The 53,164-nt window shown below is 40.6% G+C and overlaps 2 protein-coding genes across 3 annotated transcripts; one reads left to right on the forward strand and one right to left on the reverse strand.

The window, feature by feature from the left end:
• Nucleotides 1–19,431: 19,431 nt before the first annotated feature.
• Nucleotides 19,432–28,818, forward strand: LOC310931818 (poly(rC)-binding protein 2-like). 2 transcript variants are annotated; one of them, XM_083895052.1, is made up of 13 exons: nucleotides 19,432–19,569; nucleotides 20,293–20,426; nucleotides 21,037–21,060; nucleotides 21,154–21,186; nucleotides 21,321–21,437; nucleotides 23,992–24,123; nucleotides 24,220–24,348; nucleotides 24,487–24,561; nucleotides 25,481–25,540; nucleotides 25,859–25,931; nucleotides 26,707–26,762; nucleotides 26,836–27,005; nucleotides 27,596–28,818. In XM_083895052.1, the coding sequence occupies exons 2-13, from the start codon at nucleotides 20,358–20,360 to the stop codon at nucleotides 27,630–27,632; spliced, it is 975 nt and encodes a 324-aa protein (XP_083751178.1). In that variant the 5' UTR covers nucleotides 19,432–19,569; nucleotides 20,293–20,357; the 3' UTR covers nucleotides 27,633–28,818. The 2 variants fall into 2 exon arrangements, with proteins under 2 accessions (XP_083751178.1, XP_083751179.1); XM_083895053.1 differs by having other exon boundaries at nucleotides 25,481–25,522.
• A 5,728-nt stretch (nucleotides 28,819–34,546) lies between these two features.
• map3k12 (mitogen-activated protein kinase kinase kinase 12) lies at nucleotides 34,547–46,484 on the reverse strand (the record flags this gene model as incomplete). Its single annotated transcript, XM_083895633.1, has 13 exons — nucleotides 34,547–35,209; nucleotides 35,880–36,180; nucleotides 37,259–37,326; nucleotides 38,334–39,054; nucleotides 39,880–40,014; nucleotides 40,123–40,239; nucleotides 40,377–40,486; nucleotides 41,641–41,749; nucleotides 41,833–41,991; nucleotides 42,965–43,123; nucleotides 43,211–43,402; nucleotides 43,883–44,066; nucleotides 46,022–46,484. The coding sequence occupies 13 exons, from the start codon at nucleotides 46,482–46,484 to the stop codon at nucleotides 35,051–35,053; spliced, it is 2,877 nt and encodes a 958-aa protein (XP_083751759.1). The 3' UTR covers nucleotides 34,547–35,050.
• Nucleotides 46,485–53,164: the final 6,680 nt, after the last annotated feature.

Consider the following 53,164-nt stretch of genomic DNA (forward strand, 5'->3'; position numbering starts at 1 on the left):
GAGGAGTGAGGAGAGCAGCACAGAGGAGACGAGGTGGTGAATAAGGTGACAGGAAAGGTCACTGACTCAGCAGCACAGAGCAGCATCTGTGAAGGCAGAGTTTAATCACCTCCAACCACTTCATCAGCTCATGCGTGAGACAGAGAGAGAGAGAGACATCGTCACCAAGGTCATGAAAGCCTCTCTCTCTCTCTCTCTCTTTCTCTCTGCTGAAGACTGTAGCAGGAGATGAGACTCTCTCCTCCATCATTGTGTCTCTGCCTCTCAGTGTCTTCATCTAAAAATGTGAGAGGAGGACGAGTGAAACAATAGCCGAGCAGATGGAGAACTGAGACACTTCACTGAGGCTAAGGAAGACGTGGATACACACTTTCTCTCTCTCTCTGAACTGCAGTTGTACTGACAGCACGTTGCTATGGCAGATAATCTTTAGAGAAACAAAAACCTGACTTCATATTCTTCACTGTGTTTATTTACTTAGACAGAGCTCAGCAGGGCCTCGTCCTCGTCCAATGAAATCACGTTCATTCAAAGCAAAATCTTGCCTAAACTGAAGATAAAATAATTGCTTTTGTCGTCATAATTAAGCCTTAGAATGCAGAGCTTTTTTTCCATTACTATGTTAAAATGTAGAGTTTATACAGAGACTATTATAAGTATGTGCAATATAGAGAATCTTATATCTTAAAGGTGCCATATGTAAGAATGTGGCCAAAAACGGTTACTACACTCAATTTCAAAATAGTAAAAATACTTTTAGGTTTTGTTGCTAGGCAGCTAAGACTCTACTGACTGCAATGATTGGTAGACGCCGCTAGGTGGCGCCACATGCCAAAACATGATTTCAAAACATAAACATGATTTGCAGTCTGCAATCGGTTTGAATTTGTGAAATTTCGGAAAGAACATCACAGTTCAAAGTTCACTCGGCTCGTTTTTTCACGACTAAAAAATGTGACATAAAATGAATCATAACTTTGACTCAAAAACCTGAATATGTGGCCTATAAACACACACACGCCCAGGATGTCCATATAAGGAGTTGTGTGTTATTCCCCGAGGCAATTTACCATAGTCGTACTGGAGCACATATAGCTTTATATACCACAGCAGAGCTAACACCACACAGGCTCTGTTACAGAACCACAGATCATGATTTGAACGCGATGATTGACACAAGAGGCTGGCGAGTCGGCTACGTATATTGTAATTACCTTGTGTGTGTGTGTGTGTGTGTGTGTGTGTGTGTGTGTGTGTGTGTGTGTGTGTGTGTGTGTGTGTGTGTGTGTGTGTGTGTGTGTGTGTGTTTGTCAGCTGACCTTAACACCCGCTGCTATGTTGGACTGATACAGTAGAGCGGAGACACTGTAGTAAGTTAATAAAAAAAACAGACGGACGGAGACAAAAAGCCCAGACTCTGTGGTTTACAGTCGTTGAAAAATGCTCGCTGAAAAAGCCAATTAGGCCGATGCCATGTGACATTTGTGTACTTCCACATCCCAGTATGTGAGGTGAACATCACTGAGGCTCTGACATTAGTACACTTGTTCTGAAACACACCTCCTTATAGTGTATTTAATGTTTTCAGTGGTAATAGAAGCATTCAAAGAATTCTTTTAAATTGAGTGAAATTAGTGGTACACGGCAGTGAAAAAAATACACTCACAATTAACGCAGTCTTGCATTCATAATGAGCCTCTGAGATCCTGAACACATCGCTCCTGTGGGTTTTCTGCTCATCGCGAAGCCTGCGAGCTTTAGCTTTGCTGTTGTGATTCGCTCCCATCGGTCTCTCATGTCATTTTCAGCCGACAAAATTTAAAAAATAAAGAGGTCTGCGAGAGCCCTTAAGACACGACTGCGAATGAACGGTGATGTTTCTCTGTACTGGATGTGTAAATACTGTGGTTTTCAGTCTGTTTCCCAAAATGATCAGTTTAAAGGTCCAGTGTGTAACATTTATTATCCAGAATTGTGTTTGTTTAAGCGTGTAATTGCTTTAAGATAGAAACAAATAAGTGTTTTGTATGTTCTTTGGTCACTTAGGGCCTTGCTTTATAGAGACTGCCGTCTTGCGCCCCCATGTTTCTACAGAAGTCTGAATGGACAAATAGTGTTTACGTTCTTTTTTTGGCATGTGAGGGCCACCATAGTTCCCTGACGCTCTTTGGAAAACGGTAGGTTTGAGCGTAATCTCACCTTTAGATGTGACTAATTCTTACACAGTGGATCTTTACAATTTAAAAGGAAGATAATTCATTGTCAAAGTGACACGACCAACATGAATTCTCTTAGTTATTGGGACAGTTTTCCTTGAAAAACACTGACTTCACTTGTGTCGCTGTCGATTACACATGTACAGACGTGTATGTCAACGTGATGGTATTTCCAGGATATGAATGTGGTTCAAGCACAGTGAGATAAGTGAGTGGTTAGGTTAGGGCAGCGATGTCCAAAGTCCGGCCCACGGGCCAATCACAGCCCTCAGGCAGATTTTGTACGTTCCTCAGCTTCACTTTTATAATGTCTTATTTATGCTAGGGACAAAGTGGGACAGAAATTTGACCCCCATTAGTTCAGCTGGTACACTCTTAGAAATAAGGGTTCCAAAAGGGTTCTTCTACTATACAAGGGCTAATGTTCTACCTAGAACCATTTGCTTCTGAAACCCTTTCCCAAAGAAAGGGTTTTTCAACGGTTCTTGAAGAACCATCTTGATCCAGAGAACCCTTTAAAACCCCTTTCCTGAATAAAGGGTTTTCAAAGGGTACTTGGTGGAACCCTCCAAAAGGGTTCGAGGTAGGTTCTACCTTCATAAAAAGGTTCTACCTGGAGCCAAAAAGGGTTCTCCTATGAGGACAAGCCGAAGAACCTTATGTGGTTCTACTTCGTACTTTTATTTCTAAGAGTGTTAGAAGTTGTGCTTTGAAACTGAGGACCTGAATTACTGATATATGCATTAATCTCCTATGATGTTATCTTAGTTTTTCATTTGTTCGGCTTAGATTTGGTTACATTGCCATTTAAAAATGACAATTGTGACAATGAAAATACAATTATTATAAAAACAGTACATTTGTATGCAACTTTGACTGTTCAAAAAAAGAAATCTTCACATTATCTATTATATTATATATATATATTATATTATGGTTTGGATCATAGTTGTTCCCTCAAAATGCTGCAGCATCATCTCCATAAAAACACGCTGGATCGTTCTCTTAACGTCATTATGACACAAGTATGAAACCATTTGCCCAAATGTAACATTCAAACATTTTAATCTGTGTACTAATGCTTCCCACAATGTGCAGACAATTAAAAAATAACAAACGTTATTTGGTTTTTTTCAGTGACACCAGCCTCTGTATTATATAATTACATAAATGAATAAAGCAGACAAGTAGCTTCAAGTTGTACTTAAGGGTTAGTAACAGGTAAAACTAGAAGTAGAAAAAGGAGAACACAAGGACACAAATGCTCATGGAGACAATATGCATGACATCAATCTTAATTTTCACCTTAATGTATTCAGTGTGACAGCGGTTCAGCTGTAGCCTAATCCCACAGACTCCACAGTGTGAAAAGACTTCCAATGCTCTGTGTCCTTCCACGTCATAGCGATGATGTGTGTGTGTGTGTGTGTGTGTGTGTTACTGTACAGTATCTCTGCAGCACTCTGACTAAGCCAGTTTAAAAAAAAACTAAAAAAACACCCACCACCATCCTGGATCAGAGCCAGCTGGGTCTCTTTCAGACTTGTTGGAGTAGAATGGTGGTTGTTGGCTCCCCTGGCAGCTGATATGACACTGACACCTAAGTGGGAGCCCTGCAGTCACTCCATCACCAAACAGATAACTAACTGCTCTTGGACCGTTTCTATCCCTCTACAGTGCCTCCATGCATGGCCCATGGAAAAAGCAATAACGTCATAACACAGCAATCCTTCCATAATTTAAATATCGCCTATAGTGCAACGCATCTGTCACACTGAAGAGTACAAAATGTCCTTAAAGAGGTTAAGAGCAGGATTTGGAGGAGCCAGTATCCCATTGTTCCTACTTCAGCAATCGCCCATTCCCACTGGTCAAAAAAAACCACTTCAAACCCACGTCAAACAGGTTTTTAATCAGTGGGAATGTGTTAAATTGGCATTCTACTGGCCGCTCAAATGGCGCGAAACATATGGCTTTATAACGAGCATTGGTGGAATGCGACATCGTTAAGGGTGGATTCCAATTCCTTGCTTAATCCTCAATCTCAGAAATGTGAGCTCCCTCTAGTGCAAGTTCTGTCCCGATTCTCAGAAAAATTAAGTTGAGGGTCAAGTTTAAGATCTGTATCGCCCTCAATATTGAGATTTTCCGAGACCAAATGACAGAAAATAGCCACCATAACACTGTCAATGAGCTCCAGGTGTTGTTGTTGTTGTTTTCTTCTTCCTCCGTCGTGTTGTGTTTCGGGGGCACATTTGTGATGTCACACTTCACGCATAGATGAAAAAAACAAAAACACCACGGGGCAAAACAACCACTGGCAGTCAGAATGGTGTTGATTGTCTTTTTTTTAACAGGTTCCCAAATCGTGGGTTTACTCACACAGGCTTATCTCACGATACGATACCAATACGATCGCGATACAACGATTCTGTGATAATCAGTATATCGCAAGGCAATCACAGAGTGATACATTTCGATATCGGTCAAACTGAAATGAACAAAATGTTAACTTGAAAAAGTTAATAGTGCAGGATTATATTTACTGATGGTGTGTGGAGCGTCTCTTAACGTAGATTTCTCCGCTGATTAGAACTCCCTCTTCTTCTTCTTCTTCTTCGATTATCGTATTGCACGAGGAAGGACTACGATACATCACCAAATCCAATTACACATGGTGATCGGATTATCTTCAGTTTCTCAGCTATTACGGAGTTTTTTCAGGATATATGATGGTTAGGGTTAGGGTTAGGGACAGGGTTAGGGGATATAAAGCATCGTCATGTGACCACAGCTCCGTGGCGAAAATGACGTGCGAAAGCATACGTGAATTACTTTTCTTAGTGCTCGGTACAAATTTTTGATGAGAATAGGCTGTCATGTTAGTAACTTAAAGATCCTGTCTTAACTCGCCAACATACAGTCCGAGCGATTGTGATTTATTTCCGGTGCACTGCATCTGTTCTCATGACTCATTAGAATCTATTTTTCTCACACTAATATGTGTCCTATCTGTGATAATTCACCACCCATTCAAGTTTAAGAATCTTAAAGGTCACATAGAGTGGTTCTGTTGCACATATATGTTAGTTATGGAGGTCTACTTACATACATTAACTTGTTTTTATGCTCAAAAACCTCCTAGTTGCTGTAAACAAGCCGATAGAAATCTCTCCTTACTGATGTTCTCCTAAGCCACGATATTTCAGACATAAATCTCACACCCAGAAGACAGACTGTGTTGTGATTGGCCAGCCAGCGTAGAGGCTTCCCAACTGTCTTGTGATTGGCCAATACCGGAAGTGACATATTCAGCACACCAGCTCCCAGAAGCACAGCTCCCCCCTCTGGATCGGTGGATGCATTGCTACTCATTATCAAAACATTGTTTTAACAGTGTTTAAAAATAGCTTCTTCACGACTCCCCGCCTCAGTCCCTTTGACGACCTTTGACCCGGAGTCAGACCCAGAGTCAGAAGACACTGTCGCTCGTGAAACACCTCCACAACGGACGTTATTCTTCTTCTGTGGTTCAATGTACGCAACCGGATGTGCCCGGACTAGTGCCCGGAGCAGGAGGATCTGCTGTTCAGGAGAACCAGTGTTTACGTAACCAGAAGGGTTCTTTTTTGAGCCAGAGATTACAATACATCAAAGTGTTCTCAGCAGTGACTGAACTGTTTGTTTTGGAAACTTCAGAGCTTCATAAACAAGGTAATGACGCAGATACACAATAAAAAACAGCATTTATTGGAACTTCCGGTCTAGGTCCGCTTTAAAAAAAAGACATATCGGAATTATATTGCGAATTGCAATTATTTGTGTGTCAGGATAATCGTGACGGTTTTGTATTGTCCCATGTGTGGTGCTGATCTAATCCCAGCTCTATTGCTGCTCACCACATCATTTTATTCTACAGCTGGTTATAATAAGAGCAATCAGGCCATGCCATTCTGTGCCATTCAGCCCACATTGTACCTGTCAAGCTGTCCGAGCTCCCTCAGTGTGTCAGAGGCAGAGCACACATACACACACACACACACACACACACAGAGGCTGCTATGCTAACATCCTCCAGAGTGCCATCCACAGATCTGTGATCCCACCGAGCTGAGCATGAATTAATAATGAGCCACTAACAAAATGGGCTTTTAATTGAACAGACTCCTGTTTGACAACAATAACTGAATCATGGGCCTCGATACAAGCTGAGTATCGATCCATCAACCATCCCGGCATCAGAGAGTGTGAAGCCTTACAGGGAACCAACATGCTGCAGTGGAGCCATTAGTTGTTGTTGTTTTTTTGTTTTTTTTAACACCAAAAAAGAGACATAAGTGAAGACACAGTTTGCAGCTGTGGTTTTGCTGTAGTCTGTGGATTTTCATTAGTTCACAGCGAAGAAAAAAAACAAATGAAGTAATTCAACCAGCAATTCAGTGCTGATGAATTCAGAATCTGATTCTGTGCCGAGTTAAAAACCGAACCTAACCTCTCAGAATACATGGTTTTTACTTCCCAGGACTCTAAAATCTAGCAAACATGAGGGAAAACAAAGACAACAAGATCTGACAACAACACAAAATGCACATGTTCTGCACATGCATATGACTGTAAATGCAATTATTAGTATTATTAGCAGTAGTAGTAGTAGTGCAATGCCAAGTGACTCACTGAGTGATAGGGCTGGGGAAAATATGGAAAAAAGTTTTCTCACGATACATTACATAACATTTTCACAGGTCACTGCATATCAAAAAAAAATGATCAAAACAAATGTCATAGAAATACAGATTTGGGTTTCGACATGAAAACTTGATAAACAGGGAGATATTTCACACATATATGGTGAAACATTATATATAATGTTTTATGGAATATACCTATTTTACTGTGCACTGACCTGTAGATGTACATGTGTGTGTATGTATGTTTTCCTTTTTCTCTATTGCAGCAGATCTCTGTTATCAAATCAACTTTCATTGTTCATTATCTGTTTTTCTGTCTAAATGAAGTTTATGTCTCTGTCTCAGTAGAATGTGACTTTGTCAGTCTGGAGCTCAGCTGTAGTGCAGAAGCATCCTGAGATGAACCATGCACAAAAACAATAATTAAAAAAATAATCTCAGTTATTTTGTCTGCTGTTGACAAGGACGCGACACTCACATATTATGGGATCTTTGCACTTTCCCCATCACAGAAAGGTGAAGGTGAAGGAGGCAGAGAATCCAAGTGCAACACTGACGATGCAACAATGCAGACTGATGATGAGCCTCGATCAGTCCAGACATCAGGGTTTGTTTGTTTTTTATCTGTGTGTTTTTTTTCCCTTAAACCCGCAACATCTGATCTCACAAATCCATGTGAAAAAAAAACAAATCTTACCTTATTTTCTCCTGATCTTGTGAGCAGCAGGAGGAGCAGATGATGATGATGATGATGATGATGATGATGACGGGTGTCGGTGACACAGGAATAGTTATCCAGCTCTTACATGTCGGCCGAGTAATAATAAAATCACTGTCACCGGCTCTTTCTGTGTCTGTGAGGTAAACAAGACGCTCCTCTTATTAAAAAAAATAAAAAATAGAAACAAGAAAAAAAATTGTATTTATGATCCTTTACTCAGCCTCCAGCCGCGGTCATTGCTCGGTTCTTATCCCCCTCCCAACCTCACAGAACAGCGGTCCACTGACAGCAGCTCACCGGTTTACAGGAAGATCCATGACGGGAGGAAAACGCAGTGTGGAGACGCTGCTGCTGCTGCTGCTGATGCTGCTGCTGCTGATGATGCTGCTGCTGCTGCTGCTGCCGGTGATGATGCAGCATCAGCGGCGGCGGCGGCGGCTGCGTTTGGTCCGTGGAGACGCGGGATGAGAGAGAGGTGCGGGTGCGGGAGGGGGAGAGTGGGGGGGCGCATCCGATGGCCCACGACGAAACAGGCAGCAGCGAAAAATGAACTCACGATGCGAAGACAGACGAAGATGAGCAGCAGCAGCCTGATGATGATGATGATGATGATGATGATGATCAGAGAAGAGAGGAATTCTTTCAAAACAATAGATCTTTAATTAAACTTCATAATGACTCACAATGAGTCAGGGCTGTAAACACCCAAAAAACATTTTAATTGTGTGTTTTTTTAAATGGAATTAGTTAAAGCTGCAGTGTGTGACTTTTTGTTGCTATGAGTTCTTGTTGATCTTGTTGTTTTTCTGCCAGAAACGGACACAATGTACAGCAGCTGTGTTTCCATCAGGTAAAGCAGGGCCATGGTAGCTCAGTGGTCGAACAAGTAGATTGTGGGTTTGATTCCAGGCTCCGCTAGTCTACATGCCAATGTGTCATTGGGCAGGACACTCAACCCCACATTGCTCTCAAAACTAGACTATAGACGCCCATCCTCTACTCAAAACTCCACTGCCATCCTGGTCCAAACCCTGGTCACATCCCACCTTGACTATTGTAACTCCCTTCTCATTGGTCTTCCCCACAAGTCCATCTATAAACTCCAATGGGTTCAGAACTCTGCCGCCCGCATCATCACCAGGATCCCATCTATCAATCACATCACACCTGTTCTGCAACAGCTTCACTGGCTTCCGGTTAAATTCCGCATCCATAACCTCTCTCCCCCATAACTCTCTGACCTCCTTCACATCAACACATTTACATTTAGGGCATTTGGCACTTGACGCTTTTGTCCAAAGCAACTTACAATAAGTACATTTGTCACAGGAAAGGAACTTTCCATTAGTGCTATGATACAAGTTCTGAAGGTAGGAACCTATTAGTACTTTAGGTTAGTGCTATGTACCATGTACCCCTTCCAGGACACTCAGATCTGGCTCATCTATCAGCCTCATTGAGCCTCCTGCCCGTCTGACCACCAGGGGGGCCAGAGCCTCTGGAACTCTGGAACTCATCAGGATCATTGTCTCATTCTCCATCTTCAAATCCCATCTGAAAACCCACCTTTTTAAACAGGCCTACTCCCTCTAACTCTCTAACTCTTGACCCGTTGTTGTTATTATTGTTATTATTATTTTGTTGTTGAAAGGTGACCTTTAGTGTCATGAAAGGCGCCTCCAAATAAAATTCATTATTATTATTATTAGAAAAACGACAACAACGAACGACATCAACGTTACCGTGCACAACCACAAGATCATGGAAATATCATGGATTTTATCCAGCCATTTAGTCGAGCTCCAGCTAGATCACAGAAAGTGTTTTTTGTACAATTTGACCAATCACATCATTGTAACAAAAGGAAAGAAAAAATTGTAACACACGGGGGCGACATTTTTAATTTCCAAGTATTTCAACGACTGCCATTTAAAGGGTTAAATGGAAAGTATATCACAGTACACTCTTAAAAGTGCTCAGTAGAACCATATAAGGTTCTTCGGCTTGTCCTCATAGGAGAACCCTTTATGGCTCCAGGTAGAACCTTTTTTATAAAGGTTTTACCTGGAACTCTTTTGGAGGGTTCCACCAAGAACCCCTTTAAAACCCTTTATTAAGGAAAGGGGTTTTAAAGGGTTCTCTGGATCAAAATGGTTCTTACTGGAATCATTAGTGTTACCAAGAACCCTTGAAAAACACTTTTCTTCGGGAAAGGGTTTTTCAGAAGCAAATGGTAGAACCTCAGCCCTTGTAGAAGGACCCTTTTGGAACCCTTATTTTCAACCCTTTAAACCCCAAACCATTAAATAATTGACAGAAAATTCAAATTCTTTGAAACTGGAGCCTTTATTGGTCCTTCTGAACAAAATGCAGCAATGGAACCGGCAGCATGGAAGTCTGAAGACATAACATTACAGTTATTTTGACTCATTTAGCAGTTCACAACCTTTTTATTTTGAGTGATGGTAAGGTTGAAAACAGTTGTTCATACAAAGATGTTCTCTGTCTTTCTCACAGGACACATGGGCAAAGTGACAGTGTTTGCATCTTTGTCGGTTTTCCCATCATTTTATACATCGGGTTTGTCAAGGAAAAGATTGTCACATTGTTCATGTGAGGGATCAATAACTCATGTATCACATATGATACGTTTAGGGTTATAGGGTTAAGAATGTATATCGTCAGGGACTCTTCAGAAAAAGGTTTACTGATGTTGTAAATTGTAAGTGAGTGTTTTTTGCAACCAGTGGATTCGCCCCCTGGTGGCGATTCAATATATTTTCCTTTCCTGACTGACTTCACTGTGGAAACCAGATCAGCTGAACTTGGAATCAAACCCCAACACATCTATCACTGAACATCCACAGGTTTGGTCAACTGTTTCAACTGTCATCCTTTCACTATCCCACTTTTTAGTGGTTTTCAACAACAGCGCGTGTGTTTACGCTGAAATAAAAGAAAAACAATGTGATTTATGAATTCAAGAACTTTCTGAATCCAGTGAAGAATATAATGTGAGACAACAGAACGACAGGGGGAGGAGAGCATAATAATAAATAAAAAAACAGAGTTTCTTCTTTGCATTCAGAAATACTAAAAAAAAAAAAAAAAAGCCGATTAGTTGAATACATCTCGCCAGCTTTAATGTGGAACATAATTTTCTTCTTCAATAAAGCTTTTCCTGAGACGCTTACTCCACAAGCAGAACATGTCTAATTAGTTTAGCACCAACAGCCTCTAAAAGTCAAGATGGATGTTGTTGGGTAAACACAAAAACAAACCAATTCCTGTCATTTTAATTGTTTTCTAAATATAATAGTTGATGATATATTTGCCTAATTATGACCCTACAATGTCTTTTTTCTTCCTCTTCTTCAGTGGGATTTTATGTTTATCCAGACGGAGCAAAAAATTACGAGTTGTTTTCGTTCATTTAATTTGAGCGGTTCATTTAGTCCACGCGCAGACATTCTAAATTAAAATAAAGCATACACACTTTTTTTTCTACTGTGAAATTATACAAGTAAGAAAAAAAAAACAAGTCGTGCACAAACGTCACAGTTTGGTCAGGCAGAGTAAAAATAGTGGGATGATTTCTGCTTTGTCTCCGGTCTCTCAGTGAGTTGTGAATGATATAGAGAGTGTTTCGGAGGAGGGAGAAAGCTGTTCTACCATCAGCTGCCAAGCTCTGTTGTCAGCTTAATCAGAGAGGTCGGTTCTGCCTGTTAGGATTCAGCCAACCTCCTCCTTCATCAATGACTTCATGTATTTCTGCTGATTCTCTGCCCTTGAACAGTATGTGTTCATGGTCTCTGTTCATGGTCCATGTTTTTGAACACAGACACATTCTGTGTGAAGCCGAGCATGGACTCCACAGTCAAACTGAGACAGAAAACAACGACACCTGTTGACAATGACAACGTCATCAGAAAAACTACCGTTCAAAAGTGTGGGGTCACCTATACAATTTTGTGTTTTCCATTAAAAGTCACACTTTTATTCATCAAAGGAGTTGCAAAATGAATAGAAAATATAGTCAAGACATTGACAAGATTAGAAATAATGATTTTTAACATCATTGCACAAGGGTTTTCTAATCATCAATAGTCTTCTAACACAATTAGCAAACACAATGTACCATTAGAACAGTGGAAATAGGCCTCTATACACCTATGTACATATTACATTAAAAACCAGACGTTTGCAGCTAGAATAGTCGTTTACCACATTAACAATGTATAGAGTGTATTTATGATTCATTTAATGTTATATTCATTGAAGAAAAGTGCTTTTCATTCAAAAATAAAGACATTTCTAAGTGACCCCAAACTTTTACGTGGTCGTGTATGTGTAACTGAGGACGTGGAAAGGTAGGAATAAGGGTTTGACTTGACATGCTTTGGACACAACAACAAAAACTCAAAAACATCCCAACATGACTCAATACAGCACCTTCATGGTTTATTTTTATTGTAGTGTTATTGTTATGTATTAATGTTATTTTAAAGGGAAATTTATATTTTTTAACTTAATTACTGCCCTAAAATCCATACGTCAGCACTGATTGAATGATTGTTGGTATATTTATGACTTATTTTATTTTTTTATCACTCATCTTCTATCCCTTTATCCTCCACAGGTCGCCAGTCCAGCACAGGGACACACCAACAGTCAATTTGGAGTGTCCAATTTCCCTAATCCCCAAATTTTTAGACTTAGACTTTATTGATCCCTTGGGGCTATGACTCCCTTAGGGAACTTAGATTTCCAGCAGTGTACAGTGGTGAGGACATGGAGCAGCAATATAATGTAATAAAATAACAATAAAATAAACAGTACACTCTTAGACACAAAACATACAAATATAGATAGAATAAAATAACACAAAACTAGAAAAGCACTCAGGGAGTGCAGACCTCCACCAAGGCAGCTCAGTGCCTACAAAATACGCCCTACCAGCATGCAGCGTCTACAGGTCACGGCCAAAATGTAATCACGTGTTCTTGGGCCCATTGCGGACATTACCCGAAAATTTCACTTTTTGACTTTCCGAGTTATGTTGCTAACAGACAAACAGACGCCGGCGAAAACATATACCTCCTTGGCGGAGGTCAATAAGGTAAGATAAATAAATAAGATTTTGGGCTGTGGGAGGAAACCGGAGAACCTGCAGAAAACACACGCATGTAAAACTCCACTTTCTCACTTAAGGCCACATTATACTTCTCCGACTGCGTAATGCGTTATCCGACTGCGTCACCACGGAGACGCCTCGAGCCTTTATACTCCTGCGTCCTGGTGACGGACACGCTCTGCAATTTCCCGCCCGATCAGTAGGGGTCGCTGCGCAAGGTTGTTGTGCTTCTGGCTACAGTGAGCAATGGCGTCCGAGAAAGAAAGAGAGAGAAAGACTGTTGTTGTTGAAACAGTGGCCGTTTCTCACTTTTCTGTGTCACTGAACGCAGTTTTAAGATAATTTGAGGCGAGAAATTGACCATTTAGAGTCTAAACATGTGCTGTGTGTGTTAAGATATGACGTATTTATAGTTTGGCAGCGGCGTGGGATCAGCTCCGCCTCTGTGGACGCTCGGTGCCACTGTGAGCCGGCACAAGCATCGTTAGCTCGGCCTGTCCTGAGGACCAATGACAGCTCTTGCCGTCTCCGTTGTCCCTTGACGGAGTGACGGACACTTAAAAAATATTTCGTGCAATCGGAGACGACGCAGAGACTCTACAACAGGTTCTGCGTCGACGCAGAGGGTTCTGCGTAGGTTATGCTGAGGACTTTACGCAGAAGTATAAATTGGGCTATACTCACTCATCTTCTACTCCTCATGTGAAGGTTAAAGTGGAACCAAAAGGCGTGGGTACACCCTGGACAGGTCGTCAGCACCTTAATTCCGTTGTATATTCTTAAAGGACAATAAAGTATCTATCTATCTCACTAAAGTGGAGATGCAGAGCTATGTAAAGTGGGACCAAATTTCCCCCTAAGCAGACGTGAGAACAAAGCCAAATTCCCCGTGCAACATCGCGATATCTGCAGCTATAGTTAGACCTGCAGACCTACAGGGTCACAGCGAGAGGTCACACATGCCCTCACAAACTGTCCAGTCAGGAACCAGGAAGGGGGGGCGCAGAGTGTCTGTGACTCCCCGACTCTTATTTTAAGAGGTTCTTCCACAAATAGGTTGCTCCCAACGGTGACAAATAATTGGTGTGATGTCTCGGGGCAACAAGCATGAGGAACAGGCTGCATTTTAATGCCAAGTCCTCCACAGGAAGAACCAGTTATTCAAGCCACGAGGAACGTTCTCTGGACTCTGTGTGTTTGGGAAAATGCATGATATTGGAATCAAGCTGAGAGAGTAAGTTTCATATGTCACCTTCAGTGACCTTGGAGGAAGGAAAGGTGTTTTTTACATGGAATACACAGGTTTTACATACACTCTTAGAAATAAAAGTAGAACCGTATAAGGTTCTTCAGCTTGTCCTCATAGGAGAACCCCTTTTGGCTCTTTTTATAAAGGTTCCACCAAGAAACCCTTCAAAAACCCTTATTCAGGAAAGGGGTTTTAAATGGTTCTCTGGATTAAAATGGTTCTTACTGGAACCATTAGTGTTACCAAGAACCCTTTGGGAAAGGATTTTTCAGAAGCAAATGGTTCCAGGTAGAACCTCAACCCTTGTAGAGGAACCCTTTTATTAATTATTATTATTATTATTATTTAATCTATAAGAGTGTACTCATTGTATGTAAAAAAAAAATATATTTAGTAGCTTTCTAAAACAAGGTTCTGTCATAACAATTGAAAACATTGGAAAATATTGGTGTGAGAGAAAGATTCCAAAACACAGAAACAAGGATCTGTACTTATAGCCAATATTTAACTGTTCATACTGTACATATACACACACACACATGTATATATATACACATATATATATATATATAGGATTATTTTTTTTTATAAAAAATAGCAATGCAAAGGACTCGGAGACTAACGAATTCCGAGAAATTTTACCCATTGACTAATACTATATGTGCTAAGGAAACTGCATGGTATTAAAATCAAGCTTATAGAGTAAGTTTCATATGTTACCAATGGTCACCATGGTGGAAGGAAATGTGTTGTTTTTTACATGAAATACATGAGTTTTACATAATATATTTCCACTTTACTATGTAAAATATTTACAACAGCGTTTTAGTAGCTTTTTAAAACAAGGATCTACTATCCCAGTTCAAAACATTGGAACCCTAACTTTAAATATACACATACCTGTCATACTATCTGTTTTATCTTTATAAAATGCATGGATTTGTTTAATGTTGTTGTATCAACACTAGCTGGAAATTCCCTGGGAAGCTGCAGTAAAGACTTATCACATGACAGGAGAAGAAACAGAGAAACTGTATCACCTATTACATCACAGCACATATTATTGTACAATTTACAGTGCGGGAGAATACGTTTGATTGTATCCTTGTCTCCTTTTTCTTCTCCCGTACAGTATAACAAGCTAAAAAAAAACAAAAAAAAAAAACAGCTGAAGACTGAACAAGGATCCGTTGAAAACATTTGCAAAGCTCTTAAGGAATAGTTTTAATGAATTTCTGAAATTCAGGAAATGATCCATTTGCCCTGATGCACTTTGACAGTGAGCTGACTTTAGTCTCAAAAACAAAAAGTAATTTTGAACATCAGTTTACACTGTATTTTTCATTCACAGGACAAAACTGTAAATTTCAGTGACAGTAAAAACATGTTAATTTTACAGTAATGGCAACCCAGCTGCCAGTTCTTTACTGTTTTTTTTACAGGAACATTTCTTACAGTGTATATTGGTTGCACCTTTATCACGGTCATTGTATCACCTATTACATGACATCACATATTATTGTACCTTTATTTATTTTATTGTACATATTATTGTACCTTTAAGGTGTACAATTTACAGCGCGGGAGAATACGTTTGATTTTATCCATTTCTCCTTTTTCTTCACCCGTACAGTATAACAAGCTAAAAAAAAACAAACAGCTGAAGACAGAAACGGTGAATCCAGATCACAGTGTTGCAACATCACACCGCTATCATTACACAGGCGTCAAAAGAAAGAAGAAAAAAAGACATCCTGCACAGCTGACAAGAGGATGTCAGGTGGGCGAGTGGCATCTCGTCATGCAATCTGTGTACAGTAATCAATGACCACTCAGTGGTGGAGGGGAGAGAGAGAGAGACATAGAGAGACATAGAGAGAGAGAGTGGGCATGTCAAATAAAAGCAGTGGAGGAGAAAAACGGAGCAAGGAGAGAATACAGTGAATTTGATGGTGGTGGTGACGAGGGAGGGGATAGAGGATGTGCACAAGAGTGCAACTGTTGTGAGAATATAGTGAGATTTAAGTTATGTGAGCTACTGCTTTGACGAGAGACACACAAAAGGACGTCCTCTTCTCTGTATAATCTCTTCAGATTAAAACAACAGGCACTTTTTAACCTAATAATCATCTTTTGTGACGACTGAAGCACTTCATGTGCAGCTTTATGTGTTTTTCATTTGACATTGCTCACTCTGGGGATCATTTAGCGTAAATGTGTGTGCCGTTAGGGCCACATGGTAAAAAAAATAATAATTTAGTATAAAAATAAACTAAATTAAATAAAAACTACAATGAACAAAGCAAAACTAACTCAAACTAAACTGAATTGTAGATAAATTCAGTTTTACTTTTGATTTACCTGCAGGAGTTAAAGGCGCCATATGTAAGAATGTGGCCAAAAACTGTTACTACACTCAAATTCAAAATACAGAGGTCTTTTAGGTATGTGCTTGGCAGCTGAGACTCTACTGATTACAATGATTGGTATACGTCGCTAGGTGGCGCCACATGCCAAAACATGATTTCAAAACATAAACATGATTTACAGTCTGCAAAATATTTTTTTAATGCAAATATTTAGTCTGTACTGTTGTTGTTGGTGAGTTCAGTTTGTTATATGAACATTATTCCTGAGTCTCTGTGACATATTAGGAGGATTTTATCATTTATTACATAATGCACCTTTAAAGGTTAAACAATGAAATTAAAGGATTTGATCGTCCATATTTGGTGTCACACATTCTTTCATCCTTTTGAAAAACTAAGACTAAAACTAAATAGAAACTAAAGGGAAACTAGTCAATTCCTCAAAAATAAAAACTAAACTAAAACTACTTAATCACAGTAAGCCAAGCCTGGCAGCGTTCAGGCAGGACTGCAGATGGTTTTTTGTAAAAGCTCGCTCTGTCATCGACTGCCTACATTCATATGAGGACGGAGAAAATAGACGAAGCCCTGAGACAAAGTGCTTTCAGAATAGCTGAGTTCCATTTCTAGCAGTTCAGAGGCGATCAATCGAGAGAGAAAAAACACCGATTTTGAATCCATGAGACTGAGCCAGGCATGATTCATGAATTGTGCATGTAAACGAGTAAATCACGGGTGTGTATAGACAACAGTGCTGCTTTTATAAAAGATTAACAATGCAAGGAGACTGGAAACAAATAGCAAGCGATTGCAACTATCGACTAATGGTATTGTCTGCTGTGATGTGCAGCAGATTAATGAACATGTGCTGAGTGAGTTCAAGCAGAAAACTCCATCATCCAGAGCGTGGACACATGGTTAAAGGGCTGTTCTGTTCTGTGTGTGTCTATCTCCTCTCAATCATGAAGGTTTTATACATTCTATTATTCTAATACAATAACGTTAGGATTCTAACTGTACAACACACCCACTTTGATCGCCTCCTCCGTCATTCAGAATCAACACGAGCAGGTCATTTAGATCCACGTTCGTTCCATCAATCATGTGACAAAACAACAGCCTCGCAACAAAACAAGGCAATTCATCACAAAGCGGGTCATGAATCATAATTTAGGTATTGTAATTTAAAAAAAAAAAATAATAATAATAATGAGGCTGAAGTTCATTATTTTCAGGGCAAAGGGGTCAATTTGTGAAGTCTCCCCTGTGAGAATGTGGATATAATCTGCCAGCTCTTCAAATATCACCAGGAAACAAATCCTGCAGCCGCAAACTGCATTCTACCACAAGTGATTCTTACAGGAGAGAACACTCTCGTCTAGATTTATTAAATATCAACCCGACAGACAACTACAGCCATATTGATATGGTTTAGTTAGTGACCAGTTGTCTCCTCTTAGTCACTGGTATTGGATCACACTCTTGCCTTTGTGTGACTCACAGTTTTAACACTGTAATACAATAAATAGACTTATTAGCTCATATTTAAACCCACTGCTTAGTAACTGAAACCAAGAACCCACAGTTGCTCTATGAGGATTGATATATATACACATATATATACATATATATATATGTATGTGTGTATATATATATATAGAGAGAGAGAGAGAGAGAGAGAGAGAGAGAGAGAGAGAGAGAGAGAGAGAGAGAGAGAGAGTGCTGACTCATTCAACAAAAAAAGTCCTGGAAGGGAATGAGGATTTTCATCTTAACATATTTTTTTTTTTAAGGGCCCAAGTGCTAAATGCTTCAAATTCACCTGATTTCCTTTCCTAACCTGTAAGGTTAGAAATCACCAGTCAACACATTCAGCCTGATTTTTTATTTTACTTTATATTGTGGAAGGTTTAAAATATGTTCTATTTTAAAGGCGACTGCAAAAAAAAAGGCTGAATCCACAGTTATGACTTTACTCACAGTGCTTTTGTGCCATCTGTTGGATGTAGAGGGAACTGCAGCAGTGTGTCATCAGCAGGGACATTCTGAGAATCAACAAAAAAATATTGTGTTAGAATTGTTTTCTTCTATATTTCAATCATCCAATCATCAGCAGCAACTTTTAATGATATCTATTTAAAAAAAGAAATGTTCATTAGGCATTGACTAATAAAGGATTATCTTATCAATAATATGTTCTCTATAATAGCGTGTTGGTTGAACACATCCATATTTAATCTGCAAGATCATGCTATGATGTATTTCATGTTGTTTGACCTCTAACTATCAACTGATAGTTATATTTTAAAAACATCTTATATATTTTATTCTTCTTTAGCACAGTACATTCTTATGTTTTATATGTGACGTCTATTCCTGCTGTAACATAACCATTTCCTGGTCTGTGATCAATAAATCAAATATCTACTTTACTCCTGTGATGGAACCATTGCTATGTTACATTACGTTTTCAGTGTTTTAATCAGTTGGCAGTGAAAAATGTTAATAATTATCGATAAAATACATCTTTACAACACCTGCACAATCGGTGTACCCATTAATATTCTATATAAGTATAAGTTTGTTTAATATAAATAACTGTAAACAAAAAAACTGTGTCCCTTTCATTAATAATTTCTATATGATTATTTATTTTAGAACAATTATTTTCATCATATATACTGTACTATCCTTGTACCACTTTTACATTATATTATTTATTCTGTTACTGCCTATGCACTTCAGGTGAGACGCAATCAATTTAATCTAATATAATCAAGTCAAGTCAACTATATTTCTAAAAACAACCAAGGTTTGACCAAAGAGCTTTACAGAGGCACAAAATAATTCAAACAGTAAAATCGTAACATAATACAATTATAAAAATAACCTTTTTTTTATTGAAAATGTATGATTTAATTGAATATTCCTGTATTTGACTCTTCATGTGTTGATTATTTGGGGGGGCGGGGCCATATATGGGCGGGAATATCTATGCAGAGGGGCGTGGTCTTGAGGAGGTCAAAGTTGAACGCATTTTGTCTTTTGTGCTAAGCAGAAGAGTGGAGTCCGATCGAACCGCGGCGTCGCTTCCCTCTTCCCCGGATCCTTTTAAAACTCCCTCCCGAACCTCTCCCCTTCCACCCTTGCCACCCTACCCACCCCCTGAACACTCTTCAAGGGACGGTTCTGGTAAGACTCCATAGATACACCTTTGTTTTTTTACCCCCTCTCTCCCAGGATGAAGGACAGCGGTAACTCCTGTGTACCTCAGCGCGCTTCGTAGGCCGCGGGGCCCGGCTATTCACTGGAGCGCGCGATGCTAATGCTAAGCATAGGGTGGAAAATTACTGAACTGTATTTAGCTTCATGGTCAACCGAGGGTTAGCGGCTCCTTCGCTGTGTTTCGCGTGTGTTTTATTAACGTGTTTACGAAATAGTACAGCAGATAAGTTATTGGGGAATGTTACAGTGCTAGCTAGCTTAGCCTTTATCGCTAACTTGCGTGACTGACTGTGTTGCTCTTTCCAAAATAGAACAGTGTTTGTGTTGTTAACGTGGTTCACAGTCTTCAGTAGCCTCTGTCGACTCACACGCGGCATAAAGTTATTATTACACAATTACTCCTTGTGTATCTTAAATTAAAACCCCAAATTGGTATGTCGCCACAGCTATTTAGTGCCAGGAAATAGGCATGGTAACATGGGGACAGTGGGTCATTGTGCTAACGTGAGTTAGTGGACTCGGGCCAGTCTAATGTGAATTACTGGACTGAAGTGGTTTGCTTTTATTATTATTTAACCACACGTTAAGTCAACATGGTGTTTACTGCCTGCGTTAGCTGTAGCTCTGTACTAAATGGTAGGTTCCAGTTTCTCCATTTGTCTCTAATGCTCACGTTTTCCACTGTTACAGACTTTCAGCAAGTGACTAAAGACTCGCTTCGTTGGCCAGTTTAGTGTCTGGATATAGCTGCAGCAATGGACTCAACTCTTGTTGAAGGAGGACTTAATGTCACCCTGACCATCAGGCTACTGATGCACGGGAAGGTGAGTGTGACTGCACACACTGTTCTCCTTTTAAACATTCATAATCACCGTCATCTTTAGCTACATTCGTGCTCATCGGTTCATTAGAATGAGTGTTGTTCGAATAAATACACATCTGCGCCTACGCCTGTATACCTGTAATTGCACATACACACACATGTATTTGCTGCTACTGTATATACAGGAAGTAGAGTCTGTACTTGTAGCTGAAGAATGTACAGGCTTGCATTTCCAACATGGGTGTGTAGGCTCGGCCACAATAGCCGTGCCAGCTATGAAACTAGCATTTCATCATACCAGCAAGACACAATTTAGTCCAACAATAGTAGTAATGAAGAATACACACTCATATTTGCCAATATATCTCTTATCCCCTAAACTTAACCCGTTTGGCACCAGACCACGGTGCATTGTTTCCAAAGGTCTCTGTCGGTCTGTGTGTGACAACTTCAAACTTCTTTGTTTTCTTGGTTTATAAATGTTGTTGTAAGACAGACGGCAGGTGTGTGCGTTTAAATGTAAACAGAGCAGCGTGGATGTACCCTAAATAAAAACACACTAACATTATCGCATTTATTGTTTTAACATGTATGTTTGTTCTCCCCCTCAGGAAGTTGGAAGCATCATCGGAAAGGTTAGTTTTTGTTTACTAGTAGAGTGATGCTATCCACTTTTTGTCTGTTGGCATATTTTGTAAATATTGTGCACATGTGCTTGACTTTTACAGAAAGGAGAATCAGTGAAGAAGATGAGAGAAGAGGTAAGATTGTTTTTTAAGTGTGATTTATTCTAGAAAAGAGATGTGCATAAATTTAGTTGGACTGACTCGGAGGGGTGTCACATGATGACACTGACTAATTTGTTGCTTCCTCTATGGATTTATTGTCTGAGCAGAGTGGTGCTCGCATCAACATCTCAGAGGGGAACTGTCCGGAGAGGATTATAACCCTTGCAGGACCCACCACCTCCATTTTCAAAGCCTTCTCAATGATCATTGAGAAACTGGAAGAGGTAAGACCAAAACAGCCCTAATACTCATTTAAACTCCTAGAAAAAAACTGTCTCTTTTTTGTGAAATGACCATGGTGGCTTTGCATAACTTTGACTAAATTAAATGAGGGCCAGAACATGCAACTACATGTACAGCATTCACACACTGCACTTTCGGACATAGACTCCTGTGTATTAAACAGCACTAGCTGCATGACTTCTGATTACCTCTGTTTATCGTAAAGGTGATGATGATTATAATAATGATACATTTTATTTAAAAGTACCTTTCTGTCACTCACGGTCACTTTTCAATTAAAAGAAAACATGCACATAGTTAAAAGCGGACACCCATTCAATGTACACAGACAGTAAAGTTAAAAAGATATATTCAGTTGTTCTGGTAAAAACAACGCAATTACAAACCAAAAGCAAGTTTTTAAAAAAGTGGGTTTTGAGTGAGGTTTTGAACTGAAGGGAGATTGATGATGTTCAGGGTGTCATGTGGGAGAGAGTTCCAGAGTTTGGGAGCAGAGTGGCTGAAGGCCCTGCTCCCCATGGATGATGCCATGTATGCGAAACCACATTGGTGCACTACTGCATATGACAGCGAGAACTTCAAGTATGAAAACCGAGTACGGAAGGAGATATTTGTTTTCTCTTGTAAACAAATGCTGTAGTTTTTTCCCAACGTTTTGTGTGTATTGTGGAGACGGGCATTTGATTACATTTTCTTAACTGATTGTCAGGAAAATTGACGAGTTATCGATTAATCATTCATATTTTGTATGAAAAAGCACTATTTACAGACTATATTGAAAATACAAAAAGCACAGCGTGTTTTGCTCGACAAGGTCTTTTATAACTCTCGTGGCAGTAAAACCGGATCTGTTCAATACTGAAGATATGCGCTGCTGTGCTCTAAAGCAGCGGAGCCTGCAGCGAGAAGCCGGTGCTCTTTAACTCGTTTTTTTCCCAAACAGACCGTAGTTAGAGAGTGTTGGAGAGAACACAATGTTGTTCTCCAGGGCTGAAGAAGTAGGTTGACTCACTTTGCTTCAGGTTCAATGATCCAGTTAACTCCACATGGCAGGTAAACACATGCACGGTCACCTCTTGCCTTCTCATGCATAACCCAAACAATTCTTCCGGTACAGTTATACTCAATTTTTGCCGTCGCTCACACTGATGTCATCACGCACCTTCAGGTGTCTTAAAGGAATACACTTTTAACTCTCAGCTAACGCTTGTGAAGCTATTGGTTTATTTAAGATTTGTGTACTGGGCCACAGTTATTAGTACATTTCTATCTGTTCATATGTTTTAAAGAAATAGGAACGAAATTTTTTAGTTTCATTTCATTCCTATCTTTTGGAAATAGGACGTTGCCTTGCACAAAAGAACGACCCCAGTTTTTTCCACAGAATGATACGTACCGCTTGTTACCACAATTCCACGTTGCTTTTCTGTATCGCAGTCAGGAATTGTCTGATTCTAAATGTCAAGGTATCGTTATCTGTGGTGCAAAAAGTAGATCAGTGCAGCACGAGCTAAAACTTACAGCAAATGCACAAGCACATTGGTTTGCTACTGTATATGACGGCTAAAACTTCCACAGAGAAACCCTAATGAAACAGAGTAAGGAAGGAGAATTTTGTTTTCATTAGTTATTTTTACTAGATTGTATTGTGTGTATTGTCTCAGATGGTTCAGAGCTGCTCTTTGCCATTTACTTTGCGTTTTTTTGACGAGGTTTCAACAGCTCCCATGGTTCCACACTGCTTCTAGACATTGAAAATTAGGTTTTCTCTTATTGTTTTGATTGAGAGGTCCCTCTTGGGAAATGTTACTGCAGTACAGTGGCATGTGTTGGAGCAGTAGGACTTTTCAATGTCCCATACGATGCAAAATCAACCTTTTAATCATTTAAATCCTTATATTTGCTACTATGGAGGCACCACCAGTCGCCAAAGTGTGAAAAAAGATGACTCGTGTTTGTGGTCCTCCTCAGTCTATGTACAGGAGATGAAACACACGATGTTGACTTCTGTGCTCCTTGGGACGTAACGAGACGCTACGTTCCTGGAATTGTTGTTTCGCGGAGCTCCGCTTTGTCCGTGAAACACAGAGAAGTGCTGGCGAGGACAACAATATAAAAAAAAAAAAGGGAAGTCTGCGGAGTCTGTGAAAAGTTCTATTCTTGGCTCCATAGTGCAGCACAGAGTCCTACACAAACTTCCAGCCTCGGAGGCTTTATTTGTCCAATGGATACATGTCATATATGACTGCAATGTGCCTGCTAAGGCCTGCAAATGATCACTTTTCCAAATGCTAACTGCTGTTAGTTCCCAGAAACCTCTGTGGCTGATGTCATTTCCCATCCCTTAAGTTTCGTTTTACCTCGTTCTGAACAGGGCTGTTTTGGCTGCTATGGTGCTTCATCCTTAAGGTATTTTGACCAAATCATGTCAAAGACATGTTCATTAGGACACCAGGGAACTAGGTTCACTTGGAGAAATAGGGTATAATATGGGACCTTTAAATGTTCTCATCTACGTTTTTTTTTTTCTTGTAGGACATCAGCAACTCAATGACTAACAGTACGGCCACCAGCAAACCGCCAGTTACCATGCGCCTCGTCGTGCCTGCCAGCCAGTGTGGCTCACTCATTGGCAAGGGTGGCTGCAAGATCAAGGAAATCCGAGAGGTTTGTTGGCACATTTCTCTCCCCTGTTTTGTAAAAGTTTTACACACGACTCACCCCCTGATGTGTCCTGATTCTTGTTGGCTTTTGTTTCTACAGTCAGCGGGAGCTCAGGTACAAGTAGCAGGGGACATGTTGCCCAACTCAACAGAGCGTGCCATTACCGTTGCAGGGACCCCACAGTCCATTATCGAGTGTGTCAAGCAGATCTGTGTCGTCATGCTCGAGGTACACTCGCCATATATATTGTGCTATTATGAATTTATCATGACACTCATGGATAGACTTAATGAATTTCTTATTGTAGTGTTGCTATTGCCTTGATAGTCAGTCGTGAATGTTTCTTTTTCTTCTTTTTTTTTTTAGTCCCCACCAAAGGGAGTAACCATCCCGTACAGACCCAAACCCTCAGGCTCTCCTGTCATCTTTGCAGGTGGTCAGGTAAATGACAACAATCTATTGTTTCATTATCTAGAAGTGTCACTGGTATTGTCTGGCCACTAGAGCTGCAACTAAAGCCCAATTTATACTCCTGCGTAAAGTGCTCTACATTGATTACGGAGAGCCCTCTCCGTCGTCTCCAGCTTCATGTAATATATTCTTATATACCCTCACGGCGTCAAGGGACAACGGAGAAGGCAATGGCCTTCTCCATTGAGAAGGCAATGGCTGTGGTTGGTCCTCAGCCATTGCTGAAGCACAACAGTGACCCCTACAGATCGGGCGAGAAATTGCAGTGCGTATCCGGCACCCCGATGGAGAAGTATGAGGGCTTGAGGGATCGACGTGGTTATGCAGTTGGATAACACATTACGCAGTTGTAGAAGTATAATGTGGCCTGACGATTTATTTTTGTAATCGTTTAATCTGTCGATTATTTTCTCGATTAATCGTTTGGTCCATAAAATGTTGAAACGTTGATCAGTGTTTGTCAAACCTTGAAATGACAATGTTTTCGAATGTCTTGTTTTGTCCACAAACAAAATGATTCAGCTTGAATGATTTTTTTGTTACGTGGAGCAAAGAAACAAAGAAAATATTCACATTTAAGTAGCTAAAACAATCATGAAAAAAGCCTCAGACGGATTAATCGATTATCAAAATAGTTGACGATTCATTGTTTCAGCTCTACTGGCTACACAGTGTCCACTTTTAAGGTTCTTTATCTGGCAATGATGTGATGTTTCCGCTTTGTCCTGAAGCTGTTCTGGTCAGAGGAATTAAATTATAGATGTGCATTGTTCTGGCCACTGCTGTGCTGTCTCCACCATGTCTGGTTGTGTTTTTGTAGCCGGTGAACTGATGGATATTAGAGTTCAGTGTGTGTGACACCGTCTTAAGTGCTGTTCTCTCCTTGCAGGCATACGCTGTCCAAGGACAGCACGCCATTCCACAGCCTGATGTAAGTGAAGGGCCCTCTGTAAGTGATTCAATATATTTGTAACTTCGGTCCTGGGAAGCCATGCCACCCTCTTGTCATCTCTCCGATTCCTTTTTTTCCCAACCACCTTTTCTTGATAGAAGCATCCATTTTTATAAATAAATAATCAACATTTATATTCCCCCCTAAATACACTGTAGGCTAAATCATGGCCCCCTCATGTTTCATTTCACATTTTCCTCTCATCATCATCATCATCATAACAACTATTTAAAAAAGGGAAATTTTCTGCTTTTGATGAGTAAAAATAACTTTCCTCACCTGTTTTTTCCTCCCTCTCTTTAATTGTTTCCACAGCTCACCAAACTTCACCAGCTGGCCATGCAGCAGAGCCCCTTCCCCATTGCACATAGCAACCAGGGCTTCCAGGGTAAGTAAACGAGGGATTTTGATTGCTGTAGATTTGTACCCTTCAAACGACAAACATTTAATAGTTTTAGCCAATTAATCTGCTCTGATACATTATATAAATATATAAATATATAAATATATTTAAAAGCTGCTTTTGCTGAAAATATCTGTATATGTGATTTTCTTTTGCTAAATAGTGCTGGGCGCGAGATTAACGAACAACGCGCTTCCATGACGACTGACCGGGAAAAGGCACGTGTGACGTCATGTTTATGTGCCGCGACACCGGAGTCCAGGCACCGTTTACAAGTTAGCTGCGTTAGCTCCGTTGGCTACTTTTAGCGCCGTTTAGCGCGCCGACAGTCGAACTGGAGCGGTCTGTTTATTAAACGAAAAGAGCAGTGCTACAAATACACAGCGTACCTGTGTACTGCGTATGTGTGCCTCTGTTTTTAAAGTTTAGCGTTACTTTCGAGACTCATTTTAACAATCCCTAGTCACGCGAACATGACGTCACATGCGTCTTTTTCCGGTCAGTCGTCCTGGAAACGCGTTGACATTTGTCAACGTTGGTGCCGTGAAAGCGCCCAGCACTAATAAACAACTGTATGAAGACCCTGACACTGCAATATAAATGGAGATCCCAGCACCAGTCTTCAAAATAACTTCAGAAAAAAACCACTTAAAAATATCAAAGCATGTTCTTCTATTAGCCTTAAACAGTCCACTATTGGTCGACCTCTGGCTATTTTCAGCTTAGTCAAGTTTAATGTGGTTTCTCTGTGGTTCTGCAGCTGGGATGGATGCCTCTGCACAAACGGACTCTCACGAGCTGACCATTCCAAACGATGTAAGTTGTTAAGGCCAAATGTTTTGTCCCCCTTTTTGGGATCGAAGGAGCTGATGTTTTCTCCTCGTTTCAGCTCATCGGTTGCATTATCGGCCGCCAGGGCGCAAAGATCAACGAGATCCGTCAGATGTCAGGCGCTCAGATCAAGATCGCCAACCCTGTCGAGGGCTCAACTGACAGACAGGTCACCATCACTGGCTCCCACGCCAGCATCAGCCTGGCTGAGTACCTGATCAATGCTCGGTAAGAAAGTCTGCAGGCTACTCTGATACGTCCATCCCATATCATGTGGACATATTACTCTGATGTCTAAAAGTTTTAGTTTTTCCCTAAAACTAATCGAGTTATGACTTTTTAAATCCAAATACAATCAGCTTCACTGCCTTCGTAATCTTCTGCAAAACTACGTCGGCCGTCATTTATTATTACTCAGAAGCTCAACACCTTTGCATACTAAAATGTATTTTATAATATTGTGTCGTGTCTTTAGCGTTTTAGTAAAAGAAGGAAAAATACAGGAAGTTCTAATTCCTCCAATTATGATGGCAGACCAGAGCTTGACTTGTTTGCGTATTCTTCTTCTTAACTCCATGCATTGTCATACGTTTTTCTTTACATTATTTTTTTAATTGAAGGCATTTATTTTTATTGCTTTAAAAAAATGTATTTGCACAAAGTATTTTTTAACTCAACAGAAACCACAGCTCTTCACACACTCTCTCAGATTAGCGTCTTTTCCCACGCCATCCCGTCACTGTCCAAACGTTACATTTGCAGTGTTTTTAAAAACGAAACGTTGACGTGGAACTCTCTTTTCTGTTTGTGCTCGTCAGGCTTTCTTCTGAAGCTACTGGACTCGCAGCCAACTGACATGGAGGATCATCATCATCAGCACCTAACGTAACCCCTTCCCCTACTTTTTACCAAGAGGTCCCTTATTGAACTTAATGCAAAAACCAAGTACTATAAACTCAGTTTTCTCCTCTGCTTTGGTTAGACACCTAATGAGTTGTAATTACACCATCATCATGGTATTGGTATTTTATTTATTTATTGTTTTTAAAATTCCCTTTGCATATAGTTTTTTAAAGGACTTCCTTCCGTTGTATTTTTTCTTTTCCTCCTTTTTATTTTGTTGTATATCTGTATGAATCTTTTTTTTCTTGATATAGGTAAAAAAAACGTTTTAGAAAAATCTGAAAAAGGCATAAATGTTTTTTTCTTATGTCAGATTTTTCTTAGAAAATGTAAAAATGAAGAAAAAAAAAATAACATTATAGATGGACTGTTCTTTCCCTTCCTTTTTAAATATCTATTTATTTTTATTTAATACACACGGCTCCTTGTAAGAGTAGAATGTGTTGATATTTGCCACCTTCAGTTTGAAACTGTAAGCTCTGTGTGATAAATAAACAGGTTTCAGTTGGTGTAAATGATCCCGGGTTGATGATGCGGTCGGAAGGAAAATGTAATCCCTCTCCATGTGTGAGGGTGCGCAAAGGAGAATTTTAAGCTACACTATGTCTCACCTCTAATTTTTTTTGTAGATGAATTGTTTTTTTTGTGTCATTCCTGTTTCCATCGGTTTTTATTTCCTGATCAGGACTTTTTGAGCATTATTGTATATTGGATTCTGATAATTGCGGGTGGGCCTCTGTGACTATAGGAGCGGGCCTGAGTGAGAGGAAAATATTTTCATTTCCCTGAAATTACGAAGACCATAGTGGCGACGATGAAGATAATAACATTGAAATGTTTGTTTTAAATAGAGAAAATATTTTTTTTAACTGCAGGGCTGGGGAATGCTGCAAGGGGCAACAAAAAAACTACAAGACATATTGGTCTTTATAAGTATATTATGCTGAGGTATTAAATTATGACTAACTAGAAGGAAAAAAATTATAGAATTAACACTAGTTTCCTGCTATCCTTTTTGCCTGGGTCAGATTTTATTTTTTATTATTCTTTGCAGGATGAAGAAACTCACGTTTTTGTGCACGTTTTCAAACTATTGTAGATCGGGGTGCAATTAAATTGTTGAAATGAAATGCAGAAATAAAAAAAAAAAAAGAGATGTGAAATGCTTAACGGGTTGTTGGTCGTTATTTTGGCAGTTATTTATTCGCTTGTTGTCGGTATCTGGATCTAAAGCTCACATAGAGTGGTCCTATGGCACATTATATATTAGTTATGGAGGTCTACTTACATACATTAACTTGTTTTTATGCTCAAAAACCTCATAGTTGCTGTAAATGAGCCGATAGAAATCTCTCCTCACTGAAGCTCTCATCAGCTGCGCTGTTACAGACTGAAATCTCACCCCCAGAAGACAGACTGTGTTGTGATTGGCCAGCAAACGAGAGCTTCTCAACTCTCTTGTGATTGGCCAATACCTGGAAGTGACGTAATTTGCACACCAGCTCTCAGAAGCACAGCTCCCTCCTCTGGAACGGTGGATGCACTGCTACTCATTATCAACACATTATTTTAACAGTGTTTAAAAATAGCTTCTTCACGACTCCTCGCCGCAGTCCCTTTGACGACCTTTGACCCAGAGTCAGACCCAGAGTCAGAAGACTGTCGCTCGTGAAACACCTCCACAACGGACGTTCTGCTATTCAGGAGAAATGCTGTTTACGTAACCAGATTACAATGCAACGCAGTGTTCTCAGCAGTGGCTGAACTGTTTGTTTCGAACCTTCAGGCTACATAAACGAGGTGATACACACCTAAAAAAACAGCGTTATCTGGAACATCTGTTCTATGGGAGCTTTAAAGGATGGATGTGCTAACCCAGGGCCTCACGGTTGGTGTAGTTGTTAGCGGCTTCCATGATATTAGGGTGTTTGCATAAGTCTTGGAAGTCTTTGAGTGTGAAAAATGGAAACCTTTTTTATGTAAAAGTCTTGGGGAAATAGTTGAGCTCATAGTAGAATTGTAGAATCTGCACAAAGCATTGATATCCAATAAAAGCTCACTTTTCATGTTCAACTGTAAGTCACTTGGGGTGGGAATTGTCAGATTAGTAAAGTAAATGAGTGCATTTTATTTACTTCACAGGGCAATGTAAGTAAAATACTGACGGGGTAAAATCACAATAAAAGAAAAGTCCTTTTTACTGCTTTTTAAAAACGTCAGCAGTGTCGAGGCAGTGAAGGCAAAAGCGAATCGCGTCTCGAAAAGGTTCTATGTGACCTCAAGTGACTGTATTTGAAGGGTATTTTTGTGAAATCATACTGTATATTGTGATATACTCGCACAACAGCTCGAGTGGGAATGAGCACTTGGCACCATCTAGTGGACTGAAATATCTATAGATTTTTTTTTTATGTTAATCCACAAAAACTGTTAAATGTTACTAATTTATTTATTTATTTTTTAAATCAATCATTGGTGTCTCGATAAATGACCGTGCAAAAATATCACAATATTTCACTATCGGAAATAACCATCTCACTTATTTAAATATTGTTTTAATAAGTGAGATAAAATGATAAGATAAAGAGAAATTCAGTTTAGGATGTGAGGGTTCATGTGAGGAATTCATGCTTTTATTGTGTGATTTACGTATGTTTTTGGCAGTAAAACAGTTTACTGAAGAAAGTCGTCACAGCAAGTATAAAACAACATAAAGTCGAGGTATTTTTCTCTTCTGTTTCGAAAAAGTCTGCAAGTTTTATTTGATATATCGTGACTTTGAAAAATGAAAATAACTTTGTTCTCCTTTTATACAGAATGCACTTTAGGCAGGAGCCTCCATCTTGTATATGTTATATATACACAGATGATCCATTTCCTGCCCAGAGATTCAGTCCTGGTGAGAATTCAAACATCTGTTAAACTGCTCTGGTTTTGTTGTTGTTGCACATTTACTCATTAGATTTCGCTTCACTGATTCCTAGATGAAATGTGCTTCTCTCATTATGATTCACTCTCGCACTGATGCGGTGTTTTTTAAGGTGGAGATAAAAATGTATTAATTCATGTAATAATTAGGGCTGTCAAAATTAACGCGTTAACGCAGGATGTTAATTTTTAACGCATTAACGCACTTTCTCACTTTCATCGCGCTACGGGTAGACGTGCAGTTTATGAACAGGCAAGGCTGCGGACAACTGCTTAGGACCCCACGTCTCCTCACGTTAACCTGTGTGAAGCTGAAGGAAAATGAAGAGGAATTATCAATCAGGAAGTTAGAAGAGGAAGAAAGAAAGAAAGACACACAGTTGTAAGTGACGCTACTGATGCAGATAATGATATAATCATAACATTAACAGTCACTGTCTAACTAACGGGGACACAGACAGCAGCTAACATTAGCGTCAGAATGCTAGCTGATGCTAACGCTAACTAGTAGCAGCAGGTGCTTCAAAGTGCTGATGAGGAATTTCCTGCTGTGAGTTTAGTAAGAAAACTATTTAACTTCTATACTTTATATTTTGTTTATAATGTGAGTTATTTACAGTGCAATGTATAGGTTTTTTATTTAATTTTATTTATTTAATTTATTTATATTGTCTTATAATGTGGTTTTTTTTACAATGAAATGTTTATTTTTTACTAAGTTTGTATAGGTTTTTACAAGTTATTTACAGTATTTTATTGTTCTTTACATTTATATTTTCACATAATTTATTTATCTCTCTGTTCCTACAACAATATAAGGAGAAATTTCTTTTTTGGCATATTTACAAATGGTAATTAATCGTGATTATTGGTGATTAATCCACACTACCCTGTGATTAATCTGATTAAAAATGTTAATCTTTTGACAGCCCTAGTAATAATGTAATAATCTCACGTGTCTGGGCTTTCTTTTGAGGACAATACTTTATACACAGACCCTGTAATTGTGAAGATATACTATTTATATACTTGTTTTGAGTAAGTCATTTCAGACAGGAAGCAGAAAAAATAGGCCTCACATGGAAGAGGTTAAGTAATTCCCGAAGTTTAAACAAACTGGCCACCCAAAAATGTGTCTTAACTGGACTAAAGAACCACTGAACTATTTACAAACTCATTTATTTGAACTGTCTGGCATGAAAGCACACATAAATAATAACACTGGTCAACACCAAATTTTTAGCTGATTTAGGATCATTTTGATTTGCCGTTTTGCTCAATCAGGTCAACTTTCTGAAGCTACATCACATGTACGGGTATTTTCACGTCATGTGATGCAAAAATTATTTTATATCTCTTGCAATAAACAAATTCTAAAGATTTTGCATGTGCCAACTTACATGACCAATTGTTTTTTTTACAAATGGATGAAATGGCTTCGACGAGAAGATCTTGCAAAAATAAGCCTGACGTATTCTGCTACGTCTGCGGTGAATGCACCGTTGTTCCGCACGGGAATCTAGTCACAAGTTTCAAAAAAATTCACTCGTCTTTGATGACTATTTTGTCGACATATTGTCGTTTCAGAGGAGTTGTTGTACAGAATTATGTAACTTAATTCAACAAAAATAAGTCTTGTAAGGGTCAAATCAATTTTTCAAAACAAGCTCTACCAAACAGTTGACTTGTCATTTTATGGTAAAGGTAGAGAAGCTAATGTAGATAACATTAGGGAGAAAAAAGGGTTAGTGTTGTTAAAATGATTACTTTAATTTACTGATCAAGAAATTGCACTTAATGTGACTTCTCTGAATAATGTACTTTTATTATGAACAGACGTCTCAACCGTTTGATAGAGGACTTTATCTGATATAGTGTAGGGTCTAATTTAAATAATATATATATTGATTGTCGATTGATTGTTATTTTTTCCTTTACTTTTTTCTTGGTGCGTTCCTTAAAGGGTTAAACTTGGTGACCAGGATAAAACTCGGGATAAATGCAATCAATTTAGTCAGAAGGTCAGATTTTTCAAAATCAAATTAGCACAAAAACCTGATTGAAATAAGAAATGACACCAGATGGAGTTTGGACATGCTTAAAGTCAATTAAAATAGTCATTTATTTCTCATTCAGCTGTCGTGTGTGTGTGTGTGTGTGTGTGTGTGTGTGTGTGTGTGTGTGTGTGTGTGTGTGTGTGTGTGTGTGTGTGTGTGTGTGTGTGTGTGTGTGTGTGTGTGTGTGTGTGTGTGTGTGTGTGTGTGTGTGTGTGTGTGTGTGTGTGTGTGTGTGTGTGTGTGTGTGTGTGTGTGTGTGTGTGTGTGTGTGTGTGTGTGTGTGTGTGTGTGTGTGTGTGTGTGTGTGTGTGTGTGTGTGTGTGTGTGTGTGTGTGTGTGTGTCCACAAGTCTCCTGAAACAAACGCACTCATTTTGTTGTCTTTCTTTTTTTTTCTTCTTTTTTTTTTTTTAAACCAATACATTATTTATTGTTGCTCCTATTATTCTCGATATAACTCCTATGTTACAGGTACAATGTGCAATGCTGTATAAAAACAAAACATCTCTATTCAAACCCAAAGGATACTTACTGTTTGTACTAGTAACCACCGACGGAGAAGAGCTCTCTATTCTTTATCGTCCGGCTACTTCTGCAGTTACATTTAAAGGGTAAAAGGTGCAGGTGAGGTTTTTATGAAGCCTGTCGACTCGTTTTGGTTCGTCACGGATAAAGACGGCCGTATATTCACTGTCTTTTTAATATATATACGTCCTACAATCACAAAGACGAACAAAAATCCTGACCGTTTCACCCAGTTTCCAGTTTATTAGGTACGCCCATCGAAAGCTAACGGTCCATTACAACAGTGCCACGATTAATCGTGTGTGAGTAGACGGCATAGAGCAGGGGTGTCAGACTCATTTTCACTGAGGGCCACATCAGCATCATGTTACCCTCAAAGGGCCAGATGTTACTGTCATACAGAATAAATGTAACTAAATGTCACCAAATATGATGTAAAATAAAGGTAACTACTCTGTAACATATTGCTAAATAACTTTTTGTATTTATTCAATTTCACTCATTGCATGATGCATTTACAATGATACACTGCGATCTAGTGGCAAGATGGCGATGGCCACTTTGCGGGTAACACAATCGCCATGCATTGTGGGAAATGTAGTTTATGGTCAACGCATGCCTTAAAGCAGCATAGACCTATTTTAACACAGATTTTTAAGACCAATTAATCACTCGCGGGCCACATTAAATGAGGTGGTGGGCCACATCTGGCCCCCGGGCCTTGAGTTTGACACGTGGACTAGTGCATTCAAGTGGTTCTGTTGGTGTTATTCTGTTTTCACTTCCACTCAAATGTGAATTCAACATTACTTCATAAATTGAATGGAAGTGTTCCATCCCAGACATGTAGTGTGTGGAAAATCAGTGAAAGACAACGTTACCCTTGGCTAATAATCCATGCAGAATCTGCATTATTTTCCACAGTCGAGTGAATAACGCCGCGTTTTTATTAAGAATGCAACACCGTTTAACAGCATGCGCTTGAATCTGTACCTAGGAAATGAGACTTTATAACCATTTGTGAGTGATTACTTTATTGCACGACTGTTGTATCAGACCAAGCTGGCACCTGAGCGTTTATGAAATGGTTTCCCGTCGTGACGCAAATACGGACAGGCTTAATAAAAACCTCCTTGTGTCTCGTGTATTATGTGGAACTCAGTTGTCAGAGGGTAAAAAAAATATCACCTATCAAGAACCCTAATTTATGCATCATGATTCATGTCCTTGGTGAGGTTTTTTTTATTTTTTTATTCCATTTTTATTTTATTTTTTTCTTACTTAAGTGCTGACATTTATTTATTATTTATTATTATTAACAAAAATCAAAATAACTCAAGTAATACTTTCAGGATTTTAAAAAAGTGTAAACTTTCACAAAATATAAAACCGACACATTCAAACCATAAATTATAAACATGTAGTCATGCATTTGTTCACAGGGCTGCATATCGTTTTAGTCTTACTCTTTTTCTTTTTTTTTTATCTTACAAATAAAATAAAGTTAGATATTTCTCATGTGGTATGTAATGAATATTTACATTATTATTCATTAGTATTTGATGCATTAGTGTGGTGGAGTGAGTGTTAGAGTGTTTAAAGGAGTGTTGATATCTTGTTGTGCGTGCGTCTGTGAGCAGTGGCTAAGGTTACGCCTGGGTAACTAATCCCTGCCTACTGAACTTAAATGGTATTTATCTGATGTTAAAGCTGCCAAAATATTGAATGTCATAGTCTGAGTGTGGTGTGGGTGTGATTCCCTCATAACAACAGTAATGTACTGCACTGACAGCTCGGTGTGTTTACATCTGTGGTGATTGTTCGCGAGGTTGAGGTCGTTTGCTCGTGGCCAGTGATGGATCTACGGTGGCGGTCCTGCATGTGGCACCTGTGGAGACCCCTGGTAGGACTGTGACGGCGGCACCCAAGCTCCAGCGCTGGGGGGACGACTGGGCTCCCCGCTGCCTGACTGGTCCAGCTCGGCGCTGTCGCAGTCAGAATCGTCGCACAGGGCCCGACTCTAAACACAGAGCAGAGCAATCTTTAGTTGTAGACTGCTCAGATCCAGAACGTGGCAGCGTGCCTGGTCTTCAATCAACCTAAAAGGGCCTTTGTTCATTGAGCTCCACTGGCTACCCATAGCCCATCCATCCATCCATCCATTTATCCTATACGGTCAATTTAAAGCGATCCCCTCATTGCCTGTTTTTGGACTGTGGGAGGAAGCCGGAGAACCAGGAGAAAACCTGCACACACACAGGGAGCACATGCAAACTCCATGCAGAAAGGGCCTTGTTCCAAGCGGTCCTTGCTACCCATAGTCACCCGCATCAAATTCAAATCAATGATGCTAGCCTCCAGATTGCTTCATGGGTCTGCTCCCACCTACTCAAATGCTCACCTAAAGGCTTATGTTACCCCCTCAACTGCTCCATTCATCAGAGGATTGTCGTCTGGTGGTGCCAACACCCCACACAAGACAATCCAGACTCTTTTATGTGTCGTTCCACACTTGTGGAAAGCAGAAGACATCCACGATTTGGAAAAACCAGATCAGGACTGAAATCTTGCCAATTCTCCTCTCGTGTGCGGATTAATTTATATATTGTGTGAGGAAACATGGACTTAATCGTTATATCTCATGAAAACATGTCTCATACTGTACTTGTATGACTGACTGACTGATTTACCTCATTAGGAGTCTGTCCTTCGCCCCCCTGCTGAGCTTTGGTCTGGCCCGTGTCGCCGTCTCTCTCCGACAGGCCGTCAGAGGCCTGCGTGGGGTCCGTGTTGTCCGCCGGGATCTCCGACCCCTGAGAGAGGAGGTCGTCGCTGCGGTCGTCCAGCCTGTCGTCAGTGTTGGTGCTGACCACGTCGGGAGTGCCGCTGTGGGAGTGATCCGTCGTGTGACCCTCCTCGCCGTCCGACACGGACAGGTTCTCTGAGCTGAACGTGGACACAGACTGGCACTTGGTGATGCTGGTCGGACGCCTGGAGAGATTAGAAATCTAAAAATAATCACGCGTTTACTTTAAAGTAGACCCTATTTCTACAAGTTGACCTAGTTCCCTGGTGTCCTAATGACCATGTCTGTGACATGGTTTGGTCAAAATACCTTAAAGGTGCCATATGTAAGAATGTGGCCAAAAACAGTTACTACATTCAAATTTAAAATACAGAGGTCTTTGAAGTTTAGTTTTCTGACGTAACTGGCAACCCGTGGTTGCTCGGCAGCTGAGACTCTACTGACTGCAGTAATTGGTAGACGGCGGTAGGTGGCGCCACATGCCAAAACATTTTAATGCAAATATTTTGTCTGTACTGTTGTTGTTGGTGAGTTCAGTTTGTTATATGAACATTATTCCTGAGTCTCTGTGACATATTAGGAGCATTTTATCATTTATTACATAAAGCACCTGGATGAAGCACCACAGCAGTTCAGTCACTCTGCCAAAACAGACCTGTTCAGAACACTCACTTTTGAGTGCCTGTCTCTTTAAATGCAAATGAGGCACAGGAAACTACGACGTCAGTGACACTGAGGCTAACGGCAGCTAACAGCAGTTAGCATTTGGAAAAACCATAATTTGCCGACTCTAGCCGGCACATTGCCGTCATATATAAAATGTAAATCCTCTGAAGCTGGAAGTTTGTGTATAACTCTGTGCTGCACTGTGCAGCCAACAATAGAACACTTTGCCGACTTCCGCTCTTACGGATACTATTGTCCTCGTCTGCACTCTCGCGTTTTTTAGGGACAAAGCGGAGACAACAATTCCAGGAATGTCTCATTGTGACGTAGCAATGAGTGCAGAAGTCAACATCACGTGTTTTATCTCCTGTACTTAGACTGAGGACCACAAAACATGACTGAGTCATCTTTATTCTCACTAAGCTGACTCATAGGGCCTCCAGAGTCCCAAATAGAAGGATTAAAAAGTTGATTTTTGAATAATATTTCCCCTGGACAATTGCAGAACTGGTGACATGGGAGAGTGATGCAAGTTGGAAATAATTTTAGATCCTGTGAGTAAGTTTTCCCTTTGGTGACGGACGTGAAGTTACTCACCGTCTCCTTGGTAACTCGACCTCGCTGTCAACTTCACCCTCCTCTTCTTCTGACGATACTCCACGCCTCTGTAGTCAGAGGAGAGAAAAAAGGAAAATGCAGACGTCGAAATGTTAAATCTGCAGCTCATAACAGATTATTATTATTATTATTATTATTATTATTATCTCTGTTTGGTCTCCATGAGCAGAAATGAGATCATTTGTATGTTTCATCCTTCATCTGAAAATGGGGTCTGTCAAGCAAAACTATCAGACATGACTGGGGGAGCATATTTGTGTATACAGCAGCAGTGCAGGGGCATTTATTTAGTAGAAGAAGTAGAATTCACTTCTGAAACATGTAATGCTTTCACACTTCCTTTGGGCAACTAACTAACTCTAAACACTGCTTTACTAACAAACAGAGATATGCATGGGTTCTGCATTGTGGGAACTCCTTGGTTTAGTGGTTTGAATGTAATTTGTTTATATTTAAAAGTTTCATTTTACATTTTGAAGATTAGAGATCCACCAGTTTTTCTTTGGGCCAATACTGATCATTAATGGCAGCTAATGGCTTAACCATAAACAGCGTAGTATTCTTTTCCCCTCTCCATCTCCTCTACATATACCAGTTTAATACACTCTTAGAAATAAAACTGCTAAGTAGAACCATATAAGGTTCTTCGGCTTGTCCTCAGGAGAACCCTTTTTGGCTCCAGGTAGAACCTTTTTATTAAGGTTCCACCAAGAACCCTTGAAAAACCCTTTCTTCTGGAAAGAAGCAAATGGTTCCAGGTAGAACCTCAGCCCTTGTAGAAGAACCCTTTTGGAGTGTAATAACACACACACACATATCCCCAGTCTGCATATTCTTAAACTTTGTCCATTAAACTTTTGTATAAAAGAAATAAAGTTATACTGACATAGTTTCAATGACAAAACTGTGTTAACTTAAATTAACTTCACTTAAAACCTGATGCTGATTATTAAAAAAAATAGCACAAATCTGCACAATCAATAGGTCAGGCCTTCCACCTCTATTTAAGATCACTCTAAGAGAAATATATATATACAGATATTCAGTTCAGTACCTGTTTGCGTGTGATAGCTGCCCTGTACAGAATGGCTGAAGGTGTCAGGTGCTGAGTCCCAATTCCCCCTGATGCCCCTCGGGGCAGCCTCACAGCACCGGCTCCCTCATCTTTGTCCTCTCCGTCCCCGAGGCGTGGCGATCCCAGAGATCCGCGACCCGCCGCCGCCCCCCGACCGCACGGCGAGTCTGGGCTGCTGGAGAAGGGGAACGACGCCGCGTCCTCACTGGGAGTGTCGCTGCGCGGAGGAGTCTCTGTGAAGTCGTCGATGCAGGCCGCGCCGGCCTCTGACCCGCCTAACCCTGCAGAGGCGCTCAGGCTGCCTCCTCTCTCCAGACCACCCACCGTGGACTCTCCTTTCCCCTGGGCCTCGGCCTCCAGTGTGGTACAGATGAGGTCAGGGCTGGAGGAGGAGAGCTGCCTCTGCTGCTGCTCGTGGCTGAGGCTCCGCAGAGCAGCAGACGGCTCCAGCAGCTGCTTGCAGGTATTAGTGGTGGAACTGTTGGCCTGGGCAGTCGAATCCCTGTTCGGGGAGGACTGATTGGCCTTAAGTCCGGCCAGATCCCCACTGCTGCCCTTCCCTGGCTTGCGATGCCGGGTCTTTACCCTCCGAGAGCGGTTGGGAGAAGTGGAGCTTCTGTTGGGGCAGGCTGGGATGGTGACTTGCATTACAGAGGAATCCATTTTTGGAATGATTACCTCAGACTTGAGGATGTCTGGCCTGAAAGAGCGGGGGGGGTTAGTCGACATCTATAATCCACAAGTCAGTGTGCATCACAGTGCAGTGACACCATGGTAACAGCAGCAACATTTACTAAAAGAGGGGTAATATTATGGTAAAGGCCTTCATATCTAATGAATTAAAGTAACACCATGTTATTTCCAAAATAAAAATATTATTATTCACTACCTTTCAAAAGTTTGGGGTCACCTATATATGTTTTCCATTAAAAGTCACAATTTTATTCATCAAAAGAGTTGCAAAATGAAAATAAAATATAGTCAAGACATTGAAAAGATTAGAAATAATAATAATAATAACCAGCAAAACTGTTTTCAGTTGTGCTAACATCATTGCACAAGGGTTTTCTAATCATCAATAGTCTTCTAACATGATTAGCAAACACAATGTACCATTAGAACAGTGTAAATGTGCCTCTATACACCTATGTACATATTCCATTAAAAACCAGACGTTTGCAGCTAGAATAGTCGTTTACCATATTAACAATGTATAGAGTGTATTTCTGATTTTATTTAATGTTATATTTATTGAAAAAAAAATGCTTTTCCTTCAAAAATAAGGACATTTCTAAGTGACCCCAAACTTTTGAACGGTAGTTTAAATGTGGATTTTATCATCCATTGTGTTCCATTGGTAATCATTTTTAAAAAGTTATTATCCTGCGATTGTGAATAAAATAAAATAGTATAAGCAGTACCAAAGTTCTACTGTATTGTTTATACTATAATGTTTTTACCAGAAATCCTTGTGGATCTTCATTGATCCATTTTTGAATTAAAAAAAAAACTAACTGTGTCACACCTCTTTCCTGAAGGCAGTTTCTGTGGGACGTTTCTCTTCTTGATGAGTTTGTCCATGGAGTTGGACGAGCTGCTCTGTCTGGAACTGTGGTGCTTGAACAAGCCCGGATACTTCTTATCCAACGACTGCTCCCTCCTAAAAGTGTGAGCGCAAGCGTGACTTATTATTAATTTTTCGTGTAAGAAGTGTCAGCATTTTTTTTCTTTTTTACCCCAAAAATACACCCATGGGTTTATTTTGTACCTCTGCAGCTCTTTCTCTTTGAGCTCCAGCTGCAGCATGACAGCGCTCAGCTCCATGTAAAGGTTGTTGGCTCTCTCCAGTTTCCTCTCATAGTGCTCACGGATGTCCAGCGCGTGCCTGCGACGAAAAGGAGGCCTCTGATGAATCAATAGACGTGCACGCGATAGACTTATTTCATCCAGAGAAACAGGACAGAAGGAAAGTGGCCAAAAGTCACGTGAAACAGGTTCTATGGATTCAAAAAAAGTACATACCTGAGCTCCTCCCTGCGTCGGTTGATCAGTTCCTCGTCGAGTCGGTGGAGACAAGTCCCTTCAGATTTAATCTTCTCAAAGTGCTGCTTCACCTCCTCTCTCCATTCAGCCTGATGACAGCACATTTACATACGATATGAACCACACTGTAAATTATTTCCAGGATTTCACAGTGATAATACGCTCTATACATTATTAATGTGGTAAACGACTATTCTAGCTGCAAACGTCTGGTTTTTAATGTAATATGTACATAGGTGTATAGAGGCACATTTCCACTGTTCTAATGGTACATTGTAAACTCTTGTGCAATGATGTTAGCACAGCTGAAAACAGTTTTGCTGGTTCTTTGACGAAAGGGCAAAATTATTATTTTGAATAAAAATCATTAATTCTAATCTTGTTAATGTCTTGACTATATTTTCCATTCAAGTTGCAACTCTTGATGAATAAAAGTGTGACTTTTAATGGAACACGGTAGTGTATACAGTAAAATACAGTATTTATACAGTACATATTGCTAAAGTGCTATGTCATTTCTGCATGTGTTCCAATGAAGTGATTGAAATGTAGTTATACTGAATTGCCATGATAGCATTTGCTAAAACAACACATTTAATGGTGGTCTAAGACTTTACTGTGATGTATACACATAATAATTTGCTGGAAAAGTAATGCAACTAATAGCCAGTAATTTACTGTGGATGTACAGCCAAACATTTTAATTGGTAATTTGCCACAGGAATAATACATAACTCCTTATATGGACATCCTGGGTGAGTGTGTTTAAAGGTCACATATTCAGGCTTTAAAAATGTTTTGTTTTTCCCCCATCTTTTCATGTGTTGTTGAATTTTATGTCGCATTTTTGGCAGTGATATAGTGATAACTGTGCAGTAGTCACAAAAATAGACCCTTTTTCTTTTCTTTTGGTTCATAAAAACGAGCCAAGCGAACTTTAAACTGTGACGTTATTTCCAAATTTCACAAAGTTACTCCAATTTTAACATTTTGAGTACTTTTTGTTCAGATGTGTTTATATAGTTGGAGGAAAAACTAAACTTTATTTTAATCAGACTGCCTCGGTTGTGCTGAATAAAAGGATATAAGACACTCTATATTGTACATTCTTATAACCTGTGAAACAGCCAAAATGCTCTGTGTTCTAAGGGTTAATAATGTTTCTTTATTATGTGTGAATTTGCGTATGACTGTATATTTGTTTTTGGTTATTTTCCACATATTAAGATGGAACGAACCATACCTGAGACTTGAAGTACGTCTCCTGTGGAGTGGACAGAACGTCAGCTGACGCTATATCCAGATGGAGAAGGATCTGTCGGAAAGACGGTCTATTCCTTGGCTTACAGTTCCTGCAAAAAAACAAGATCCAAAATCAATAACCACAGATTTTCCCCCCCTTTTTTTTTTTATTTCATTCCAGACATTTGCTTACCAGCACTGTCTGAGGAGGATCTTGAAGCCGTCGGGGCAGCTCTCGGGTATGGGCAGTTGAAGACTGTTATTTCCCACGCCCCAGATGATGGCAGACGAGTCGACATCTTTGTACGGGATCTCTCCGGTGAGCATCTCCCACAGCACCACTCCGAAGGACCTTTATTTATTTTAGGACGCAAGATCGAGGTCAAGATCTCTTTGGCAAAATCAATTCATTAACACCGGGGATCACAAACAATCATCAAACTAGTAATTGTAATGCCAAATTCAATTTCTCTGTCAGCCGCCCATCACCCTTTTCCTAACACAGAATTCCAGGTCCTTTTGTGTATTGTGTATTGTATATTGTGTAATTAGTATGTCTAGACTGAACTTGCACCTTCCTACAACATCCGCAGGGAGTCGACTCCCCGATACCTACAGTAGACAAGGAGGTGGAAAGGCAGACTCTTTGTCTATTGGAGGAATGTGGAAGGGGAGTTTCTGAGGTATAAATGTGGAGGGCTCACAATGCTCTGGGTCTTTCACCAGCCAGGATCACTACTGTGAAGACTTGACCTTTTCCTTGCAAAGAAAATAAAAAATAAATAAAACCTTGTCGGCCGGCAGAAGTTCTCTATTTCTTCACCAGCAGCAGAGAATTTCCACAACACACACTTAAGACAGTACGTAGACCTTATTAAGCGTCCGGTGTGGTCTTCTGCATCGGTTTTCGAACTTTTCTCGTTGTGTTTACCACATATAAAGTTAATTTCTGCATCCTGCGCTCATTCAAATGCTGTAGCAAGTGTGTTTTTTTGTTTTTTTTCTGTAGTTACTGTTGTCTTGCCCATTCTCCTCTGACATCTGGCACCAACGGTGTTGCTCAGTGAAGGTCTTCTCTTTTTTTTTTTTACACCATCCTCTGGTGAACTCTAGAAACGGTTGTGCTTTAAAAAAAAAACCTCAGTAGATCAGCAGTTTCTGGTACCAACAACCATGCCACAGTCAGAAGTGGTTTAAATGACCCCTTTTTCTCCAATCTGAGGCTCAATTAGAACTCCAGCAGGTCGTCTTGACAAAGTCTATTCGCCTATGCTTAGCTATTTGCATTAGCAAGTCTTAGCGTAAAGTGTAAAAACAAAACTTACCAGATGTCCACTTTCTCTGACACCGGCTCATTCCGGATCACTTCAGGAGCCATCCAGGCCACGGTGCCGGCAAAGGACATCTTGGTGCTCTTGTCGCTGAGCTCCTTTGAGGTGCCAAAGTCGGAGATCTTGACGAGGTCGTCATGTGTAATTAGCATGCTGCAAAAACAGTGAAATGATCAACAATGTGTATTAGCAGCTTGTGTTTCTCCTTGGGGGGTGGGCGGTGTTTCTGCGTCAACTTACTTTGGGGACTTGAGGTCTCTGTGGATGATTTTATGGAGGTGAAGGTAGTTCATGCCACCTGCGATGCCCATAGACCAGTCAACCAGGAGGGAAGGGGTGATTTTACGGCCTGCCCTCAGCACCTCATACAGTTGGCCTTGGGCACAATATTCCATCAAGATACAATAACAAGGAGCCTGGGTGCACACGCCCCTAGAGGCAAGACGGATCATTTAGCACAGGTGAGCAGCAAATTATCTTTATGCGCATACACTACCGTTCAAAAGTGTGGGGTCACCTATACAATTTTGTGTTTTCCATTAAAAGTCAGACTTTTATTCATCAAAAGAGTTGCAAAATGAATAGAAAATATAGTCAAGACTTGACAAGATTAGAAAAAATTATTTTTAACATAATTGCACAAGGGTTTTCTAATCATCCAATAGCCTTCTAACGCAATAGAACAGTGGAAATGGGCCTCTATACACCTATGTACATATTCCATTAAAAACCAGACGTTTGCAGATAAAATAGTCGTTTACCACATTAATGATGTATAGAGTGTATTTATGATTCATTTAATATTCATTGAAAAAAGGTGCTTTTCCTTCAAAAATAAGCACATTTCTAAGTGAGCCCGAACTTTGGAACTCGAGTGTATAAGACATTTGGGATCATCGTAAGTTTCCTTACTTGAAAGTTATGATGTTGGGGTGCTTGAGTTTGCGGAGGTGTTTGATCTCTGTCTCTTTGATGTCCCGGACTTTCTTCACAGCCACGTCTTCTCCGTGGAACTTGCCGAGGAAGACGGCGCCCTGCGCCCCGCTGCCCACCCACTGCAGGTCTGAGATTTCCTCAAAAGGAACCTCCCAGGACTCTGAATGCAGACCGACAATTCAAATCAACAGAAATGAAATGCGTAAGTGTATGAAGCACACACACAAACACACACACACAGTGTTCAGCTGCTCCTTATCTGGCGTAATTACTTCATTTATATCCGTCACACACTCTTAAGTCTCCAAATGTCAATATGTACTCTTGCTAGTTTGGACAGAGAGCAGTCAGCGTCTCTGCTGAGTTGTCCACACAGGCTGACAGAGCACGCCTGCACAACACAAAGCTCCTGCCATGTACAAAATGACATATTGACATCTTACTGTGTGTGCATCATTATATATATATATATATATTTTTTTTGGTTTTATCCGAGGATAAGGGAACCATTGAAGGGAAAACACACTGCTTGTCACATGTCAGAGTGACACTGCTCGAGCGACTGCAAGAGAGAGACGAGCAGGACGGAATAAAAAGAGGCAGGCAAATCAATTCTTCATGAGGTCCACTGAAGTGTTGAAACCTCTGGAGAGCTGCAGCCGAGGCAAATTGACATGATGCGTCCTCCTGAGCAGCTGTGAAAAAAAACACTAACTGTCCTGATGGAGCCGGGATCTCAGAGGACATGGCGAACAAAAAGTTCTACTCGTGGAAAATCGAATGTTATGTTTACTCACTAACAACTCGCAAACAATCATCAAACTCGCAATTGTAATGGCAAATTCAATTTCTCTGTCTCAGAGCTACAGCCGCCCATAACACAGAATACCAGGTCCTTTTGTGTATTGTGTATTGTATATTGTGTAATTAGGATGCCTAGGCTGAACTAGCACCTTCCTACAACATCCGCAGGGAGTCGGCTCCCCGATACCTACAGTAGACAAAGAGGTGCGAAAACACCGCCTGGAAATGCAGACTCCCTTGTCTATTGGAGGAATGCGAAAGGGGAGTTGCTAACTGTCCTGATGGAGCCGTGATCTCAGAGGACATGGCGAACAAAAAGTTCTACTCGTGGAAAATTGAATGTCACATTTACTCAAATGTTGTCCGTAAGTACAATTTGAGATATTTGGACATGGATGTTTCTACTTACAACGGTAAACGTTAACAATCCAGTGGCGTAAACAGGCCGAGCAATGTCTGTCTTTTCACAATATATAAAATCAGGCCAGGAAGTTTTTTAGCTAGTGTAAAAGAAAATGAATCGCTGACCCAAAATGAAGAGAGCCTCTCAGAACAGGACACGGCACAAATGTGAGCCTTCAAAATAACATGAATTGCAGAAAGCACAATACAAAAAAAATAGGGTGAAGTAACAATTACAGGGTCAGGCTAACCTCATGAGATGATCAGTGGAGCATTAATGTTTTCTCTTTTCTCTAAAGTTTGCATTTGCGACCGAAAATATGAGATGTTTTTGGCATGTTTTGGCATTGGGAAGTTTTTGATGGTGGAATCATTCATTGTCACCTGTTTGCTAGAGCCATGGTTCTCAAAGTGTGGTCCGTGCACCACCAGCAGCACCAGTGGTACGTGAGCTTCCTCTGCTGGTGCTTGGAGCAAAATCAGAAATACTCTTCTACTGTATTATACCAGGCGCATGTGATCGGAGTGGAGCTGAGGAACTTTGTCGTAGAAAATGAAACAAATAACAAAAAATATATTACAATAAACGAAATAATAATAATTACAATCGCCCTTATCTGTCGCTCCTTCTTCATCTAATGTCACTATACAAGTGTGGAAGAGGAGGAGGATGAGAGAGTGAATTGTTCTGTTGGAAATAAATCTGTGACTGTACAATCTAAAAGTATCCACAGCTCAAACAGCTACAAATGTTACCTCTGCACTGATGCATCACTAACACTGGTTGTTCTTCACTTCATCTCCAAGCTCAGATTTTCACTTTTTATGATGCATTGCCATGGTAATGAAGTCAAAGACTCGTCTGATTTCTCTTTGTTCTGCTGTGGAACATTTTTTCTGTTCACGTACCTTCGTGGCTATGCTTGTGTTCAGTGGAGTAGGCCTTTCCAATCATGGTCCAGACTGGTTTTAGGCAGCCAAAGAGTCCTTCCAAAAACCCTCCACTCCCCGACTGCAGCCGGATGTTCTCCGCCTGGCTGCGGACGGCACCTGCCTCTGGACTGTGCCCCGCCTCGGCCCCGCCGCCGCACTGGCAGACCTCATGTTCATGCAGCTTTAACACGCTGTTGTCAAAGTGGGCTGAGGGTCCATCACTGGGGGTGGGGCTGCTTCCACTGGGCGCCCCCGGTCCGCCAGTGTCGATGGACAGCACGTTGCGGAGGACACACTGTGTGGGGGTCAGGTCCGTTTCCGGGGTGCAGGCGGGAGTGTCTCCATCCAGTCTTCGATAGGGCGGCTCTGAGATGGGGGTGCTGAAGCCTGACAGGGAGGGGGAAGGGGCACGGGGCTCATGGATACAGGTCCCACTCATCAGGGGTTTCCCCAACACGGCAGGTTAGGGTGGATGGAGGATGGAGAGATGATAAATAAACCTGAAGGAGAAAATGTGCATTAGAATGATTTGTAATTGTCATGAGGACCCTATACTTCATCTCAGTGTGTGCTTTTATTTTGAAATACAACTAATTTCAGCACAGACGAGCTCTATTTCACTCAAGGAGCTATCCAGTGCTGAAATGAATGCTGCCTATTAGGGCCAAGTACGAAAAAAATATAAAAATACAGACCTGGGCGAGGGCAGTAATATTTTGAGAAAAAAGTTGCAGATTTATGCGAGTCAGTGGCAAATCTACGAGAAAATAAAGTTGCAGATTTATGAGATTAAAAGTAGCAAATCTACGAGGAAAAAGGTTGCATTTATGAGAAAAGTCGGGAAAAATAGGCCAATATTTTGTTTACACTACATCATCACAGAAGCTGCCTGCATGCTGCATGTAGGTAAACATACCTGATGCAGCCGTGTTCCATACTGTTGCACCTCCTCACTAAAGTGTCCTTGTGGCAATAACACAATTTTTCCGACTTTTCCAAACTTTTTTCTCGTAGATTTCTTACTTTTAATCTCATAAATGTGCAACTTTTTTCTCAAAATATTAATATTACCGATTTGCACGCTTCGTAAATGAACACACTCGTCTGAGCGCATTTATCGTACCGATGTAAAAAAAACAAAAAACTCTGATATATGTCACATACACACACATATGTATATACATATATAGATATACATATGTGTATATAGATGTGTTTGCTGCTGATGACAGACAACTGTTCTTCCATTCAACAACAGGTCACTTTTGTCTGTTTTCTGTCGTCGGTGGCTGTTTTTGTCGCCACCTAGTGGTTCAACTCTGCTCCTCTACCTTGATTGAAAAAGGGGGAATGAAGTGAATCAACACAAACTTTTTACGGCATCAGACTCACAGCAAACCATGCAGATTATGGAATTAGATATTGGACATTGTGATATATAATAATATATATTGAATATTAAGGATACATTTATTATTATTATTATTATTGTCGTGTATATACTGTGGGACAATCAAAGGAACATCTTATTTTATTTTATCTTATCATTATTGATAATCAGAGACAGAAACAAACTTGTTATTTTTTTTTATTATTATTATTATTTAGGAAGAAAAAAAGAGCAAACAATCACTTTGTTTCACCTCGATATCAAACATGGAAGAAAAAGAAAAATCTGACATCGATACAGAAAAACAACAGCAACAAAAACACGAGTTCTTTCAAAGACGCAAATGTGAAATGTGATTATAGATTTGTGTCTTTACAAAGTGAGAAGACCCGCCCACACTGTTTGATTGACAGGCGAGAGAAAGAACTCGAGTCTATTTAGAGTTGACAGAACTCAGCTGTGTCTCCAGGTAGAATCAATCAATCAATCAATCAATCTTTATTTATATAGCCCACAGTTTACAAAACATAGTTTGTCTCACGGGACTTCACAGGGTTGGTAACATCCTCTGTCCTTAGACCTTCGACCAGGGTAAGGAAAAACTACCAGGGAAAAAAAAACCCTTGTAAAAGGGAAAAAGGGTAGAAACCTTAGGGAGAACCACAGGTGAGGGATCCACTCCCTGGACGGACAGACGTGCAGTAGATGTTACCCAAAACATACAATACACAATGACAAGAATAAAAAGTGAAAAAAAAAAAAAAAAGAAAAAAGTCTTTAAATGCCAGGATCATCTGGATCACTGGGTTTATCACAGCCTGTAGTGAAGACTGTTGTGGTCAGAGACTTGAGGATGACGGAGTCTTCTTTCCTGTCCTGACCTCATGTCGTTCACTGGTGTCAGCATGGTGATTGATTGATTGACTCAGCCCCTGACATTAAGCAGTGACTCTGTCTGGTATATGAGAAAAAGACTTGTCTCGTCCACGATGTCTTGCACTTGAATGCTGAGCTTTTCCACAGACTCCGTCACTTCGTCAAAGTGGCTCAGAGAACGGACGTTGAAGCTGGACGACTGCGTCGATGGACTGAGCGCTGACTGGTTGTGATCGGGTGTGAGCGAACGCTGCTTCAGCTCATCGCTCTCCCGCTGAAGATTCTTCTCGAGGTCTTTGACTCGACTCACTTCAGCTTTCTTCTTGGATTCCATCTGCTGCCTCAGGTCACACCTTTTCTTCTCCAGGATACTCATCATCTCATTGAAGATCTCGTCAGTGTCCTGTAATGCTTTATCAGCAGAGAGGCCGATAGTCTTCATCTCCTGTTGAAGCACCTTCAAGCCTTTGTCTCTGTGCTGGACTCTCTGCTGGATTTCTTTTAGACCCAGATCCAGCACTCTCTTCTTCAGCATCCTTTCTGCTGCAGCTGACATCTGAGAGCCATCATTGGAGGCCTCCACCAGCTCGTGTTTCTGAAATGGAGGTGATTGATAATGAGGCTGGAGGTGTTCCTCACAGAAAGAGGCCAAACAAATGTTACAGAACTTGAGAGCTTTCAGTTTCCTGCCAGTGCAGACATCACAGGCCACGTCTTCATCTCCAGCATAGAAGTGCTCAGCGCGACGCTCATCCTCCTTCAGCTCCTCCACTAATTCTGCTAACATGGTGTTTTTCTTCGGTGTAGGCCTCAGCATGAAGGGCTCTCTACACTGAGGGCAGCTGTAGCTCTCCTTCACATCCTCTGTGTCCCAGTGGCCTTTAATACAGTCCTTACAGAAGTTGTGTCCACATGTAAGAGTCACCGGATCCTTCAGTAGATCCAAACAGATCGGACAAGTGAGGGTTTTTAGCTGCACCTGAACTTGTGTCTGCCACATTTTCAACTCTCACTTACAATGACCGAACTTCCAGCTAGTGAAAGTGTCTGTGATAGACTGAGTGTATGGGGCATGGGCAGTTTGTAATCAAAGCACAGTTGTCATCAAAGCTTTGTTTTGCTACGTTTACAGTTAGTTCAAAGCTTTGTGACCAAAGCTTTGAACCTCTATTTTCTTCTCTTTTAACTGTAACTGATCATCTGAACCTGTACCCGCTGTCGGTTTAAAACCTATTATTAACTAGTGTCTACTGAGTAGTGTGTGAAATAAAACTTCATAAAGACACTCGAGTTGTCCGCCTAGAGGTGCAGCTCGTGAACAGGCAAGGCAGGCAACTGCTTGGGGCCCCGAGCTGATAGGGGCCCCCCGACACTCGGAGCCTGAGGGCTGTTTTTACTGAAATGTGCAGTGAGCAGTCGCCTCCCCGTCCCCCTTAAACAACAATGGGTGATTTGCAATGACATGTCAGTAGTTAACCTCCCTAAAGAGGAAAATTATGAGGATTATTTACAGTGTAATGCATATCTTTTTTACTCAGTTTATATGTTTATATATGTATATATGTTTTTTTTCAGTTATTTACAGTATTTTATTGTTCTTCACATTTATATTTTCATAAACTTTTTAATTACAAGGTTTTTCCATGTTATTTCATTCATTTCGGGGAAAAAAAATATTTTGAACGTTGGTGTCAGATTATTTATAGCATAATGGTGATGAACACTGGTTGGAAGGAAGGGCCCCCTGGGAATTTTTGCTTAGGGCCCCTACAGACTCTAGAACCGCCTCTGTGTCCGCCGTACTTGTTCTGGTCCAGAAGTGGTCTGAGTTCTGTTGTAAGTGTTCTCATTGTGGGACTAATAAAGGATCACCTTGTCGTATCTTTCTCAGACCACTCCCACTCTGACATCAGTGACCTTTTAGTGACACTTCCTGAAACTGCTGTTGTCAGCTTGACGTCGTCTTTTATTGCGGTGGATTAAAGACACACAGCGATTATTATTATTATTGAATTAACTTTCAGAACAAATCCTGTGTCATAAAAGACTTATAATGTGACGTTATATTTTGGCCGTGCGTTGTATTGTGTTGTGTAGAGCAGGGGTCTCAAACTGGCGGCCCGGGGGCCACATGCGGTCCCTCAATCTATTGCATGCGGCCCCCCTACTTAATATCATGTTATAATGAAAACATGACCCACAACCTCACTGTCTTTTAAACACAGTGTGTAGCTTGAGGCACACACTGTTAGAATATAATATATGTTTGCTAGCAATGTTTATTATAACAGTAATAATAAGACATTTAGTCATAATTATCCCATTATGAAATGTATCATATACAACATTCAATTACATATAGAAATACTGTTGCCACGAATGGCAGTGGCCGAATTTTAATTACAGTTGTCCACACTATTGTCTGTCTGTTTTTGATATTAACACATTAATTTTGCATCATAAATAGTATTATTAAGTATACGTGTGATATCATGATGCAGTATTGTGAACAGTTGAACGTTTTCTTCTCTAGGCCCCCGGCCCCCTCTTGACCACAATAGATGTGCATTGGCCCCCAGTTCATTTGAGTTTGAGAGCCCTGGTGTAAGAGCATGTGGTGCAATATATTATAATGTTTTTATTTATTTATTTTTGCTGTTTTATCGATGTGAAAAATGTATCCACGACTTTATCTGAAGCAAGAGAGTTTCAGCATTCACGTGAGCGTGCATAAGTTAGCAGGAGGTTTGATATTCGCTGGATATTCGTTTTCGAAAGACATTTTCTCAATCAACAAATAGACATTTTCCCATTCTGATTGCTGTAGTAGTTGACAATGGTAAACAGCTACTTATTACAGGTGGCGTTTTGTTGATATCTGCCATTATTGTGAAACAGTATGAAATTAAATATTTAAAAAATTCACCAAAAATCTACAATTCTGATTGCAGTAGTAGTTGCCAATGGGAAAATGTATTTTTGTTGATTTTTGGGTATTTTTTTAAATATGTAATTTCATACTATTTCAAATCTAATCTGATCTGAAATCAGCATTGAATCGAGATTGATGGTGTCTCTTTTTTGGTCTTTCCAAGAACACCAGGGGCGACAGTGGAGTCCTGCTGTGAGCTGGGCTTTCAGACAGTTCTCCACTTTAACCACTCAGCTGCTCTATTTCCACAAGTACAGACCAAAAAAAACAAAAAAAAACATGTAGTCTGAATCATGCATAGCTCAGTGTCTATGAATGGGAAAACCAGCCAGTCCAGTAGAGCCATCACATGAGAGTTTTTGGATTGTCTTTATGAATGAATGAATGAACGAACGAATGGATGAATGAATGAAGCAGAAGTGTTTGTACAATCACCTTCAGCTGAGCATCAGAGTGACTGACAGCATCAGAGAGCAGAGGCTGCGTTTGGGAGGAGAATGTGATGAATTGCATAACCACGTCGTTATGGATGTGTAGGTATACAGGAAGAAAGTGAGTGGGTGGAGAGAGAGAGAGAGAGAGAGAGCACACATGTTTCACCCACTTCACACACACATCTGACACAAGCCTCAGTTGTGTTGTATCTGTCGCACCGTTGCACGAGAACGGCCGAAAGTAGAGCGTGAAAAAAAAGGGCAATAAACAACAACCACTGGGCCTGTGCGTGGAGGCAGCGCGCGCACACACACATGCATGCACACACACACACATGATCAGGAAGATCAATCTTTAAATAACCGAGGATGTGATGATGATGATGATGATGATGATGACACTCGGCAGCATCACAGGCGACGTGCATGAGCCTCACTACACGGTTCACGCCAAGTGAAAACTGCCGCAGCGCATTCACATGTACTCAATAATACTCAATAATAAACATAATGTTTCATAACGTGCGCTGTTTTTTTCTTTTCTTTTTTCTCTCTCTCGTCGCTGCACAAATATAAATATCATTTCTCGAGCGTCCATCGACGGTGCGACTCGTTTTTTGGCAGCACCGCTCCGTTGGTGCAGTGCGCGGAGCGGCGTGGATGCAACCGCACCAAGCAACGGCATCACGGGGGCTTTTTCCACACCTGATCGTGCCTGACCTGTGCGATCACGCATCCCCCCCCCCCCCCCCCCCCATTCAACGGTGACATTCCCATACCTTTCTGCCTGGATGGTGATGATGATGGTGATGCCGCGTTGTCAAGTGAGGGGTGGGCTGCTCAGCTCTCTGTTTGTCCGTGAAAATGACACATTCGTTGTTCCGTCTTTCCTCCGTGTTTGCCTTCCTGTATGTCGACTTCTTCTCATCCACGAGTTCCTCGTTACTGGGATGGATCCCAGCGGCCGAATTCGTCTTATCAATAACCGGGCACCCATGCAACGTGAGGCGCGCTGGGGTTTTGGGGGGAGGAGGAGGAGGAGGAGGAGGAGGAGGAGGAGGAGGAGGAGGAGGAGGAGGAGGAGGGAGGGAGCTGTCTCTTTCCCAGTGCTGAATTGACGTCACGGAAATGCGAGTAGCGCCGCGTGGGGGCGCTGCCACCAATCTCTCCCAAAGACAGGGACACACAAAGACAAATAGGTTATCACTTTTCCATCAGCACATTAATTATCTCCTTCTTATAGCATAGTTTAGTAGACAAGTGCTTACAAAACAACAACAACAACAACAACAACAACAACACACACACACATACATATACAACAACAAACACACACACACACATATACAACAACCAACATACACACACATAATATGTAATATGTATATGTATAGGTTAGGGTTCTGTAGATTAATCTAGTCCAGATTTGAGAAGTCTAGATACAGTGGTTTTGGATCAGGACCTGTTTTAATGAGGTCTGAGTATAA

Source organism: Microchirus variegatus (genome assembly GCF_963457635.1).
Source record: "Microchirus variegatus genome assembly, chromosome: 9".
Lineage (NCBI taxonomy): Eukaryota > Metazoa > Chordata > Actinopteri > Pleuronectiformes > Soleidae > Microchirus > Microchirus variegatus.

Coding starts and splice junctions, on each gene's coding strand:
- LOC310931818 (XM_083895052.1), top strand. CDS start 20,358: ATGGACTCAACTCTTGTTGAAGGAGGACTTAATGTCACCCTGACCATC. Junction 24,562..25,480: donor TCATCTTTGCAGGTGGTCAG/GTAAATGACAAC, acceptor CTCTCCTTGCAG/GCATACGCTGTCCAAGGACA. Junction 27,006..27,595: donor GAGTACCTGATCAATGCTCG/GTAAGAAAGTCT, acceptor TGTGCTCGTCAG/GCTTTCTTCTGAAGCTACTG.